Here is a 53,638-nt window from a genome sequence, read left to right on the forward strand (position 1 = left end):
TCTGTACCTTTGGAGCTTGTCCTGGAACTCATTCTATAGACTAAGCTGGCCTCGACCTCAATTTACAGAGATCTATCTGCCTGCCTCTGCCTCCTGAGTTATGGGATTAAGGGCGTGTGCCACCACTGCCCAGCCCAAGAATATTTTGTTTGTTAGTTTTTCGAGACAGGGTTTCTCTGTGTAGCTTTGGAGTCTATCTTGGCATTTGCTCTGTAGACCAGGCTGGCCTTGAACTCACAGAGGCGGCATGGGCTCTGAGTTCACTGGCCTCTGCCTCCTGAGTGCTGGAATTAAAGGCAAGTGTCACCACCGCCCGACCCAAGGATAATTTTTTTAAAAGAAAATGTTTTAAGTTTGTAATGACAGTGAAGACACTATAAAGAATCATTTAAAAATAAAGGGGAAAAAAAGAAATAACAGCTAGTGCTGGAGAAACGGCTCAGCCTTTAAAGGGCAGGCTCACAACCAAAAGGACGAGCGCTGGGTTCTCAACACCCACACCCACAGCTGTCTCTCCAGTTTAAGAGAGAAACAGTATTGTAATGCCAGCACTCAGGAGGCTGAGGCAGGATGGGCTACATGAGACCATGTGTCAATGGAGCAAAAAACGAAAGATAGAACCAGTCAAGATTTACCAGGAACCTAAGGGAAGTCTCTCACACACTGACTCCCATGTTAGCTTCTGTTTTGTTTCTGAGGCAGGGTCTTGGAAGTATTTATGTATTTATGTAGTATTTATGTAGATTAGGCTGGCCTCAACTCCACAGAGGTCCTCCTGCCTCTGCCTCCGTAGTGCTGTGGTAAAAGGTGTGGCGTGGCATAAACCTATTTGTTAGTCTTCACAATGCGATAGGTACTATCATTATAGCAGAAACGCAGACACAAGAAGCTCCTTTGCCTAGTCCAACCAGTTAAGCTCAGAACTAACGCGTGGTTTTAACAGCTTCGAAACATCTACCAACCGACCTCCATAAACGTTTGCTGAAGACTGAAGAGCCAATGATGGTCTCAAAGTATGTGATTTCAGAGTTTGATCTTATCTGAAGCGAGAGGGCTGTCACACAAGTTCCAAGACAGCAGACAGAGCCACCTAGATGTGAGCGCAAATCTAAACATCTTCTGTGGCTGAGAAAAGCAAGGTAAGGAGGCGAGAGCACGCGGATAAGGGCACTCCTAGAGGAGCAGCACTTAGTGTAGGCAGAGTCTGGCCCGTGCCAAGCAGGCTGTCTAAGAGGTGGAGGGTCCAGCGTGGGCTCCGGAAGCAGGAAAGGCGAGCAGGTGTGGGATCTAAATTAGGAAGAGGGCGTGAGAGCGCGCTCCGCTCAGAAGGGCGCAGCTCGCGCTCGGCGGTGGCCCTCTGCCCCCTAAGCTTTCCTGGGTTCGGAGACCTAGGGTGGGCAGTGACCCACCCAGAACCCCGGAGAACGATTCAGACCAGACCCTCCTAAGGGCTGTCCGTCCTGAGCGTCTGACTGCATCCCACTTCAGGCCCATCCTCCTCACACAAGTGACTGCATGCCGCGGGGTCAAAGCGGGGAGCGGCCGGGGAGCAGAGCCGGGAGCCCCGCGGGAAGGGCGGGGGGTGCCTGGGCCGGAAGGCGTCCCAGGCTCGGCCGGGAGCCGGCGCTCTCTTTCGACGCCACCCCGTTGCCTCCGCCCCCGAGCCGGCCGGGACGGCACACAGTCTCCGCCCCCGGCGCACCGCGCACCTCACCTTGAACGCTGCCCCACCCACCTCTAAGCCTATTGGGCCTCCTGGGCCGAGGAGGCTCGGCGATTGGCCGGACTGCCCGCAGTGGCCCCGCCCACGTCCCCGCCCCAGTTCCCGTCCGCCGGTACTTTGGACGGCGGCGTGGCGCCCCTCCTCCCCTCCCGGTCCCCGCCCCCTGGAGCAAATGCTGCCGAGCTGCGGCCGCGGGGCAGATGCACGCGCTCGGGCCCTTCTAGCAAGCGCGAGCTGTCGCTGGGCGCGCGAAAGCGAAAGGAGGAAGAGGAAGGGAGGGCGAGGGCGGGGTGTTGAGGAGGGGCGGGAGGAGGAAGAGGAGGAGGTTGGAGCGCGCTCGCGCCTGGCCTCGCGCCCGCGCCGAGGGAGGGGGGAGAGGGGCGCGCGCGCGCACGCTCGCGTCCTCGCTCGCTCCATCCATCCATCCTCCGGTCGCGGCACGCGCGCGCGCTCCGGGCTCGCGCCGCACCCCCCGCCCGGGAGAGGCGGGCTGGAGTGGGGGGCGGGGGAGGGGCGCGCGGACGGCGCGCGGACTGCGCGCGGGCGGGGTGAGGTGAGGAGGAGGAGGCGGCGACGGGACGAGAAGGGAGGGGAAGGGGCCATGGCCGCCCGGTGAGGCGGCGAGGCGGGGGGGCAGCCCGACCCCCCGGCCCCGGGCCCGGGCCCCGGGGAGAGGCGAGGACGGACCGACGGACATGGGGCTCCGGAGCAGCCGCCGTCGCCGCCGCCGCCGGAGGACGCGGCCCTGAGAGGCCGCCGGGCCCCGGCGCGGCCCCCCGGGCGGGGTGAGTACGGAACGGGGACGGGGAGGGCCTGCGGGGGCGGGGGGGGCTCGAGGCGGGGCTTGGGCCCCCTCCCCCCAGGTCTGGGTCAGCGCCCCTTCCCCTCCCCCGGGCCGACGCGGAAACGCCCGGCTTTCCCCGGCTTCCCGGCCGGGCCGGGGCCCCCCGGTCTCCCCCTGGCTGGGTCCTCCTTGGGCGGGGCAGGGCCGGCCGGGGAGGGGGCGCGGGGCCTTTGTTAGGGAGCCAGGCCCCAGCCCCCGGGACAATAGAGATACCCTCCCGGACTCCTTTCCCCGGCCGGTCCGGGCTCTGGGCTGGCGGCGACCGAGAGGGGTCGGGACGCGTCCCACTCTGCCTACTCTCTGGGGGTCGCTCTGTCCCGGCCCGCCGCTGGCCTTGGGCGGCTCGGCTCTCCTCCCCCCAGTCGGTATGATGCAGCAGCAGTGCCGCAAGGACGGGAGAAGAGCCGCGGCCCGGCCTGCTACCCTTCCCAGTGCCCCTGGCTCATTTGTCAGTCCCCACCCCACTCGAGGCCGGCAGCTCCTTAAACTCGTACCCACCATTCAGTGGGGCCCCGAACTGTGGGCGCTGTTTCTGAACCCAACGGTGGGGATTTCTGGACTTTGGGGCTCTTGGAGAGACTTCCGGGCTGGTCCTGAGGGAGGGAGGAGGGTGCGATCTAAAAGAACAGGTAAGGGGAGTGCCCACTCCTCGAGTGCTTGCCACGGGGCTCTCCTCTGCTCCTGTTCGTGATGGCTGGAAATGCCCTTTGCCTGTAGGCTTCTGTGGGCTCCTTTCCTCTCCTAGAACGGCAGGCTTATTTTAAGAGAAGGCAGTGGGGTGAAGGTTGTAGGGTCTTAGGGCCATTCCTACTTCTGGTAGCAGTACCCCCCCAAGTGGACATCCTGGCTGAAAGCAGAGGTGACTCTGAGAGCCCTTAGGGAAAGGGGGGTTGTCTTGAGTCTGTGCAGTTCTTTGCCACACCCTGTGGGTTTGCTTTGAGGCCTTAGAGTTCCTTCTCCTCCCCCTGCTGCATTGCACCATGGGTATCAAAGAGGGGTTTGAGTTTTGGGTACCTGGGATGAGCTGCTGCCTCCTATAGACTCAGAGTCTGATTGGCAGTACAGTTCAGGGCCTGAGCTTAGGCCTGGGAAGGACTAGGCCACCTTTGGTTTCAGGCCCTGAAAACCATCAGACTTAGTGATTCGGGGCCTTGGGGAGGGAGACTCTCTGATGCCAGGATTAAGCCCTGGACTCGGAGGTGGGGAAGGGGAGGTGGCAGTCTTTGGAGGTGTCTTGGACTCACACCAACACCCCCACCTCCATGTGTGCAGCCCTGTTGCCGCCCGCTGTGCTATGAGCAGTCAGAGCGCCGTCTCCACAAGAGTTTACAAATGAAAATGGAGGAAATGTCTTTGTCTGGCCTGGATAACAGCAAACTAGAGGTGAGGGCTCCCCACGTGTGCCTCTGGTTCTTTCTCTTGATGTCTCTGCCTCGCTGTATCTGGCATCTGTGCCAAAGAGGAATTTGGGTAGTCAGCCTTGTTCCTTAGATGGAACAGCCAGCTGAAAAGACCAAGGATCTGGGAGGAAGAAAAGTAGAAAATCAAGGTGGGGAAAGTGGCACAGAAAGCAGCATGTTTGGTCGGGATATTTGGTTTGTGAGGGTTGTTCAGTTCAGGGGGCTGCCACCCTTGTGACCATGGATGTTCTCTCCTGGGGCCCAGGCCATCGCTCAGGAGATATATGCGGACCTGGTGGAGGATTCTTGTTTGGGATTCTGCTTTGAGGTACACCGGGCTGTCAAGTGTGGCTACTTCTTCCTGGATGATACGGATCCTGATAGCATGAAGGATTTTGGTGAGCTTCAGGGTGGAAGGAGAGTGGTCTAGCTCTGCCCCTCTGCCCGGGGGGACTTAGAGGGTTCTCTAGAAACTGCCCTAGATGCAGACCCTGGAGCTCCTGTGAGCTTAGGCAGGGATGAGTTTAAAGAGGGTATGGGACCATAGGTGAGAACAAAAGGTGAGGGTACTCTGCCCCCTCTGATCGCCACGCCTCTCCTGTCCCCAGAGATCGTGGACCAGCCTGGGTTGGACATCTTTGGACAGGTTTTCAACCAGTGGAAGAGCAAGGAGTGTGTTTGCCCCAATTGCAGTCGCAGTATTGCTGCTTCCCGCTTTGCCCCCCACCTGGAGAAGTGCCTGGGAATGGGTCGTAACAGCAGCCGAATCGCCAACCGTCGGTGAGAACCTCTTTGCTGCCTGTTCCAATGATAGACATCTTGTGCAATCTACCATGGTGTAGTCCCATGGGGCAGGTGGCAGGGTGCAGAGGGTAGGCTGTACTTGACCCTCACATACTTGACTATAAAAATAATGTGCAGATGTGTGATAACCTCGACCCTTTCTCTTCTCAATTCTGGGTAGGATTGCCAATAGCAACAATATGAACAAGTCTGAAAGTGACCAAGAAGACAACGATGACATCAATGACAATGACTGGTCCTATGGCTCAGAGAAGAAAGGTGTTTGGGGAACTGGGGCAGCCTGGGGTGAGGTGGGAAAGCAGGGTTAGAGCATACATTTGCCATAAACTGTCTTGATGATGGGGGAAGAATGTAGTTTTTAAAAACATGTAAGTGCTGAGACTGAGAATTTAAAAGTAACTGTGTTCTTTGTTCTGTTGTCCCCCAGCCAAGAAGAGAAAATCAGACAAGGTGAGAGCCGGGGCGAGCATGGGGGAAGTTTGGGTGAAGGACAGATAACCCTCCCTTTTGGGCAGGGAGTGCTCAGGTCTTTTGACTCAAGTGTGATGTCACTGGGGGGGGGGGCTCTCTGGGTTTGGGAATAAGGGTGTCTGGTGGGCAGGGGAGCTCCCTCTGGTGGGAGGGAGGGAGGAAATAATAGGCAGACAGACAGACCTTACCGGGGAGGAATAGTATGAGTTTGAGCTTGTTTCTTTGTCAAATCTTTTTTCCTTCCCTGGGTTCTCGGCTCCCCCTTATCGTTGCCCTTTCCCCAAAGCTATGGTATCTCCCATTCCAGAACCCTAATTCCCCTCGAAGATCCAAGTCTTTAAAACACAAAAATGGTAAGTGGGGCTAGACCAACAGGGGCACTGCTAGCTGTATAATCACAGGACTTGTAGTGGGGGTGGAAGGGAGGCAAAGGGGCAGGAGTGCGAGGGAGGGCCTGTGAGCCTTCTGTCACCCCCACTTCCTCTCTGGTTATTTTCAGGGTTCTCTGTCTGTACCTCTGCATCAAACACCCTTCCCCTTCTTTTTTCTTCTTCAGGGGAACTTAGCAACTCCGACCCTTTTAAGGTGAGTAGAAGCTCCTTTTTATGCCTCTTCTCAGTCCCCTTGTGAGGTGGCTGGGATTTGGACAACTGAGGTCGGGATGCTGACAACTTGAAGTGGTTGTAGGGCTATTTGAGTCTTGGGTGTTCCTCATTCTTTGTGGGTCCCATCTCCTTGTCCATATGCAGGTAGGTTGGAAAGACTCTTAGAAAACAGCACAGAGGCAGGGGTGAGAGGGTCCGAGGGAGGCTCCATTCCCACCACTTTCCTGTCTGCTCTTTTCTTTTGCTTCTTTGACGTGTACGTCTGGTTCTCTCACAGTATAGCAATTCAACTGGGATCAGCTATGAGACCCTGGGGCCAGAAGAGCTTCGGAGCCTGCTCACCACGGTGTGTAATTGGATGGGGGAGGATTTGCTTGGGCTGGACAATGGGTAAAAATCAGGACTCTGAAGGAGACAGGTGACATAGCAGCAGGAGCCATAGTTTTCTCTGAAAGTAGGCTTCCTGTTCTACGTGCTCTGGGGCTGGTTTCTGCTTGGGCCGGCAGTCTAGCATTGGTGCAGAAGGAGCATCTAGTGTTGGAGTAGGTCCCCTACCCCTGCTTTCAGCTTATGTTCCTCTTCCAGCAATGTGGAGTGATTTCTGAACATACCAAGAAGATGTGCACAAGGTGAGCACAGAAACTAAAAAGGGGGTTGATCCTGGGCGTGGGTCGGGTGTCCCCCCAGATTTGAGCAGTGGGTCCTCATTCTTTTTTTTTTTTTTTTAAGATTTTATTTATTATGTATACAATGTTCTACTTGCACATTTGCCTGCATCTCAGAAGAGGGAAGAGGGCACCAGATTTCATTACAGATGGTTGTGAGCCACCATGTGGTTGCTGGGAATTGAACTCATGACCTCTGGAAGAGCAGCCAGTGCTTTTAACCTCTGAGCCATCTCTCCAGCCCCTGGGTCCTCATTCTTAACCCTCCCTTCGTCTATTAGGCCTTACTTATTAGGCCACCATCTGGGGATTCACCACTGACTCTTTCCCTGTCCCTCCAGCTTCTGCTCCACCTGAGTTCCTGAAGTCCTTCCCTGCCTTGTCAGGGTCTGATCATTCTGTCCCCACCAGGTCACTACGCTGCCCCCAGCACACAGATGAACAGAGGCGAACCGTACGGATTTATTTCCTTGGGCCTTCAGCGTAAGTGATCTTTCCAGAAGGGTGGTGGGTCAGGTTGGTGGTCTCTTTCCCTAACATGTTTCTTTGATTCTTCTTTCCAGTGTCCTCCCAGAGGTCGAGAGTTCCTTGGATAATGACAGCTTTGACATGACTGACAGCCAGGCCCTCATCAGCAGGCTTCAGTGGGACGGCTCTTCTGATCTCTCACCTTCCGATTCAGGCTCCTCCAAGACGAGTGAAAATCAAGGATGGGGTCTAGGTATACAGTACCAATTGATCTCAGGGGCTTTGGACACTGGGTACCACCTCTCCCATCACAGCTCCACTCTCACCCTTGTGCCTCCTTCTCTGCAGGTACCAACACCTCTGAATCACGGAAAACCAAGAAAAAGAAATCGCATCTGAGCTTGGTAGGGACTGCCTCCGGCCTGGGCTCCAACAAGAAGAAAAAGCCAAAGCCACCGGCTCCCCCAACGCCCAGCATCTATGATGACATCAACTGACTTGGGTGCAAAGGATAGCCTTTGGCTGAGAGAGCCCTCTCTCCCGACCCCCACCCAGGCAGCATAGCCTGGCATATGGACAGCTGCTGGGGGTTTGGGCTTGGGAAGCTTGGTGGCCCAGGCAGGCAGAGGATCCAGTTATGTGCCCCTGGGGGGTGTCAGGGTCCTCTGCAAGGAAGCATGACCCCTCGGCGTGCAGGACTCAGACCTGGACATATTATGCCTTGGACATAAGTTTGGTGGGGAGGTGGTTTTCCTATTTATTCTGTGAGTTACTGGATGTCCAGCTAGGCTGGGGGCCTGACCTGGGCACTGTGCCAGGGCACTGCCTGCTCCCCACCCCAGGAACTGGACTAAGCCCTGCCGAGGGGCATTGTGGCTACCCAGGCGGCTTTGGTTTGGAAGCTGAGCCCAGAGGAGGCCTCTCCTGGCTGCCCTCAGCAATGTGAATGGGTCCGGTGCTTGGAGCTGAGGGGCAGGGCTGGTGTGTCCTGTCTGTGTGCAGAGTCCTATCAGATGTTCCCAGTCCCCGGGGTCAGCAGGCAGAGTGCTGTCTGCTGAGGTGGGCGTCCAGAACTGCCTCACAGGGGCAGCCCTTTCCCCTCAGTCCCCATGGGCCTCCTTGGCAGCAGGAGCTGTCCTTTTGTTGTTGGGTGCCAGGAAAGGGCCTCCAGCCTCTACAGCTTCAAGGAATGGGAAGGGGAGGGTAGGAAGAGGGAGCCTGTATCAGAGTGGCCCCCTGCCCTCCCTGCCCCAGGGCTGTGAGGACAGCCCAGGTGAGAGGGACGGTGCTGCTTTATTTGAAATGTTTCTTACCTCATTCCCTGCCCCAGGAAGGGGCCCAGCCTCACCCTCCTGGGGTGGCCCTGTGTTCACCCTCCCACCTGCCCCATCCCCACCCCACCCCTGCCCTGCCCTGCCCTGCTGGGGCAGCCTGAGTTCCCAGCTGCTGCTTGCCACCCTTCACCTTGACCAGCTTTGGTTCCTCTCAGTGCTCCCGCCTCTAAAGCGTGCCCTGTTCCCCTCCCTTGCCGCTTTTAAGTTATTTATTCTGTACTCGTGGTTTGGGGCTCTGAGGAAAAACCCTAACCTTGTGCCTCTCTCCCTTTGCTAGGAGTAGGGTGGGATGAGAAGGTAGTCTCTGCCCTGGGTTGTCAGCGGAGGTTGGATGGGTGCTGCTGACCCTCTGTGGGACTGTCATGCCAGGGCACCCACCTACTTGGCCTACATCCTCAAGAGATGTACTGTCACACCTCGCAAGTAGGTGGTATCATGCCTTGGAACTAGCTGGAGGACCTGGGTATGGGCTGGAGTACAGCTGACTGACAGGGATGGGGTTGACCCTGAGCCATGTTTTCTGGCACTTGCTATACATGTCCCCTCTCTTCCCAGGAGGAGCCACTCCCACATTGGGTAGCTAGTACCCAGGACTGGTTGGACTTATTTGGGTTAGGGACCCTAGAGGGTTAAGGGAACAACAGAGCTAGGGTTGTAGAACCCTGTCTGGAACCCCAGTCTTCCCCCTGGGGTTGTTCTGATTGTGGCTGATGCCTGGTTACAAATTGGTTTTTAACCCAAGCATTGTGATTATTTTTTAAAAAGTCAAACCAATTTTGGCAGGAGTTAGAATAAATCCTGGAGCCTGGGCTCCTCTGTCCTTGACCCTCTACAGCCTTCTCCCTTGAGGGGGAAACTAGAGGGGGAGAGAAGGTTCTCAGCAGCTTCCAAGCGCTGGCTTGGGAGCCTGCTGAAGGTCAGGGGAAGCCGGCCCAGGCTGCTATCCCTTCAGAGAAGTAGCTGCAGCTCAGGCCAACTCATTCTGCTCTCCCACCTCTCCCTTTCTCCTCTGGTTAGAGGGAGTAGTTTGGGAACTGGTTTATCCACAAAAACTTCCCTATTGTTCCTTGGCTCACCCTCAGGGCAGAGCCCCCTGCCCAGGCTGGGTAAGAGATGGGCTTGGTCCAGCAGGGACCCTGAGGGAACAAACCCTTCCTTCTGGGGAGTTATGCCCCCTCTACCGTGTAGTTGAACAGGGGCTAGGAACTCCCCCCTTCCTCCCTCTAACAGCAGGCTGTGTGGGTTTCAATTCCCATCCTCCCCACCCTGGCTAGGTGTCGTCCACCCTGTATCCTATCATGTGTCTGAGTGTGTGTGTGGGGGGGTTCTGTACTAATTTCCATGGCCGGTGGCTTTTCCTTCCATGCATCACTCCCCCCCGCATGCCCAGGGGCCACCCGCCTGGCATTACCGCATGCTGGGGTCATTGGGGGAGGGGGGTGGGGCTCACGCTGTCCTGTGGTCTTGAGATTTTTATTTTTGCATATGTAATCCATCCTGTACAGGTAGCTAACTTTGTAAACGCTGTGTATTCCCTCTGCCCCCATGGCTGCTGGTGTAAATAAACTGCATCTCCCGTTGGTAGCCTGGCCTACCCACCCTCATTACCATGTTACTGAGGGTAGAGCAGTCACAAAACAGGCTTCTCAGCCACAAAACAATTTTATTCGCTCATACTGACCTACCATCTAAGGGCCTAGGGCAGGGCAAGCTATAACCCAGAGCTCGTCCTTGGAGCTGGGCAGGACACTGGATTCAGTCCAGTGTTCTCTTACAGCCTTAGGTCTAGGCTAGCAGCAGCTGTGGCCTGGTCCCTCAATGCTGAGGGCTTGGCCTTCTGCCCCAATCCCCTTCCTAACTGAGCTCTATGTGGATTTAGGGAAAAAAAAAAGGGGGGGGGCAAGCAAAGTGCTTTGAGAGAAGGAAAAAATATCCCATCGCTGCTATAAGGGCACAGGGAGGAGGTGGTGGCAGCTGGGTGCCCGTGAATTTAGTTTCAGAAGATCCACACTCATCTGAGGCGAGGAAGTTGTACTCAAGCTCCCTTCAGAGGAAGGCTAAGGCCATGCTGAGCTGCCAGGCAGCAGCCCTGGGGGATTGGGGGCAGACATGCAAGAAACTGGAAAAGGGCTAAGGCCATGGCCAAGAGAGAAAACCCAGAGCCCAAGCTTCTCACTGAGCTTGGCATTTGAACTTTGGGATTCCAAAATCGGGAAAATGATATCCTTGTTTCTACCTGAGTTGTGCTTGCAGAGATATCTGTACCCTGTGGACACCAAGGGAGGCCACACACCTCCTTCCTGGGTCCCATGGACAGGGTACCCACCATATCCTTCCCATCCCTCCCTCCCAGGTCCTTGGGCCCAGCTCTGGCCAGGAAAGGGGGGGAGGCCATGAAAGAGGAAGACCATGCCTTTCATTGTCTCCTGGATGTCCTTATCGTCCATACATCCCAAACACTAGGAAGCTGAAGAAGACCGTGACTCCTACCAAGGAGACAGTGGCAGGTGCTGTGAAGAACTGACGGTAATTGATACGGAAGTACCAGACCACACCCAAGAGCACCACAAACACAGGCACCATGAGGCTGCCCACATTGACACCAAGGCTGGATGGCTCAGTGGCTGAGGGGGTCAAGGAGCCTGAGGAGCCAGAAACAGCTGCCCCTGGGGGTGAGCGGTGGCAGTGAATCACACAGTTGTTGGTAATGTTCAGGGAACTCAGTGTGCGTGCTGGGTCCTGCAGCAGCCGACCCTGGTAGATCAGCTTCATCTGGCTCTCTTGTCCAGGGAAGTATTTGCTATAAGGATGAAAGGAAAGACTGGATAAGGAATGAGGATATAAAGGTCTGGACCAACAAAGCAGGGCATGGAAGAAACTGATGGGCTGACTATGAAGTCTCTGGCAGAGACCAGCCACTAAAATTCCTCTAGTGCTCTCAAATCTGCACCAACTTTTTTTGGGGAAACCAATGAGTGAGGCACAAATCATTAGTTACTGCTCTCTTTCCAGCCTACTCACCTCTTTAGGGTACCCACAGTGTCCTCTGGCCTGGCCACAGCCAGCTCCTCGGTGTCATTGAGGAACTTGAGCCGAACATTGATGAGGCTGGGGCTGGGAGAGAGGCAGGTGCTATCATCTAATCCCAGTGGAGCTTCTGGAGGGCTCTCCAGGCCTGCTTGTCTTTTAGGGAGGCCTTGAATATCCAGGAGATGCTCAAGGCTGGGCTCCGTATCTCCCCTAGCTCCAGGTTCCCCAGTGGAGTCTCCTCCAGTGTCACTGGTCTCTTCAGCCTTCTCATCAGTCCCCTCCGATGGATGGGGGAGTTCAGTCGGTTCTGGAGCGCCTTGGCTTACCAGCTGGTCCACATGCCCCAGGTGGAGAACAGATGGGTCGCCTGCTGACACAATGGTGCCCAGCAGTTGGTTGTTACTGCTGTCTGCTACGTAAGTAGAGAGCCAGGCTAGGACCAAGGCTAGAGTCAGCACTAACACACCTGCCACCACCATCACCTCATTACCCACACCCTCGATGAGGGTGACATCAGAGAGTTCCATGGTTTGGCTGCTGACCGGGTCCACGCTGTAGGAACAAAGGGGGATAGCATCAGCAGGGCCTGAGGGCTTATAATCAGGTTTCTGGTTTGTTTAGGTTCTGAATCATGCGGGAGAGGAAAAGGGGGGGAGGGGAGTTTGTGGTGTTTTTTAGGAGAGGCAGTCAACCTCCCTAACTGTACTAGACCCTCAATCTCAAGCTAAGGACTTACCCTTGGCCTCTATTATGAAAATCTAGCTTTCAGATTCTGCTCCCATAAAGAGCACAGGTCACCAGAAAAGCCTCATAAGCTTGTCACCAGCTGCTAGTTGCTTTTTTTTTAACTTTCAATTTTTATTTTTTTGATACATGGAGAAAGAACATTTGCTTCTTCCCTTCTTTTCAAGAAAAGGTATCTCTGTGTAACCCTGACTATCCTGACTCTAGCCTTGGTCCTAGCCTGTCTCTCTACTTACATAGCAGTTAGTAGACCAAACTAACTTCAAACTCAAGAGATCCACATGTCCCTGTCTCCTGAGTGCTGGGATCAAAGGCGTGCACCACCATACCTGCCTACGTATGTCTCTGTAAGCCTGGAGTTTCTCTAAGATTTCTAACATGGGACTAAAGCACATATGCCCTTTAAGTAGCCTCAACTGTAGTTTCAAAGAATGAAAAGATTCCTTTACAGGCATTGTGCAGCCATCCCTACCAGACTTTCATTTGATTACATCTCATACATGGCCAGAGACCCATGCATGCACAGCTGTCAAAGCCAAAATAAATACCTTGTGATATATCAAGGACAGAATCAGATCACTTCAAGTGGACAAATGTACTGGGACTATCAGCAGACACACGTCTGCTACGAAAGTGTTCTGGCAAATTCTGGGGAGCCACATGGGACAGACACCAGAAACCCTGCCCTCTTGGGTCACCATGGGCTTGGCTCACAACTGTAAAACCACTGCCCCAGCATACACTCCAGTTATCCAGAACTTGGGAGATGAAGGCAGGAGGAAGGGTTCAAGACAAGTCTCCATCACATTGCAAATTCAGCCCTAGACTGCATGAAGCAGCTTAAAAAGAAGAAGAAGAAAAAACAGCCATTGCCCAAGTAGAAATTATTTGGAAAGGTTTTCCAACGAGCTCCCACAATTCTTATTTCATTCTGTCTTGTGCTGTGAAGGTTCTCTCTCTGCAGTTTCTTAGAAAAGCATGGAGGATCTCCGCATATTCCTTGGAGTATCTTCTCTTTTCCCTGGAGAACCTACTTTCACAGCTGTCCCTGAGCAAATCCAACTGGTGATTATCGTTACCAGACTATTCTCACAGCACCCATAAAGCGTCATTACTTATAAACTGTCCATCTCTTCATTGACTTGTGGAAGAATCAAGCGCAGTTCTCTTTGTAAGAAGCTCTCAGAGCAATGCTACAGAAGCTCCTCAATATCTGTGGACATACCGACATTCGAAGTTTTTTTCCCACGGCCTTATTTAACAGATTCGCCCTGGAGTCAGGGAAACAAAGATCGCGGTCTAGTCCCTCTTCTAGCTACGTAACTTCCAACAACTTTCTCAAGCCTCAGCACTGTCATCAGTAAAGCGGGGTTTAAAATGGTACCTACCTCATAAGGTTGTTTTGAAGATGACGTGAAATCATCGAAGCAAAATAATTTAAGACTGTTCGATAAACAAATGATAGCAATTATGTCTCACTCCCACAACCAACCCCTGATGGCAAGGTTAATGTCAGGAATCGTGATTTACACAGGAGGCAACTGTGGCACAGACAGCCGGAAGCCGAGGACGCAGGGGGCCGCAGGGGGCCGCGGGGGGCGTCTGCCTGCTCCCAGGCCTCAGCTTTCTCCTCAGCCTGTGGGCGACCCTGCTGGCTGTTCCCGAGGCGAAGGCTCTGCGCCCGGGAGGTCCTTCCCTGTGGCAGCAGAGCCCATGAGCCCCCACCCCCGGCCGAAGGGCTTCCGGGTCACGGTGGCGGTGCCCAGGCCCAGCTCTCCTGCCCGGGGAAGGTTAGGGTCAGGCGAGGGGGCCACAAACCATCCACACCCCTCAAACTTCGGGGCGGGACAGAGGGACCGGGGGCGGGGCCTGAGGGCGCGGAGAGTCATGGGAAATTGGAGGGTGAGGGGGTTGGACTGGTACTATTCCTGGGTGGGGAAGGAGAGCCTCACCTGACAAAGCCAGGATAAATGTTTTGACTTCGCCAGGACAGTCTCTGCACTCGTCTTTCCGTAGGGGCCGGGGGAGGGGCTGGCAACCCGGGATTCTGTCCAGGGTCCTATCTCTTCCGGCTTTCCTCGGAAGCTGTTAACATGGGGACCGGAAGTCCCGCCTCCCCGCCTTGTACTGATGACGCAAGGCTACGTAAGGCGGACTGACGTAAACGTAACTTTGACTAAAAGGGCCAGGTTGCACAGCGGCAGGAGGGGCGGAGTCATTGTTGGCGGGATTGCGGACCTCGGGCAGTAAGGCCACGCCTCGTGGGCGTGTGCCCGGGCCGTTCAGAGGTCAGAGGCGGGGACAGGAGAGGAGGAGCGGCGCGGGGCGGTGCTTGCGGGAGGGGCGTGGTTTCGTGCCTGGACGATTGTCCTGCCCGGCTCTGCTGGTCCACCCACCTCCAGCTTTCCCTCTTTCCCTCCTTCCGGCTTCTCGAGCTCCGTAACTAAAGGGAGTCGTTACTGTTCCCCTAATGCGCACTGGACGCCAATGTAGGGATCCGGAAGGTCTAGTATTTCGGATTTTTAAGAAAGTTGTTACTGGAGAAGACAGGCAAGAAGACAATTATAGTCTTAAATACTATATAGTGTGGAGCTTTGATAAATAAAGCGGGAAGGCATGTCAGAGAGACATAGATATAGTGCTCTCTTAAAAAGTGATTTGCTTTGATTTATGTGTCTGAAAGTGTATGCCACGTGTGTGTGGTTGCTTGCAGAGGCCACAAGAGGGCACTGGATTCCCTGGAGCTAGAACTGGGAAGAGAGCTCAGATCAGAAAAGAACAGCAAGTGCTCTTAGCCTTTGAACCCTCTCTCCAAGTCTATCACCCTGGATTAACTTTTCCCTTTTTTCTGTTAACTACTCAGTAGAACAGTGGTTCTCAAACTCTGGGTCGCGACCCCTTGGGGTTCCAACGACCTTTTCACAGGGGTTGGATATCAGGTATCCTGCATATCAGATCTTTATATTGCTATTCCAAAAAGTAGAAAATTATAGCTATGAAGTAACAGCGAAAATAATGTTATGGTTGGAGGTCATCCCAACATGAGGAACTGTATTAAAGGGTCGAAGCATTAGGTCACTTTAGAACCATTGTAGCAGAGGAAGACCGTGAACTTCTGATCTTCCTGTCTCTGCCTCCTAAGTGCTGGGATTACAGGCAGGCACCACTGTGAATTTAACTCAGTGTTTACATGGATCTTAACTTGTTGGCCATTTTTTAAATGAAAAAAAAATTTGGAGGGGTTTTCAAGACAGGGTTTCTTTTGTAGCCCTGCTTGTCCTGGAACTCACTCTGTAGGCCAGGCTGGACTTGAACTCACAGAGATCTGTCTGCCTCTGCCTCCCAAGTGCTGGAATCAAAAGTGTGCACCATCATGCCCTGCTGGTCTATTATTATTATTATTATTTTATTTCATCTGGGTGCTAAGGATCAAATTAAGGCCTCATACTTCCACTTACCAAATGAACCATCTTCCCAGCCCTTAGGATGACTGCAAATAACTTTCTTTTCTTTCTTTTTTTTTTTTTTTTTTTGTTTTGTTTTTTTCAAGACAGGGTTTCTCTGTGGCTTTGGACGCTGTCCTGGAACTAGCTCTTATAGAACTAGCTGGTCTCGAACTCACAGAGATCCGCCTGCCTCTGCCTCCCGAGTGCTGGGACTAAAGGCATGCACCACCACACTAGTATTTTTCTTTTACCTGTTTATTGTATAGTCTTTATAACACAAACCTAGGATTTGGGAGGATGGTTCAGTGATTGCTGCTCTTCCAAAGGATCTGAGTTTGATTCTGAAAACCACCTGTAACTGGCTCCAGGGTATTCTATGCTGTCTTCTGGTCTCTGTAGGTCTCCCCCACCTTACGCGCACACACACGTAACTAAATTGTAAAGTAAAAACACCCCTAAATTCTGTTCTTTTAATATTTCATGCTCTTTGTAACTGAAAAATCTTTGCCTATCACAAAATCAATACACATAGTCCAATATATCTTTTCTTTAAAAAATAAAGGCAACAATTAGGTATTTTGTGGTTTTAAGACATAATAGAAGAGACTGGACTGCACTGGCGGGGGCCTGCCTTCTGTAATGGGGCAGAAACTTCAGCATTATTCCCTGGAGCAAGGTTCCCAACTCAGACCAAGGCCTGGGGAAGCCTTGTCTTCTTTTAGAACCAGTGCTTCTCACCCTCCGAATGCTGTGATCCTTTAATACAGTTTCTCATGTTGTGGTGACCCCAACCATACGATTGTTTTTGTTGAAGTTGGTTTGGTGGTACACTCCTTTGATTCCAGCAGAACTAGGGAGGCAGAGGCAGGTGGATCTCTGTGAGTTCAAGGCCAACCTGTCTACAAATAGAGTTCTAGGACAGCCAGAGCTATGTAGAAAGACCCTGTCTCAACCCCCCTCCCAAATTATTTTTTGATACTTTATAACTGTAATATTGATACTGTTATGAATCATAATGCAGATATCTGTGTTTTTTCCATGGTCTTAGGTGACCCCTGTGAAAGGATCTTGAAAGGTTCTTAAAGGAGTCTCAACTCAGAGGTTGAGAACTGTCTTAGACCTTTGGCTCTGTGGAACTAAAGCAAAACCTCTATGGAGAGACAGGTGGTTCCTACTCTCCTGAACCAGGGCAGAGGCTGTCTTGTGCCAATGAAAGGAAATCTGAGCAGACAACTCCCTGGAGGCGGGAACTGGCCAGAGGCCCCAGGAAGCAGGCCCAGGACTCCTGACCTGGCTCTGCTGGGTGATACCAGTTGGTGACTGAGAACCCTGATCCCCAGCAAAAAGGTCAGATAAGCCCTTCTATTCTTTCTTGAGATGCCTACCACAAGGTTCCTGTGGTAGGGGCGTCCATACCTACTATCCCATGGGGGGGTCTATAGCTACCACAAGGCTCCCATGGGGGGAGTTATACCTACCACAAGGCTCCCATGGAGGGTCAAGGGGGGGGGCGGTATCTATAACCTTTTTCATGTCACCAGAAACACTTGTTCAAGGCAGAAAACATGGAGGCCCCAGAAGAACACAAAGGAGAGAATAAATGTGGAGTGATAGCAACTACTGTCACACTCAAACCTAACACCACCTGTACATTTGTTCTGTGCACAAGTTATTTATTGGCATTCATAAAACTGATCTGCCTTGAAAAGCCTCCTCCTACAGGTGAGTGGTCATGCCTTCTTGTCTCTAAGACCAGAATAAGTAAGAGATGATAGCCTTCTAGCTTTCTGGGCCCCAGAAGCCATTCTAGACTAGCCAGTTAAGATACCATGTTACACTTGGGAGTAAGGGACAATACATCATAAATGTCTCGGGCGTTGGTGGTATACCTTTAATCCCAACACTCAGGAGACAGAGGCAGGCGATCTCTGTGAGTTTGAGACCAGCTTGGTCTACAGAGTAGGTTCCAGGATAGCTAGGGCTGTTATACAGAGAAACGCTGTCTTGAAAAAAAAAAAAAAAAAAAAGGCTGTTCTAGCATCCATTCAAGACATGGATCTCATTAAGATAGAGGTGTGACTGTGGGGTGGGATACTTGCTTGGCGTGTACCAAGCCCTAGGTTCCATGCCTAGTGCTGGGAGAAAAACAATCATAGCAGACCTTCCTTTTAGTTCTATCCAGAGTTGGGCTGGGTGGAAGGCAAAGAAGCAGGGTACCCCCCCCATGCCCCCCAAGACCTTGCTAGCTTTGAATTCACAATTCTACTGCCTCAGCCTCCTGAGTACTGGAGTTAGAGGTGTATGCTATCAAATCCAACTAAGGGCCTGTCACTGGGGGGGGGAGGGCTGGGTAGGCATATGGGTGGCAAGGGAAGACCCATGCCTGGGATCATTTGCTTGTAGCTTGGGTAGATAAAGAGGCCATCTATCTACTTAAACATGGGAGTGGTGAGTGGGTGAAAGGTTTCTTTGGGGACAGGCTAAGAAGGCCTGAAGATCAGCAGGCGGCTTAAGATGTCAGTGGAGGGACAAGCTGATCCTGGAGGCCATGCAAAGTGCAAAGGAAAGGGGCAGTGGTTGGTTTTCCAGAGCTGGGTGGAGGAGCAGATGGAAGTAGAAGTGGCCTGCCCAGAGCTCACTGGATTTGTCCCTCCACACGCAGCAGCAAGTAGTCTCTGAGCAGCGGGGGCAGTGGGAGTTGGGCGGCAGCCTGCCGACAGTTGCTACCCAACTGAGCACGAACAGCCAGGCGGGCCAGGTGCTGCAGCCGTCTTGGCTGGTTTTCCATGCTTAGGGCTGAGCTGTAGAAGGCTTTATGTTCCTAGGCCAGAAGAAGGGAGGATTAGATGACCCAATACCCCCCCTCCCGATTTTGATAACCCAGTGCCGTGTATTGGGGACTGGATTTCAGCGGCCACTCCCACCCCAGACATGCTGGTAGAATCCCCACCAAGTCAGCTGACTGGTAAATGGATGGTTGTCGGCAAGGGGCTGGCCAGTATGGGAAATGGAAGATCCACCTGCGCTGCTGTAGGCAGAGGCCTGGAAACCAGGGGTTTCACTGCCTACCCTCTTCTGCCCAGGGTCTGCCTTCCCTCTTTGAAGCTTGAAAGGAGTGGCCTCTCTAGCCCACTAGGAAAAAGCTTGGCCCTTGGAGTGGACATACCTGCCACAGTTCTGGAAGCACAGCCTCCACCCAGGTGTCACAGGCAGGAACACATGGGTAGGCATTAAGCAGGACTTCCAGGGCCCGAGGAAAGTTGGCACAGTGTTTCAGCATCTGGGAATCAAAACGGGGGCCTAGGAGTTCCATGCTGCCCCAACTAAGGCAAGCCCAAGGCTGACTAATATAAATTGCTACACACACACCCTCATGTTTTCCTTGCCTCAGCCTGCCCCATCCACACATAACCCAAGCTCCTGGCCCCAGTTTCCTTGACTCTAATCTTTCTTTGGACACCCTATCCCCTCTGCCAAGATGGGGATGGACCTCTAGTCACTGAGGAAGGCTTTTGATCTCTTAGACCCTTTCCTCAGGCCCTCCCAGCGCACCTCAGGGTGAATAGGCTGGGCCCCGTAGTCCAGCAGGGCTGCAAAGAGGACCTCGGGCTCCCAGTCGGGGGCATCTTGTACCGCTTGCAAAGCGCAGTCCATGGGTGTGTGGCCTGCCCCATTGGTGACTCGAGCGCTGGCCCCGTGGCACAGCAGCAGCTCAGCCAGGCCTCCGCAGCCGTTAGCACAGGCGTTGTGTAGTGGTGTGTGGCGCTTGCGACCTGCAGCCCGGGGATCAGCCCCAGCTTTCAAGAGCTGTCGTGCTGCTGCCTCGTGTTGTCGGCAGCTGCCTGGCCCCTCTGCTCCAGCGCACGCGGCATTCAGTGCAGTCTCGCCCTGGCTGGTGCGCAGGCCCACATCTGCACCATTCTCCAGGTAGAGCGCCACGTGTTGCTCCAGGCCACGGGCTGCAGCCACATGCAGGGGTGTGACTTCGCTTTCCTGTGAAGCCATGTTCACAGATGCTCCAGCCTCTAGCAGCAACTTGGCGCACCTAAGGACAGGGTACAAGGCCCGGGCAAATCCTGAGGATCCTAAGGCCTGCTTTCACCAACCACATCCTTCCCACACTTCTGCCTTGAGGCCTGGCCTAGTGGACCCATCCGCTCATAGGAACTCTACTACAAACACCAGGGTTATGGAGCCAGTAGAAGCTGCCAGAAGCACCTTTAATTTTCAGATGAAAAAGTTAAGCCCTGGGGCTAGAGAGAGATGGTTCAGTGGTTAAGAGCACTGGCTGCTCTTCCAGAGGACCCAGGTTCAATTCCCAGCACACATGGTAGCTCACAACTGTCTGTAACTCCAGTTCCAGTAGATCTGATACCTCCACCATCTGATACCAATGCGCATAAAGTTAAATAATTTTTAAAGACTGTTAAGCCCCAAACAGTCTAGAGCAGCAGCCAAGAGCACACAGATAGCATTAATGGATGTGGCAGAATCTGGAGAGTCCATCTCGAACTGAACTGATTTATTTATTTTGTGCTAGGTGTGAAACCCCGGCAAGCTAGGCAAGCTATGGTTGAGCCACACCCACCTTCTGACAGCATCAGATTCACTATGCAACAGAGAATGACCTTGAACTTCCTGATCCTTCTGCCTCCTCTTTGCACTTGCTGGGATTACTGACATTCACCACCATGACCAGTTTCTGTGGTGCCAGGGATCAAAGCCAAAGCCCATGCATGCTTGTAGGCAAGCACTCTACCAACTAGCCACAACCCCAGCTCCTGATCTCCTAACATTTTGGTAGGGCAAGATTTGGAAAACCTACTCCTATGTATACATGGAATATTAAAGTGTGTCAGCAAAAACAGGGGACTACTCTTCCCAAATCGGCTGTGTTCACTTGGTCCAACAAAGCATTTGGGGACCTCCCTACTGTCCTTTCACTTAGAGAAAACAAGCAAAACCAAACAAAATATTTTAGAATTCCCGGAAACATTACAGCCCAGCACACCGTTATAATAAATGTACTGCTGCCTACCATGGGGATGGAACAGAGGCTGAACTAAACTGCCAATGAAACAAAACCAAGGGTAATCTATTTTTGGTTGTCAGCCTAGCCTTTTAGCGGATGAGCCATCTCTCCAGCCCACCAATGGCAATTTACGATGGAAAAGGATAATGGCAGCTGATGGAATGCATGGGAAGATCACTTTGGTGAAATCCTAACTGGAGATCCGTCCCCCAAGTACAATACAGTTCACCATACAAGTGCTCAGTGGCCACGAACAGAGTGAGCAGCGCCTTTGACAAACTACTGAGTTTAATGCTGCAGCAAATTCTAATTGTTGGCATGTTTTGACTTCTAAAACCAAACGTCTGAAGCACTTTAACAAGCTCCCTCCTCATGTTTAAAAGGACAGACTCAGTGGGAAGATGCTTGTGTGTAGCAACCTGGAGTTCAGTTGTGTCTGAAGAACCAGAGAAAGGGCTGGTAATTTTGTTTCTTCAATACCTGGCCCAAGCTGGCCAGGTACTATGTGTAGACCAGACTGGCAATCTTCCTGCCTCAGCCTCCTGAGTAGTGCTGGCGAATTTAGATCATTTCGAGGTCTATCACTGATCTACAGCTAGTGAGGACAGGTATCTACAGGTGTACCTGTCCACACCCCCTAGGGCATGGACAGGGTGATGGGAGAGAAGTTTAAGAGTGGGGGGGACACACGTGGGAAGCCCTCTTTTTCCCTGCTGCTTCGGCTTGCTCAGCTTTGCTTCGTTTCCTGCCAGGTGGCTAGGGAGCTCTGCAAGTAAGGCATTTTCCCTAATAAATGTATCCTAACCATTACCTGACTGTCAGTGTCTTGAGTCCTTGGAGCTGAGTTTGTTGAACTGATTTGTAAAAGAGTAAATACCACCATGCGACACTGTCAACTTGTGAAAAGTGAAAGGACACTGGGTGTTGACAGTGCATGCTTGTAATCCCAGCGTTTAAAAGACTGCCCAAATCTGGTGGTGGCACACGCCTTTGATCCCAGCATTCGGGAGGCAGAGGCAGGGGGATCATGGGTGTGTGAGGCCAGCCTCAGCAACATAGAGAGGTTCTGTTTCAAAGGAAGAGGAAAGCCAGACACAGTGGTGTGATCCCAACTCCAGGAAACCTGACACCCGAGCTGGCATCTGCAGGCACCTGCACACATGGGCACACACATAAATAAAATAATGAGGTCTCTACCTCTGTGAAAACATAAAGATGTGAGGGGTTTTATACACAACAAAGCTTTCTCAAAACGGCCTTGTCCCTAGGCAAGTGATCTGGACACAGACACACATACATGCCCCACAAAACTCTCCCAGGCCATGGGCACTTACTGCAAGGATTCAGGAGCTGTGCAGAGGTGCAAGGGGGTCATACCGTCCTCAGACAGCACATTAGCCTTGGCACCAAATGTAAGCAGCAGCCGAACACAGTCAGGTTGGGCTTGGGCACAGGCCTCGTGCAAGGCAGCATGACCTCCAATCCGGGCATCGAGATCAGCCCCCTGAAGGATAAGGTGCCGGGCGCAGTCTATGTAGCCTCTGGCCACAGCGATGGTAAGAGGTGCTGTGTGCTTGGTCTTTGGAGTCAGCACCCAGAATCCTGAGGAGAACAGGCAGTGCTGTAGGACTTTGTTTGGGAGAGCAGGATGGAGAAGCTATCTATGGGTGACAGTAGATGCTGGCCTTCCCTGGCTCTAGCTTACTGAGCACCAACAGCCATGCTGTACCTGTGGCTAGTTCACTCTAGTCCTGAATTAGGAGTACACATTAGAAGAGCCTTTTAAACACTGTCAGTCTATAACAAAACACTACACTCCCCAGCACTGGAAAACAAGGCAGAAAATTTCACATAGTATGTGTCATAGAAAAGTTGTTCTATAAAACCACAAAGGCTCACACCTTTAATCCCAGCACGTGGGAGGCAGAAGCAGGCAGATCTACAGAGTGAGTTCCAGGATAGCCAGAGCTGTTACACAAAGGAAACTCTGTCTTTTTTATTATTTATTTTTATTTTATGTGCATTGGTGTTTTGCCTGCATGTATGTCTGTGTGAGACTGTCAGATCTTGGAGTTACTGACTGTTATGTGCTGCCATGTGAGTGCTGGGAATTGAACCCAGGTCCTCTGGAAGAGCAGTCAGTGCCCTTAACCTCTGTGTCATCTCTCCAACCCTGAAAACCCTGTCTTGAGAAAGCAAAAAAGAGAGAGAGAGAGAGAGAGAGAGAGAGAGAGAGAGAGAGAGAGAGAGAGAGAGAAGAAAAAACCACAAAGGCAGAAGAAAGCAAATGAGCTGACAGGAACTTTAGGGTCTTTGAGTGGCTAGCAGGTGCAAGGGTGCTCATCTGGCTTGTATTTGGAGATGGTAGCTATGCACAGGTGTATATGGAGCTGAGTTTGGAAGTGACTACAGGATGAAAAGAGGGGCTTGGTGATCACAAGACTGGTCTTGGCTTTGAACGGACTGACTAGTCAGAACTTGTTTAAAGGATACAGGTGTGTCATGTTGAAGTGTACACTGTTTGCATGGCGGGGCAGTAAGGCCACTGTTTCTCTGGATCTTGGGTGAAGCATATTTTGTTTTTGAGTAATTAAAATAAGTTCCAGTTCCCTTTTGGGGGATGATGGGTATTCTTCAGGACAAAGGCAGAAAAGCTTGGTAGGGTTATTGTGTCACCACTGCAGGTAAGCAGGACTTGTAGCTGCTGCAGTGCCTGACTGTCCTGGGTCCATAAACTCTTCCATAGGACTGTGAAACCCCAGACCCAAGGGCTGAGGTTGAAGCCTTCTCTTGTCAGTTTTCAAACAATCTCAGTTAAGTATTGGGTTAACTCGGCCAAGCTTTCTAAGTCGGGATACACACTAGAAAATTTCTGTCAAGCATGTAAAGGTCTTCATCATACTGCCACTTAAAATAGCAAAGGGACTTGCCTATATGTGGGCTCTGCCTTCCACCTCTTAATACCACAATCAATCAATCAATCATCAATCAATATCAAAATGAAAAAACAATCAAGAAGGGAAAAGGGGGCTGGAGAGATTTCTCAGTGGTTAAGAGCACTGGCTGCTTTTCCAGAGGACTGGTGTTCAATTCCCAGCACCCACATGGCTGCTCACAACAGTCTGCTCACAACAGTCTGCTCACAACAGTCTGCTCACAACAGTCTGTAGCTCCAGTTCCAGGAAATCCTACTTCCTTACTTCCATGGGTATCAGGCACAAAAATAATGCACAGACCTACATGCAGACAAACCATCCATATATATAAAATAAAAATGTAATTTAAAGGCTGGGTGGTGGTGGTGCATGCCTTTAATTCTAACATTCAGGAAGCAGAGGCAGGTAGATCTCTGTGAGTTCGAGGTCAGCCTGGTCTACAGAGCGAGTTCCAGGACATCCAGGAATGTTACACAGAGGTACTCTTACATACTCTGCTCTAGTGAGTATGTGGAGATTAGAGATTTGAGGCTTTGACGTGCTGGCCAGGTGCTCTACCTAGTTAATACTGAAGAATTTTTACAGCTGAAAAATAAGAAACCATTTGCATGTTACAAAGGCTAACAGTCTCAACAATAAAAAAGTTTTTTGGTTTTTTTGTTTGTTTGCTTTTTTAAGGAGAAGGGACCCAAATTCACCATTCTATTCAGAGAGTAGTTATATAAATCCGGGTGCATTTATGTACAGCTTTTGAGTATTTTGTGAACTTAAGGTTACTGACATGGAAGATGTTACATGAAAAAAAAATCAGCTTACACTATTGCATGTGGCCAAGTATGGTGATGCATGAGTGCAGTCCCATCACTCAGGGGCATGAGACAGAGAGATCCCAAGTTCCAGGCCAGCCTGGGCCATATAGAGAGATCCTGTTTCAAAGCAAATGGCAATAACAGACTGAACAGGACCTGATGGGACAAGTACATAGTTCCAGTTACTCCAAAGGCTGAGGAGAAGGATCACAAATTCAAAAGCTGCCTGGACTATGGAGTGAGCTGAAAACCAGCCTGGGTCACTTAGCAAGACTGTCTTCAAATGTAAAACGCTGTGGGTTGCAGCACAGCAGCAAAGACAATGCTTATTAACACTCCAACTATGGTTCAGTTCTACCACCCCACAATAAAACTGGACTGGTGAGACGGTTCATCAGGAGGTGCTTGGGTCTTCTCCCTCCCCCTCAACTTCAATAAGTATAAAAAATTTGCATATGGATTTCATAAAAATTATCTTCTATAGGAGAAAACCATGGGAGAAATATGGACATATATATTTACCTCTCTCTCTCTCTCTCTCTCTCTCTCTCTCTCTCTCTCTCTCTCTCTCTCTCTCAGAAACAAATATATATCAGAAACACAGACAACCAGTCAGGCGGCGGTGGCACACACCTTTAATCCCAGCATTCAGTACACAGAAGTGGGCAGATCTCTGTGAGTTAAAGGCTAACCTGATCTACACAATGAGTCCCAGCCAGAGCAGCCAAGTACATAGTGAGACCCTGTCTCACAACCACAAAAAAACAAACCCACACTTTGCCTCAACTGTTTTGGAAGGAGCTAATATGGGTGTTTATGATGGGCAGTCCACTCTAAGTCTTAAAGGAGAAGTAGGGTCTGGACTCTTCCCTTCCCCGCCCCCACACTTCTCTTTCTGCCTCCTAGGTGGTACTCCTTACCCTGTTCTGCTGACCAGGCCAGCTGGTTGCTCACAGTCTCCACAATCATGTTGGCAGCCTCTTCATCTTGGAACAGGATTTGAACCTGCTGTAGGTCCCCAGAGAACAGGGCATTGTGGACAGCTGGGTCTCGGCAGGAGCGGTGGGTCCTCGTGAGCCGAGCCTGGGGACTAGAGAGGTCCCTCTGACTTCGACACCGATGAGCAGCAGCCCGCCTCCTGTCCTGCCATTCCAGCCACTCTCTCTGCAGGCGGAGAGCACGCCTTGTGGAGGATGTGAAAGGGAAGGTCTCCCCTGCCATGGCGGGGGTCAGTGGTCTGGGCAGTGCCACCTAGGCAGAGAGTTGTTCCTTGTTCCAGCTAGCACCCTTGCTCTGGGGAGCCACCCTGCCCCCGTCCTGGTAGGCTGTAGAAGCAGCTGAGACTATAAATAGGCCACCTCTCTGCATTGGTAAACAGTTTGCCTAGAGTCATGATCCTAAAGCGATGATGTTGGGCCAGCCTCCTCTTCCTGGTACCCTTCCATTGGTCATCAGGTCCTAGCCAAGGTCATTCCTGGACCCCACTTCTCTGGAGTGAGCCCACGGACCTCAGTGGCTCAGTGGAGATACTGAGAAGCCAAACCACTCTTCCTGAATATGAAGTAACAGCAACTGCTGCAAGCACGAACTACACTTTGTAGAAATCAGTCACTCTCATATCCGCCTCTACTCAGATGACCACAGCCAGTGAGATAAGACAAAGATTTGGTCGGTAAATGAGATGGCCAGGCTAAGTATTTCAGTTCAGCAACTGAGATGGGTGGTCTTATTTTACAGACTTAAGGAACTTAAGTCTTTTTTTGGGGGGGGGTGGGGATTTGCAAGGGGTCATGGTGGCACACACCTAATCCCAGCACTTACAACGTAGAGGCAGGAGGATCTCTGTGAGTTCAAGGCCAGCCTGGTCTACAGAGTGAGTTCCAGGACAGGCTCCAAAGCTACACAGAGAAACCCTGTCTCGAAAAACCAAAGAAGAAACTTGAGTCTTTTTTGTTTTTCTGTTTTTGTTTTTTGAGACAGGGTTTCTCTGTGGCTTTGGAGGCTGTCCTGGAACTAGTTCTTGTAGACTAGGCTAGTCTCGAACTCACAGAGATCCTCCTGCCTCTGCCTCCTGAGTACTGGGATTAAAGGCGTGCGCTACCACCGCCCAGAATTTAAGTCTCAATGAAGTAAAATTACCAATTACCACTCAAAATCACAGAGCTTGTGAGGGCAGGGCGAAGACTTCAGTGAATCAGACTTTAGATAATTTGACTCTAGGGGCTACTACCTGTGGGGTAGATAGCGGGGCAAGCCTTTCCTGTCCCCACATGCCCAAGCAGGACATGGGCTCTAACTTCAATGACCAGTTTTCTTCTCCCTGGTTTCTAAGAGGACTCACGTGCCTCCTGAGGTGCACCAAGGGTTGACCTTGGAGCTGGGGACCTTCAGACGGTACACACATTCCCCCTTTGGAGGAAGTGGCCGTGCTTCCCGGAGCCTCTAGGGGGAGGAGTGAGGCTGTGGAGACACACCAGCTGGTCTGTCTGTGGAGAAGTGGGGGGGGGGGGATCAGCCCACCCCGCCTCCTGGGGCAGTCTTTCACTTCCTTCTGGCCACAGGCCCACACAGGATCTGTCTCTTCCACACCAGCTTCTGTTCAGGTCCCCAAAGCCTTCATCCTGAATCAACCCAGCCTGTGAGTGGCTCTTCCTTGGATCACATGCTCCTCTGCTGCCTACCAGAATCACCTGTCCAAAAAGGTCACTTTCCTTAAAAACTCTGCAGTCTGACTCAGGCTCTTCCATCGAAGTCCTAGTTCCCTGCCCTGGCCCCACACGACATGACACTCTCACCACGTTCTGGCCCTTCCCTGCTGTTCCAGGGGCTTGGAATCTCCTACTCATTCATCCAAGGCAACCTGCTGTGTAGAGATGTTCCTGCAGTAACAGCTATTTAACTTCTAAAAAACATTGGGTGGGCTTAGCAAAGTCCACATGCCATAGTGCCACAGACATCACTCTCCCATGTTGGATGTGGGTTCCAGGGCAGGCCCTGGCATGGTCAGTCTTGACACAGTGTTTAGGAGCACCTGGGTCACGGCAGGCTGGCCCCTCCTGAACATTGAATGAAGGTCCCCATTCTTTGTCTGAGCAAACACTCCTCTGTCTGCCCAGGTGGGTGGCAGCAACCGGGGCTTCTTCCGGCATTGCCCTCACCCTCTGCTCAATCATTCTGTGCTTGGCCCCGGGCTTCCGGGCAACAATCCAGGGTGGGGGATCCCAGAAGGGGAGTGAGATCATGCCCAGTGAGGGCTTGAAGGTCCTCCTCAGAGAAAGGCACCTCTATGGATGCAGCTGTGATTAACCCTACTGGAAGCCATACACTATTTTAATTGCCCTGCTGATGGCCTGGCCAAGCACCCACAGCTGAGTTCCCAGGGTTGGGAGTCTGGCAAAGGTGGGGCCAAGAAGGGCCAAAGTGGTGGGTGTCCCTTAACTCCCTAAGGCATACAACAGTCATAGCCTGACCTCTGCCCTGCCTTCTTGCCTCACAAGCCTGAAAGTGCTGACTATAGCTTTGTCCCCCAGATACCAGTGTGTAGGTTTTAACATTAGCTTCTGAGGCAGAGAAAGGCCTGCCTGTGGCTCCACAGGAGGCTGTAAGTCGAACTGGAAGGTACAGTGCTAGAGGATTTGATGTTCAGTTGGCTTCCCGGGAATTTAGTCTGGAGAAGAATGAAGCACCCAAGAAACTAGGATCTGAAACAGTTTGGGCTTAGCTGAGATTGGATGGGGGGGGGGACCAGGGCTCAGAGTGTCCCAATGCAAACACAGGATAGTTGGTTGACACCACCACCTAGATGGGTGTGGCCCGGGTCTAAGCTAGAAGAGGGCTGGGCATTAGCAGCAGGCAGAAAGGAGAGGGGATGTGAAAGTGCAAGGCCCTGTGCTGTACTGGCCCCCAGCACAGCATCCTTTTGGTAGAAAGTTCCCTAGAGTCAGCAGCTCTCCAGCTGCTTACAGTCCCATCCATGGCCGCATTCATGGCATCAGTCTCTCAGAAGAGCAGTGCATTGGAGGCCTTCACTCTCAGCCTCTCAGTGACAGCTGAGGTGGGGGAAGGCTGCCAGTCGAACAGGCCTCTTGAACCTGCTTCCTCTCTGCCCCTCATTCTGGGAAGAATAATGGGTTGGCAACTTGAATACTGCGACCTTTTCTGTCTCACCCAGGCTCTTGTCAATTGTGGTCTAAAAAAGATGGTGCTGAAAAGAGCACTGAAAGTCCTGTGCCACAAAACAGATAAAGCCACATCAGATTACAGCTCAAAGGATAAAATAAAAACCCGGGTCCAGAGTAATATAAATGGATGAACCGGTGAAGACAACAGCCATACAAAGCTCATCCAAAATGCTATGAGACCTTCCGCCCTTAGAACAGAACTCCCTAATGCTTGAGTGGCTGTATACCATTTGACTGCCGGCAAGCAGCGGAGTAGAGAGGACACATTTTACAGACATGTCCTCAGTGAGGAGATCTAGGCCCACAGATACCCAGATAAGATGGAGAAGCTGGGCCTGATGGTACCACACTGGAGTTCTAGGTAATTGGGAGGTGGGGACAAGACGACTGCCAAATTCAAGGCCAGAAACTTAGTAAGATCCTGCCTCAAAATAAAGATAAAAAACAAACAAAAGGAGCCGGGCAGTGGTGGTGCACCCCTTTAATCCCAGCACTCAAGGCAGGTGGATCTGTATGAGTTCAAGGCCACCTGGTCACAGCCACTTGTAACTCTCGTCCTGAGGGATCTAAAGCCTGGTCTCCAAGAGCAGGCAGACAGGTGGTACAGACACATATGCAGGCGAAACACCCATACACATAAAATTAAAAAAAAAAAAAAAAAAAAAAGGCAGAGGGGGAGGAGGGAGGGGGGGTAAGTACACACACACACACACACACACACACACACACACACACACACACACACACACACACACACACACACACACACACGAGTGAATGCTCTTTGCTCTGCCTTGCTGTCTATCTGCTGGAGCCTGACTGCTCTGGCCAGCAGAGAATGGAGTAGGTGTGGGACGGAGGGGTGGCAGATGAGGAGGGGCTGCTTTATTTCGGAACCAGGTGCAATAGCCTGTACTCCACCATCACCCTTGAAGGTGTGTTAGCTATAGCCTTAGGTCACCTTTGCTGTGGTTGTGGCTCCTCAGTTGTCAGGGGACTGAGGAATAAAGGGACAAGGAAACCAGGCCCAACGTCTCTAAAGTTAAGATAAGGTGGAGGCCACACTTTTCCTATCGGCTGGAGGGTGATGCGTCACAGGACTCTGAGACCATGGAGGCTGGAGAACTAAGCTCGCTCACATTTCCAGGGTGCCCACGCCAGAGGAAGTTGTCAGGCTTCAGCAGCACACTGTCTGGTCCATCACTCAGGGATTTTGGGAAGGGGGCCGTGAGGAGGCATCAGACCATGAGCTTGTCTGGTCTCCAGCTGCACCGGCTTTCTCCCCCTTGGATGTGACCAGATGCACTTAGAGCTTGTCTGGGGGCAGAGACTGCCAGCTCATGGTGGATGTCCTGTCTTGAGACAGTCCCAACTGCTGGGATCACAGAAGAAGTCCTCGGGGAGCTCACTCAGAAGTCCATCCAGGTCATCTGCAGAGGGAAGTGGACAGGAGTAGACTCAGTGACAACCATAGAATTCCACAGAAGTCAGACCCGAAGCCCCTGCCCTTTAGAAGGGCCTTGACCTGGCTCCCCTGGGGCAGTATGCCCATGCCAATGGGTGTGAGACTGACATGTCTCCCTATAAACATATGCACAACAAATGGCAGGATACAATTCCTGGGTCATTTTAGCAGGACTGGGGCATCCCTATGCTTCAGTGGCTTCTTTCCCTTCTATCTAGAGGCAGTGTTGAGCAGGAAGGATTCGGAGGGGAGGTTTCCTATTGCAACTTTTCTGATCGGATGAGGGGTATGTGTTAGGAATGACACAATTTGTCAACCTAGGCTCTCAGCTGACAGTGGGTGAACACCCCAATCCCGAGTGCCTGGGTGGACATGAAGAATGAAATACACAGTGGCTTACATGTTTAATCCCAGCATTCAGGAGCCAGAGGCAGCAGATGTCTGTGAGTTCAAGACCAGTCTGGTCTATATAGCAAGTTCCAGGACAGCCAGGGTTACAGGGTTACAGAGTTACAGAGAAAAACCTTGTCTGGAGGTGTGTGTGTGTGTGTGTGTGTGACAATCCTGGGCTGGCAAAATGGCCAGCAGGTACTTCCAGGACCTACATAGTAGAGGACTGATTCCCATGAGCTGTCCTCTGACCTTCACGCAGGTCATGGCATGCCTGCCTTTCCAACAGAATGAAAAGGAAGACAGGAAGCATTCCTGACCAGTACTGTCAGATGTGGTGCTTACAGGCACTGGCAATGCTGAAGTTACACTCACTGCAATTCACTCCACCTCAACAACCCTTCTCAGGCAGCTCAGGGTGGTTGCTGGGATAAAACCCACTTTACTGAGAGAGCAAACTCTAAAGAGGTGCAGTGACTTGCCCAGAGTGAGCCTACTCAGGCTCTGCCTGTTGTCACTTCCAGGACAGGATGGGGGTCTCAGAAGGCAGACTGTAAACACACCCCAGAGCACAGCTCCAGGTCTGCCTAGAGCACTCAGTAGCTGCTGCTGCAAGGAAAAGGAGAAGGTAGATCGGGGAGCATTCAAAGTTTAATTAGGGTGACTAGCACTGTATTCAGGGCAGGTGAGGCTGTTATTTGCTTACAGCAAGGAAAAAGTTGCCCAATGGGCTGGGCATGGCAGTGCTTGCCTTTAATGCCAGCACTTGGCAGCTAAGGCAAAAGGACTGCTGTGAGCTTGACGCCAACTTGTGCATAGTGAGCACCAGGCCAGCTAGGACTACATAGAAAACTCTTGTCTCAAAAAACCAGAGGTTGCCCTGTGGGAGCTGTGCTATGAGTAGCTGGAGAAACCCATCTGGGGTGAAGGGGAGGAGCCCAGTGACATCTAGCATCTCAGGAAACAGCAGGAATTGCATATCTGTCTTTAGCCCCGGACAGTGGAACAACATGACATGAACACCTTGTTCCACAGCCAGCTCTCCTCACTCGCTCTGTGACTATCAGCAGCTTCTTCAGACAGCAATGGGGTCAGCAGCAGACCCAGTTACGAGGAGAGAGTACAGGAACCCAGACAACACAAGACCCCAGCATAAGGGGCAGAGTCACCTATGTAGGATCTAAACAAATGGGCTTTGTGGTTTACATATTGGTATATTGTGAATGTGGTTGGTGTGAGAACCCTACCCATAATCCTCCTGCCTCCAGGCCAGGCAGGATTAAATTTCTGAAACTGAAAGCTAAGGACTGACTGGGACATGATGGCTCCACCTGAGGGTAGCTCCAGTTGGGCCTCTCAGGTTTGTGTCCCTGTCCCCCTGGCCACACGGATATGTGACTCTTTGACACTCGTTGGTGATCCTCTGAGCATGGGTAGGGTGGAAATCTGCTCATGAGGACCACACAGGACACAAACTGTGCCATGTACCCATGGCTGCTGATGTTCCCTTCTGCAACTAAAGATATTGCCAGCAAATGGAGGAGCCATGGACCACACTTGGTGTGCTTTGTATGGCTTCTGCCACACTGTTACAAGAGTATAACAGTTCTTAACAAGACCTGCAGCCTTGCTGAACAAGACATCCTCCAATTTCTGAAAAAATGCTGCACCAGTTCCCAGAGGTACAAGGGGAGTAGTAAGGTGCAGGTGTGTGGAAACACTCTCGGTGAGTGAGGCCAGAGGGTGCCAAGGGGCTGTGTGCCTTACCTGCCTCTGGGAGCTCTTCCTCACAAGACAACGCTGGGTTCTGTGCTGTTCTGAGGCCCTGTGTGGGCTCTGCAGCCACATCAGGCTGGAGGTTTCCATCGAAGTTTCCTAGATCCTGAGGACAGTGGATCTGGTTACCAGTGTCATTGCCCCTGAAGTTCCTGGGGTGGGGGTACCTCTACCCAGATGACCTCAAATGAAGGGCCTCTCAGGACAAAGACACAATAAGGGAATGGGCGGAGGAGCAGGATAACTCAGGCCAAAGCTGAGGGAGAGAGATGAAACACCAGACACCCAAAACAGCAGACAACTAAACCAAAACAGACTTCCCGGCTGGTCTTTCCAATTTCTCAGTGTCTAATGTTTTTAGACTCTGTATAACCACCATAGTAGGTAAAGAGGAGCTAGCCTGGGATTGAAAAATAAGCTGTTATCAGGGCTAGAGAGAATGAGCAACATTTAAGAGCACATGTTGTGAGGGCTGGAGAAATGGCTCAGAGGTTAAGAGCACTGAATGCTCTTCCAGAGGTCCTGAGTTCAATTCCCAGCAACCACTTGGTAGCTCACAACCATCTGTAGTGAGATCTTGTGCCCTCTTCTGGTGTGCAGATATACATGGAAGCAGAATGTTGTATACATAATAAATAAATAAAATCTTAAAAAAAAATAAAAAAAGAGCATGTCATTCTTCTAAAGGGTCCAGGTTCGATTCCCAGCACCTGCATGGTGGTTCACAACCATCTATAACTCCAGTGCCAGGAGATCCAACGTGATGCACTCTTCTGGCTTCCACAGGCACCAAGCACACACACAGGACACATAAATATATGCAGGCAAACCCAACATTCACACATAAAATAAAATGAATAAATCTTTTTAAAAAGAACCAACAACAAAAAAAAGAAACCACACACACACACACAGAGGAAGGATAAATTTTAAAGAAAAATGAAGGTTATAGAGGTGGGTGATTCTGAGGCATATGACGGGGTCCATGGAAAGGGAGTAAATATTAGTAGAAAATAAGAGATAAAGGTCTACAGTGATTGGAGGTCATCAAGTCAAACACTTGTTCTACAGATAGAGCAAAAACAGGGGAAGGGACAGGGCTTGCCCAAGGTCATGGTAGAAATTATTAGCAAAACTTGGACAAGACCCCGGTCTCCTGCCCTCCTCCAGGTCAGGATCCTAAGGGTGGAGTCAGCAGGATCCAGCCTGGGTAGACCTGTCTGGAGCTATCTTCAGCTAACACAAATATTTGCCTCAGTTCCTGAAGGGTGTGCTCGAGTGCATCCCTAGTGGAGGCAGAGACCAGGAAGGAAGTCTCAGAGCAAGGGCCAGCTCACCTGACAGGCCATTTGTACTCCCTGTTCTGTGTTGCCACCTGGCACAGATTCGACTCTCTATCCTTTTCTGTAATCCACCCCCAGGGGGCCCTTGCCTGGTTCTCATGTGACTCCTAACTTCTCAGATAATCAAGCCTGCCATCAGACATTCAGGGATCACCAGGAAGCCAGCTGCTCCCGTAGGTATTGTTACTCAGGCGGATGGAGCAGGGGCAGTGGAGACTCCTTTCACCTCAGTGGACCTGCCCCTTCACACCTCTGCCTCCAGGGATGAGGAAAGGAAGACATGAGAGAAACCAGGCATGAAAGCTCTGCCAGTCACCATCTATCCTGACCCACTTACCTTGGGCAAGGGCTGAGATGGCTTGAGGAAGTCCCCGTCCCCAGAATCTAGACTGTAAATATGGACCAGGTTGTTGGGTGTCACGTTGAGGTAGTGATTTCTGAGTGACGGAGAGAAAACTCCGATCTGGAGTTAGGAAGGGAGTCAGTGTCTGGAGGGAGCACTGCTGGACCACCTTCAGGAGCCAGCTTTCCTTGGCTTCCTGTCCTCTGCATCATACACACACACACACACACACACACACACAACACACACACACACACACACACACACACACACACACACACACACACACACACACACACACACACTCCTGCCTTAGCCTTGGTGCCACAACAGAACCACTCACCACCCCCAAATACAACTCTCTATCCCCATTTACCCTTGATGAGTGGAGCAGCTCACTGGCCAGAGGCTTGCTCTCAGCTCCAGCAAACCAGGGCCTCGCTTCTCCTTGGTTGGCAGTGGAGGGAAGGCAGCCAGCCATGTAAGGACCCCCTGGGGCTCCTCCCCACAGCAGGTCCCTTCTGGAGCTCCCCTACCTGCTTCAGCAAGAGCACTGAGCCAGGCTTCAGCTCATTCTGGTGTGTCTCCAGAAGTACCCTATGCACTGTCCCAAGCATCTCTCCTGCAAAAACCACATGGCCTCCGTCTCAAGGTCTGAGTCCTGGCTGGGAAGTGGCTGTTCATCTCTCATCTCTTGACCTCAATAGAGTTCATTCATAAGAAACTTGGACCCACTCCTTACCTGTGGGGTCCTTAAAAACTACACTGGCATCCATTGTGCTCCGAGTCAGGGACTTGATCATCACTGCCATGTTGGGGACCTTGTTCCTGGGAAGCTGCTTGAGGGCTGCCTGCTTACAAGGAGACACATTTACTGAGCTAACCATGCCCACATGTAACTCCCCACGGCAACCAGGGGATGGTTAACAGCCTTCCTTTGTGGCAGGCCAAGGCAGGTGGAAGGGCACACTTCTGCCTGCCCCCACAGAGACTGAAGCTGGCAGGTTCTTCTTTCTCTCTTAGGTGTCTTTCCATTTGTATGAATTTTTGTGGCTCACTCCATCATGGCAGGCCACACATACCAACATGCATCTATACATGAGAGACCACTAGGAGTTCTCAGGGTTGCAATATGCTTAATCTCTCTCTCTCAATCTGGTACCCAAAAGTGCAGAGGTATGCCCAACATGTACTCAGAACTGTGGGTAACAGTGCAAACTTACAACCAAAGGGACTTCAGGCTGCCCTCCAGGGACAGGACTGGAGTAAGAGGTGGCAGGCAGCCTCTTCCTAAGGCGGAGCAGGCAGCAGAGTCTCTGGTCTCTAGAACCTTACCTTGCGCAGCACCATGACAATACTGTAGGTATACAGGAAGCAGGCAGGGTCTCCATCATCCAGGCCCAGAGAAGATTTCATGGTGAGCCAGGGCCCACGCCCAAAATCTTCTTCCACTGATCCCTGGGAACTAGTAACAATCTGGAACCACAGAGCAGAGAGGCCCCTGCATTAGTGAGGGGACCTTTCTTGGGAAAGACACTTGACTGAGGCAGGGCAGGCAGGTGGGAAAGAAACAGTGAGTTCCTGGGTGGGGGTGGGGGCCGAGGTGGAGAGGGACGCCTGCCTCTCAATTACCATAATGAACAGAAAGTGGCATGTGACCTGGCTGCACCCTGCATCTGCATCTTTTTTTTTTTTTTTTTTTTCCTTTTTGTTTTTCAAAACAGGGTTTCTCTATGTAGCTGTCCTGGAACTCAGTCTGTAGACCAGGCTGGCCTTGAACTTGGAGACCCACTGCCTCTGCTGCCCTAGCACCACCACTACTGACTTTGTTTCTGGTTGATGCCCCTGTTTTTGTTTTGTTTTGGTTTCTTGAGACAAGGTTTCTCTGTATAACAACTAACAACCCTGGCTGTCCTGGAACTCACTCTAGACGAGGCTGGCCTCGAACTCACAGAGATCCACCTGCCTCTGCCAGTGCTGGGATTTAAGGCGTGGGCCACCATTCCAGGTGATGCCCCTGGTTTTAACCATTAGTTGCTTTGTATCAACAACTGCTTTGAATTCAGATGATTACTACCAGGTTTGGATTTGAAGTGGACAGGCAGCCCTAGGGAGCAACACTGAGAGAATTAAAAGGAAAGGTGGGTCTGAAGATAGAATAAGTCAATTAGCCCCAGGAGGGAGGGAAACTGGTCCTACCCACTGAAAGAGAACCTCCTGGAGACAAGATGAAGGCAGATCCTTCCCAGCTCAGCTCCCAGAAACCTGAGAGGGTTCCTAAGATACCATCTCATAAGACTTATTACACTCTCCTCTAGGGAAAGATGCAGCTAGCTGGGCCTGTAGTTCTCAGATGGAAGAGAAGGTTGAGCCATGTCAGCAGGCCAGGCCTCATTCTATGTCTATAAAACTGCTGCCTCCCCCAACTTTTTCCACCTGCCCGTTGGTATAGGCCTAGCAGCATCAACTGAGGCATGCAAGGACGCCCCTCACTTTTTTTTTTTTGAGACAGTTTATATATATGTATGTATGTATGTATGTATGTATATATATATATTTACATTATATATAAATTATTCTTATTTATGTACATGTTTAGCCTGCATGTATGCCTGTGTGAGGCTGTCAGATCTTAGAGTTACAGACAGTTGTGAGCTGCCATGTGGATGTTGGGAATTGAACCCACAACCTCTGGAAGAGCAGTCAGTGCTCTTAACCTCTGAGCCATCTCTCCAATCCCACCCCTCACTTTTACACATTGCCCAAGAAGTAAAGATTTACACAGAAGAAGTTACCTCAGTCTGGAGTTTAGCCAGAGCACCATGAGTTGGAGTCTGGGGTGTGGAAACCATGATCTCCTCCAAATTCTTCCCGCTGTGCTAAGAGGGGAAGAGAAGGTGAGAGCAAGCTCAGCAGCTGTTATTTACAAGTACAGCACCTTGTCTGGGGTTACATAATGAGTTCAGGAAACTATCAGGGACAATTAGCACATAGTACATTGCTCCTAATGCAGTCTCAAGAGCCTCATTGGTAGCTAAAAATGACACTTTGGGGATCAGTTTGGGAATATAAGGAAACTGGAGAAGCAAGGCTCAGTTCTGCCTGAAGGGGGCAGTGACCCAAATAGAGGGGTCTGTGAGGAGTTACAGAGCAGCTCTTCTAGTGGCCCTTCTTGGGGAAAGTGCAGACCACCCCACTCGGTTTCTCCTGAAGGGCCTAGAAGAGCAAGTGACAACAGAGACTGTGTCAATCCCTGCACCAGGAAGATACCTATTGTAACCAGAGCAAAGCTTCAGTGTCCAGTTACCTGGATTCTAACTCAAAACTAGCTTGAAGGACCTTCTCCCTTCACCACTGGGGCTGCTTCACTTCCGACCCCAGCTTCCCCACACCAGCCACCGTGAAGTGCTCTGTGATCCTTAAGAACCCCTGCTCTTCAGACAGGGGAAGAACCCGTCTTCCCACTGCTGGGCCAACCCCAAGCACAGTCCCCCTCCTCCCTTTTATCCTCCTAGTCATCTACCCAAAGCCACTGAGCAAGGCCAAGGCAGAGCCAGTGTGACCCCCACTCTCACTGCACCTTTGTGCGTGACCGTTCATCCCCACCTACTTCTTCCGCCACACTGCAATTATTCCCAGTGCCAGACAGACTGCCCGATACCTACCCTTAGCTAATGTCAGTGAGAAAATATTCCTGTCTACGGCTAGCAAACAACAGACACCCAAGCACACAAAAACTAGGAAACTGTCTCTCAAGCACTATTTCACAGGTGAATTTTCAAGTGTTCTTCCTGTCCATTTTTTTATATTTGTTTGTTTTTTGTTTTTTTGTTTTTGTTTTTTTTTTACAGAAAGGTTTACTTTGGCTTACAGGGGACACTGACCATGGCAGGGAACTTAAAGTGGCAAGAGCCTGAGGCAGCTTGTCACACTACATTCACTGTCAGGGAGCAGGGGGTGATGAATGCTAACGCTCATACTACTTTTTGTATTCAGTCCAGGACCCCAGCCCATAGAATGGAGCATCCCACAATTAAGGTGGCCCTTCCCACCTCCATTAACCCAATTGAGGAAGGCCCTTGCAGGCAAGCCATTCCCCACCCCATCAGTGCTGGGGTTGGAGCTCAGGGCCTTGCCTCTGTTGGGTGTGTGCTCTACCTCTAAGCCACTCCCTTCTTCCCTTCCCACTTCTGACTTTTGCAGCTTTGAAAATCCTATTTTTTTACATGGCATGTGTGCATAAGTGTGCACATGCACACACGTGGAGGCCGGATGACAACCTCAGATGGACTCCTTGGGAGACCTGAGGCACTATTTACCTTGTTTTTTACTTTTTAGAATTATTTATTATTTTATTGTACAGCTCTTTTGTGGGCATATACATATGTGCCTAGTGCTCACACATGTCAGAAAAGGGTGTCAGCTCCCTGGGACTGGAGTTATAGACAGCTGTGAATCACCATGTGCAGGCTAGAAATCGAACTCAGGCCCTCTGAAGAGCAAGTACTCTTAACCTCTGAGCCACCACTCCAGCCCCTACTTTGTTTTGGTTTTGGTTTTTGATTTTTTTTGAGACAGGGTTTCTCTGTAGCTTTGGAGGCTGACCTGGCACTCACTCTGTAGGCCAGGCTGGCCTAGAACTCACAGAAATCCACATGCCTCTGCTTCCCATGTGGAGTACTGGGATTAAAGGCGTGCACCTCCCATGTTCAGTTCTGTCTTGCGTTTCATGTGGGTTCTGCAGATCGTGCTTGCATGGTGAGCACTGTGCCAACTGAGCCATCTCTCCAGCCCTTGCAGTTTTCTCCTTTCTCCCCACTCCTTTTGTCTGTCATGAAGATAGTCTAAGACTGGACCACTGTTTTTCCCTGGATCCTAACGTCCTAGAAAACTGGTCACTCACCTGGTGGGGCAAAAGTCCTGCTGGGCCAGGGAATCGGCGGGTTTTAGCTCGAATGGAGGGGCGGGAGGGCTGCTGGGGTGTCCGGTTGGTAGCAGTGACAAGCTGAACCAGGTGGTTGGTGACTATAGGTGTCTGCAGAGCTGGCTGAGGAACTGGGGTGGAAGCAACTCTGGGAGTGCTAACCGGAGACTCAACAGAAGACACTGGGGCTCGGGATGGCAAAGGTCCCCGAGGAAATGCTGCAGAGCTACAGTGGGGATGTCGAGGTCCAGGAAAACGGGGTGTGCGACTTGACCAAGCTCTGGGAGACTGACATGGCTGACCAGGCAAATGATTCTGTGGGATATTCTGAATGGGCCTCCCGGCTACTTGGAGAGGCTGAGGTGCAGGAACAGGGGAGCCTCTTTCATGGGAAACTGCTGAGGCAGACGGGAGAGGAAGGCTGCCTGCAGCTCGGGGTCTCGAGGAAGGCCCTGGATTCCTACAGCGGACAATGGGCCCCTTCTGAAAAGATTCCCTCAGGTCAGCCACTCTGGCCCTTTTCGCCAATATTGGATCCTCACAGTGCTGAACAGGCAGGATTTGGGTGGCTCCAGGGTCAACTCTAAGTTCTAGTTCCAAGCCAGCTCCCTCCAGCTCCATGCTTGCCAGGGCCTTGTCAAACTCATCTTGATTGGGTGCCTCAAAGCCACCAATGCCCTGCTGATGGCTCCCAAAGACAAGCCCAGAGTGTGCGGCTGAGGCCTGGGGTCCCGATGACTCCTGGAGCACTCTTGTCCATGCTGTTCTTTGTTGACTGCTAATGCTGCTGCTAGAGATCGAGGCTGGTCTTAGGGACACTGCTCCTGAACAGAGTGGATCCCTGATGGTCTGGGGTTTGCTGAGAGTAGGGAGACAGAGTCCTTGGACGGGCCGGCTCGAAGAAGTGGGGTATGATGTCAATGGTCTTGAGAATCGTGCCTGCAGAGTGTCCTGTGGTCTGGAAGAAACAGGTGTCAGGTGGCCAGCATTCCCAGGTATTGTACCAGAGAAGCGGTTCTCTGCATTCTCCACGGCAGATAAGAAGTCCTACAAAGAAACAGAGAAAGCGGGCCTTGCACCAGCATTTTGCTTGTTTGCTTTTAAGACAGTATCTCACATAGCTCAGACTGGCCTTGTTGAACTTGCTATGTAGCTGAGGACGACCTTGAACTCCCACTCTGTCTCCACCTCCCGAGTGAAGGTATTACAGGCCAGTGCTACCACACTTGGCAGGGTCTTTGCATCTGGGAATTTAAAACTGCTTCCAATAAATAAATAAATATCCATAGCTACACAGAGAAACCCTGTCTCGAAAAACCAAATAAATAAATAAATAAATAAATAAATAAATAAATAAATGTTCTACCTTTTCTCTTTAAGCATATAGTATGTATATGTGCAGATATACGCATACAAGCAAGAAACCAAGACATGAAAGGCAATGATGGCATTTCTCACTACTTGTGATCCCCCTATGAGCCAGTGGGCCCCCAGGTTTATGGCAGAAGCATTCTAAGGTTAGATTTTCAGGGAGTTACTCTTCAGTCTCCAGGAGGAGGCTTACTGGGAAAGCAACAGGAAAAGTATTCCAGGGTACCAGGAAGCCTAAGGCATCCCACAAGGTCACATACTCATCTGAAGGAGACTGGCTAGTGCTCAGTCAGGACAGTGGGGAGCTACCCTGTTGGCCATTGCATTACCTCCACACACACACACACACACACACACACACACACACACACACACACACACACACACACACACACACAGAGTCTTCAGTAACACAGAAAGCCCCTGGATCCAGCCAAAGACAGCAGTTAAATATAGCTTCTCAGGCAAGTTAAATTAAGTATGGATTGCATTTGGGAAGCAAGGTGAGATTGACACCTACAAGAGCAACAGACCTGTTCTGAGGGTGTTTTGAGTCAGAACTGCTGATTAAGTGACAGGAAGGTGCTATCCACCCCCAGCCCCTGCTGCTGCTCTGGAGTGTCTGGGCTAGAGAGAGGTTTTTCCTACTTTAGATGTTCATCCAGAGTGCCACACTCCAGTCACACAAAGAGAGGGATGGCAGAATCCTGATCACCCTGAGGACTGATGGTCCCCTTTCCTCCCACAGAGCTGACACTTAGCCATAACATCACTTGCCTTGGGAATTGAGAAAGGGACTGGTCTGCCATTTTCAAGGAACAAAAATGTGAACAGTCTGAATCATTCCTCCTAATTCCATTATCACCCTGGGAGTTCTTCTGTCACCTGCTAGGACCCAAGAGGATCACTTTCACAGTTCCTTTTCAGCCTCTAATGACATATCTCCAAAACTGAGAGTTAAAGACAGGGACACATCTTGATAAAGGTGGCAGTGCTGAGCAAAACCCCACAAAGAAGGTGAGTATGATGGTACACGCTTATAATCCCAGCAATGAAGACAGGAGGAAGGAAGGCGAGGAGTTCAATGTCATCCTTAGATAGACACACAGCAATCTGGGGTCAGTCCAAACTAACTGAGACTGTCTCATTAAAAACAAAACAAGAGCCGGGCGTTGGTGGCACACCAAGTGCTTTAATCCCAGCACTTGGGAGGCAGAGACAGGTGGATCACTGTGAGTTCGAGACTACCCTGTTCTACAAGAGCTAGTTCCAGGGCAGCCTCCAAAGCACCAGTACATAGGCGAGGCTAGCGTGTCCTTGGGCTAGAGAGAGGGATGTCCGTCTCGGGGTCACAGCGGCTGTGGTGCTGATCACCTGGGAGCGAATTAAAAATGGGCGATGCTGAGAAAGGCAAGAAGAGTTTTGTTGAGAAGTGTGCCCAGTGCCACACTGTGGAAAAGGGAGGCAAGCATAAGACTGGACCACATCTCCATGGTCTGTTCGGGAGGAAGACAGGTCAGGCTGTTGGATTCTCGTAAACAGATGCCAACAAGAACAAAGGCATCACCTGGGGAGAGGATACCCTGATGGAATATTTGGAGAATCCCAAAAAGTACAAAAATGATCTTCGCTGGAATTAAGAAGGGAGAGAGGGCAGACCTAATAGCTTATCTTAAAAAGGCTACTAATGAGTAATTCTGATGCCTTATTTATTACAAAACAAATGTCTCATGACCTTTAATGTGTACTATAATTTAATTCACACACCAAAATTCAGATCATGAATGGCTAACAATGTTTTTGTTGGACAGTCCTGATTTAAGTAAAACTGACTTGTAGTAAAGTGGATACGGTCTTTTTTAAAATAACAATTCCAGTTGCATAAATACTATCACTTCTCTCCCTTTCTCAAGATATGATTGGACTTAATTATTAAAGTTCTACTTTCCACAAAGATGGGGGTGTCACCTAAACCTATTGAATGGTTTTATACTTAAATTTATATAACTGGGCATATGAGTATGTATAAACACTAGGAAAACTCTGTTACTGTCTCAGAAATAAGAAGACTCACCTGTGTTTCAGTTTGTATTCACTGGTCTGCTACAGGCAATGGCTAAACATTAGGAAGTAACTTGACGATGTCATTTTAATTAGAATTCCCTAAGTCAAAGGTTGCTGCCTTTTACCACTGAAAGGCACTTACTGTGGTCTATGTGCAATATCAAATAAAGAGTATTTAGCACTTAAAAAATAAAAAATAAAAATAAAAAATAAAACAAAACAGAAGCCAGGCGGTGGTGGCACACACCTTTAATCCCAGTAAGCAGATCTCTGAGTTCATGGCCAGCCTGGTCTACAGAGTGAGTTCTAAGACAGCCAGGGCTATACAGTGAAACCCCATTGAAAGAAGAGAAGGGAGGGAGTGAGGGAGGGAGAGAGGGAGGGAGCAAGAAAAAGTAACCAAATAACTTGCGAACATAAAGCTCAATTTACCACAACACAAACAACAAACACTTGTAACTTCATTGGGTGTCAGGTACCACACAGGTATCTTACTAGAATCCTTAGTGAATTCTCCCAATGGCCTATGGATAGGTATTGATATTATCCTTTGGATAATCCTCGTCTTATGTATGCAGAAATGGAGACTTGTTGAGCCTGGAGAGATGCTCAGTGGTTAAGAGCACTTACTACTCTTCCAGAGGACCAGAGTTCAGATCCCAGCACTCAGGTCCAGTGACTCACAACTATCTGTTACTCCAGCTCCAGGGGATCCAAAGCCCTCTTCTGGCTTCCATGGGCATCTACATGAACATGTAGCGTGCACACACACAGGCACACACCAATACATACATACATACATACATACATACATACATACATACATACAATTAAAAGAAAGAAGAAAAATAAGAACCCAAGACTTGGCCTGGTCAAGAGCTTTGGCTAGAACCCTATGATTTAGGAGAGGATTTGAGAAGCACAAATTGGCTCTTGCTGCATGCAACACTGTGAGCTTTTAACTGCAGGATGCACTCAGGAAGCAGAGGCAGGTAAATCAAGGTAGAAATGTCCATGCCTTAGTCCAAGTGAAACTATATCCACTGGTTCTGAGCATGAAGACAGTTATAGAGACTAGTCTGGTAGTCTCTGATTGTGCTTTACCTCTGTAGTCAGGCATAGTGGCACATGTCTGTAATCCCAGCATTCCAGAGGTTGAGGCAGGATGGTTTCAAATCCAAGGTGAGCCTTTACTACACAAAGGGACCCTGTCTCCAAACAACAAACTCAGCAATGCCTCTTCAGGAAGGGCTAGGAATGTGGCTAATTTGATCATTTGATCACAAGCACTATGAATGAAAAGGCAAGACTCCTGTTGAAAATGGCCCTGGAAGGTCAGAGAACAATAGGATTTTCCCAGGTTCACATGGCCAGTAAGGGACTTATTGAAATTCCCTGGCCAGAACTCTCATTTAATTGGCATGGGGTAAAGCTTACACAAGGAGTCCAATATGCTGACTTTGTATCTCATTTAATTTCTTATCTTTTGAGAAGGAAATGTGAGGCACAGCAATGTCCTTCATCGTAGAGAAGAGACAGGAGGAGGCTAGAAAACAATCTGCCATGGTCCACATGCTAGTTGGTGCCCTCAGGTCTCAAGTCATCCAGTTAACTTGTGTTGTCTCCTCCCTGAGTCTGGCTCTCCATGAACTGTTCCCACTTCAGGGATGCTATTATTATAAAAGTGGATGAAATCACCCTCGAGACAGCTCCCAGAAAGGTCCTTATAATTAAAGACATGGCAGTTACACTCAGGGAGCTAATTTGTTTTCTGTTTACTTTTTTTTTTTGAGACAGGATCTCATGTGGCCCAGAATAGCTTTGAATTCTCTATGCAGTAGAGGTGACCTTGAACTTCTGATCCTTTTGCCTCCGCCTCTCAAATGCTGGAATTGTGAGTGCACTGGTTTTATTCAGAGCTTGGAGACTGAGGTCAGGACTTCAAGATGAGCAGGTACCTGTACCCACTTGCCCACACTTCCAGCCTTTTGTTTTGTTTTGCTTGTTTGTTTGTTTGAGGCAGGGTCTTTTTACAGGGCCCCCTGCCTGTCCTGGAACTCACTCTGTAGACCAGGCTGGCCTTGAACCCACAGAGATCCTCCTGCTTCTGCCTCCCGAGTGCTGGGATTACAATATGCATTACCACACCTATCTTAACCTAAGACAGTTACATTTTAGCTGGGCGATGCTGGCTCACACCTTTAATTCCAGCACTCAGGAGGCAGAGGCAGGAGGATCTCTGAGTTCAAGACCAGCCTGGTCTACAAGAGCTAGTTCCAGGACAGCCTCCAAAGCTAGAGAAACCCTGTCTCGAAAAAACAACAAAAAACCCAACAACAGCAAAAAGACAGTTAAATTTAGCGGGGGGGGGGGGGTGGGGGGGTGGGGGTGGGGGGTGGGGGGGGGGGGTGGGGGTAGGGAGTGGGGGTGGGGTGTGGGGGGGTGGGGGGTGTATGGGGTGGGGTGGTGGTGTCACACATCTTTAATCCTAGGGGGGCGTGTAGAGGCAAGTGATCTCTGTGAGTTGAGGCCAGCCTGGTCTACAGAGTGAGTTCCAGGACAGCTAGAGCTATACAGAGAAATCCTGTCTCAAGAAAAACAAAACAAAACAAGTTAAATATGCTGTTGTTGTTTAGATAGTCTATTTATGTAGCTCAGGCTGGCCTTGGGTTCATTATCTTCCTGCATGAGCCTCCTGAGCACTGAAGCTACAAGCACATAGCGCCAATTTGGTGGTTGCTCATAGTTATTTACATCCCCAGGCTCTCGTAGGTTAAAAAAAAAAAAAAAGGTAAGAGACATATATACTGATGGGACAGCTCCAAATGTTCTGAACCTGGGTGTTTCCATCCAGGCCGGGCCTCTTTGCAATCTGATCACCACCATTTCCCTACCTCATCTTCAAACTCCTCTTCCACAGCAAACAGCTTCTGAAAACTACACGTCTGAAAAGGAAAACAAAGCAATTGAGGCTGGAGGAGAAACACTGCAAGAACATTCTGTATTCATTATCTTTTCCCCCAGGCTCTAACAACACTATCAACTGTACTGTTTTTCTGTTTTTTTGTTTGGCTAGTACTGGAGGAGGAAAGAGAGAAGAAATTCAATTTAGGTAAAGACTTAACGCTTTTGTGTACAAAAAAAAAAAATCATTTATCTGAATTACTGCTACAAAGAGGTGGGGGATGGGAAAAGAGAGAAATGCCAAGGGAGCAAAGGCAGATCTTCAGGGTCAGCACTGTGCACAAGCAGTTGAGAGTTTTTTGTTGTTGAGACAGAAGTCCTCAAGTCCTCAAGTAGCCCAAGCTGGCCTTAAACCCATTATGTTGATGAAGGTAATTTTCAACTCTTGTAAAAAAATATTTATTTAGTAGGGTGGGGCATCACTGTGTGGGTGAGGGAGTCAGTTCCTCCCTCCCTGTGGATCTAGGGATGGAACTCCGGCCATCAGAGGTGATCACCTTTACCTGCCTAGCGGTCTCTTCAGGCCCTGACCTTGACCTCGAGCCTCTTTTCCCAAGGGATGGGATTACATGCCCGTACCACTTCTGGAAGTCAGGACTGAGGATTTTGCTACACCATCCCAAAGGTTTGTGCAACATAAGAAACTACCATAAATCCTAGCATGGGGCCCTTGTTTCTGGGAAACAAGCTAGTGGTTTCTTTCTATAGAAGTCCAAAGCCCAAAAGCTAAGTTCCCAAGAGGGTGGGATGCCCCGGTCTACTTTCTGGACAATAGGTTCAGAGGAGTGTCAATCCCACAGCCAGGGGAGGGGTGAGGGGAGATGTCCAAGGGTCACGAGCGTCGGGGAGGGGGGGTGGTTCCAAAAGGCGGTGACATCTGGGGACACAGGGATTGATGACTATTTCTCCAAAGAGAGAAGGAAGTAAATCGAGGGAAAGGAAAGAGGTGCGTGAGTGTGTCTGTCTGTCTGTCGGTCGGGGAAGGGTCCTTTTACAAGGTTTGCTGCGCGCGAGCGTGCCCTTCCTGACTACACCCAGGCCCCATCCTAGCAGATTCACCGAGCCCGAACCCGGAGTCTGGCTTCCCCGCAGCTGTGATCCCCGTCGCCCACTCCCACCCGAGGCGGCGTGGGCGCGGCATTACCATAACGACGGCTCGGCTCCGCTCGGCTCGGGCGGGTGGGCTGGCCCGGCCGTACCAGACTCAAGGGGTTCACCTCCAACTCGACCCAGAGGTGAGTGGGGCACTGTGGCCTTCCGTACACCCGAAGCAGGGTCTGAGAGAAGCGTCTTTAAGACCACAGCGGAAGCTGAGAGAAGGTCGCCGAGAGACTAAGAGTGTGCGTCCAGGGCGGCATTCGAAGCCGCCGCCATAGCAGTGGCTCCGCCCTCTTAAAGGGGAGGCCTCATATTTTATCCTGCCGACACAAAGGCCTTCTCCCGCTGGCCTTCCGCCTCAGCCTTAAAGGGAAAGCTATGAGCTCTCGGTCGCCCCCAAGCGGTCTCTCGAGCCCACTCCGCTGCGGCGTTGAAGTGAGTACGAGGTGGACGCAAACCTTGGACAACAAATTTTATTTCCCATTTCTTTTATGCTGAAACACACTAGTGACTCACCAGAACCCAGACGACCGTGTAGCCCAGGAGCTCAAACTCACTTTGTAGCTAAAAATAACCATAACTCCGGATTGTCCTTCCTCTACCTCCCATAGTTGGTGATTACAGGCACTGCTGGTTTTTCGTGGCGCTGGGAATGGAACCCAGGGCCTCACACATGCTGTGCCACAGCCCCAGCATTGATGGAGAGCTAGGAAGCTGCAGTGAGGAGGCTGTGTGTGATTCTAGAGTTGGCAGGGATCCTTCCTGTCTCCCCTCCAAAGTACCGCCATATCCAATGTGTCATTTTCCTAACATTGCCATCTCAACTATCAGAAAAAACCAAGGTCTTCATAGTAAGCAGGCCTACGTTGTCGTCGTCCTTTTTTTTTTTTTTTTTTTTTTTTTTTTTTTTTTTTTTTTTTTTTTAGAAAAAGGCATTAGTTGGCCATGGGGGTGTATGTGTGTAATCCCAGCACTTGGGAGATTGAGTGAGAAGTGAGTGTTCTAGGCTAGCCTTAGCTGTTAGACCTTATCAAAGAAGGACGTGAAGGAGGAAGGGAAGAGAGAGAAAAGCAAGAAGTATGCTAAACTCTTTTTTGTTGTCTTTTGTTTTGTTTCTCAGGACAGGGTTTCTCTGTGTAGTCTTGGATATCCTAGAACTGTCTCTGTAGACAGGCTGACCTCAAACTCACAGAGATCTGCCTGTCTCTGCCTCTTGAGTGCTGGGATCAAAGGTGTGCAGCAGCACCATGCCCAATGCATGTTAAACTATGTCTCAGAATAGTGGAAACTCAGACCAAAACTCAGACCAAAAACGAATTAGTAAGTTTGTAAATGGAAACACTGGGTGCTGGACCTTCCTCTGGGAAACCCAAACCAGAGACCCTAGATGGAGTGGGATGAAAAGTCAAGTGTAGGGGGAAGGGTCTTGGCACTGTTGTAATTTTAAAAAAGGAGTGCACGAGAGAGAAAGACAACATTCGATAGAGCTTGGGTGGGGGAATTTTTTTATTGGGGGAAAGTGAATGGAAAGGGGGAGAGAGGAGACCAGCCTCTGGGGACAGAAGCAGAGAGAGGCAGAGACAGAGGCAGAGAAGGAGAGAGGGAGAAAGGAAAAAAGGAGGGAGACAGAGAGACAGAGACAGAGAGAGAAATGGGAGGTGGGCGGGGCCCTTTTAAAAGGAAAGGTAGTGAAGGTGCACAGGTGGTGCTCTCAGTGGCTGCAGCTGAAGGGGTATCCTGTCAGAACCCCAAGGGCAGGCCAGTACAGATGCCTGAGTAGTGACAAGCACTCTGATTTAACCTGTACTGATATAAGCCAAAATTCCTGGAGGACTATGTATGTTCCGGGTACAGTTATAGGGTCAAGTGGCCAAGCTCACATAGCTAAGAGGAGGTGGAGTTGAGAGACCATAATCCAGGTAGTCATACTTCAGCATCTACAACTTAACTGCTATGTCATTTTGCTTCTTAGAGTTCCAGGGAACTGAGTTTTTTTTAACCCGAGGCTCCAGGGAAGACAATGCCCTATAATTATGTACAAAATATCATGTGCTTGCGCACATGTGCCTTGTTCCGAGGAAGGACCCATCTCTTTAGTCAGGTTTCTGTGGGTCAGGAGGCTATTGTGCTCTGAGGAACAGGACACACTCTCTCTCCCCTGACCTCTTCCTTTGGTCTTCTCTAGATGCCTTATGTGCTTAAGCCGAGCCTTACCTTACAGTTCCTGAAAGGCTTACTGCAGTAACTCCAGAGCAGTCCCCCTAGTTTCCAAGGGTTTTTCTTTTTTTTTTTTTTTTTTGTCTATATATTTTTGTTTATTTGCAGTGTATGAATGGATGGAACCCAGGCTCTTGCTCATACAAGTACGGTGTCCTACCTGCATACTTGCAGCGCTTGCAGCGCTCAGGCCTATCTTTAACATACAAAGGACACCCAGATTTTTCTGCTGTAGAAATTCTTTAGGGCTGGGCATATAGTGTTGAGCATTTGCTTAGCAGGTACAAGGCCCAAACTTGTTACTCCCTCCCCATTCACCAGAGGGTGGCACATAAGGTTCTTAAAGTCTCAATGCTCTGGAACCTGCTTCCTATCTTTTCCTTGTCTACCAATCAGCACCCGCCCTGCTAGATCACACTCATTCTTCAATGAGCTCATTGCTGCCTCCTCCAAGAAGCCTCCTCTCCCCCCCCTCATGAGACAGGGTTTCTCTGTGTAGCCCCAGCTGTCTTGGAACTTGCTCTGTAGACTACGCTGGCCTCAAACTCACAGAGATCAGCCTGCCTCTGCATCCCAGGTGCTGGGACTAAGCACCACCTCCCAGTTTCAAATAAGCCATTTTTTTTTTTTTTTTTTTTGTCTTCAAGACAAGGTTTGTCTGTATTAACAGCCTTAGCTTTCCTGGAACACACTTTATAGATCAGGCTGGCCTCGAACTCACAAAGATTTGCCTGCCTCTGCCTCCCAAGTGCTGGGATTAAAGGCACAGGAGCCACTTTTAACTGCCTGGAGAGACCCATGTTTTCTTGTCCTCAGTTCTCTGCATTTAAGACCTACTTCCTACTTTGTGTCCACTCTTCTCTGTGGGGTCGCCTCCACTCCTTGATGGACTGCATGCTTCTTTTGGTCAGGTCTTGTTGCTTTTTTTGGGGGGGGGGTTGAAACAGGGTGCCAAAATCTGGCCGAGGCTGGCCTTGCAGCAATCCACCTTCCCCAGCCTCTCTGAGTGCTGGGATTGTGTGTAAGTGTGCCACCATGCCTGGCTTTTGCAGCTTGTTCACCTTTTGTGAATGAGTCCTCAGCATGTGGAAGACACTGTACAAGCATTTGCTGAATGATGTAATGCCTTTGCCAGAAAAAAGAGTGGATGAGTTGGGCAAGTCCAGGCCCACATCTGTGAATAGCTGCCATTGGTTGTGAAGGAGTTTTACTTAAGTACAAAGGAAACACACACACACACACACACACACAGACACACGGTAGGGAGTGGGGGGTTAAAGACAGCTTGCTGCATTTGCTATGGAGTTAGAAGAATATGTCTGAGCTTCCTGCTAATTGGCATGTTACTTTACCTCTCAGAACCTTTGTTGCTTCATCCATGAAAACAGAATTCTGCAGGGTTTCTGTGAGATTAAATGGATTGCATTGAAGTGGCTAACTTCATGCCTGGCCTGCAGGCGAGGCCTGGGCAAATATGGAATCCCTTCCCCCCTGCTTGAGTTTGCGAAGTCGTGTGGGGAATTGTTATGGGAACCACATGCTTTGGGTCTGTATCTATTTCAGCATGTTTGAAATGCATTTCACCCTAATTCATGGCTAATCATATGAACAGTCATATGTGGACCGGTTTGATGCATGCGTTGATGTGCCTTGTTATGGACAGTGGCAGACTGGAGAGTCAGTGTGTGCGTCCATGCAGAGTTTCCTGTTGTGTTGGTGGGTGGGTGTGGCATGTTAAGTGTGTGTGGAATTTGATGTGTGTTGTGGGCCACTTATGGGAGTTGGGGGAGGGGCTGCTCTGCTTGTGTGGCTGTGTGAGAAGATGGTAGATTCAGTTAGTGTGCTCTCCATATATGTAAACCAGCTGTGCAATACAGCTTCTGATGCCAATGGAAATGTACTCTTTAGAAGCGCACTGTCCATTGGCGTTGCCGCTGGCCCCTCCCGGCTATTGAGCGCATGAAACGTGGCTAGTTTGACTAAGAAACTAACGATGTAATGGAAATAGCCACAGAGATATTAATAGGCAGAAATCCCAAACTTGTTCCCTAATGCACCAGGTGATGCAGATCGTCTTCCTATCATCACGACGGAGGAGTCCTGACCCTAGCGTGTAAGAAGCCCTGCTGGGGTCCCACCTGCGTGTGAGTGCGTGTGAGTGCGCGTGAGTGCGCGAGAGTGCGCGTGTGTAAGACGTACAGAGAGGGCTGCAGCCCCCCTCTACAAGTCCCCAGGAGCAGTGAATCAGCCTGACGATGCGGTGAGTCATTCATGAACCGCTTGCAGCCGGCCCAGCAGGCGGGAAGCGAACGTCAGCCAGCCTTACAGCGCTACCCCCACCCTGGGATGGGATCACTCAGCCCCACGCACTGCAGATGTTGGGAAGAAATTGACGCGGGCCAATCGAGGCTCTGGAGCGCCTCTCCTCTACCCCTCCCTTTGACTTGCAATCCATTCATCCCCTAGCCCCTCTCTCCCTCTCTCCCTTCGGGTGGCATGTGAGTCATCACAAGATCTCTTTTCGAGGACAGACGCATCTAGCTCAATCCTCTGAGCCCCATCCACCTACCTCCGCAATCCGAATTCAGTGGGTCCTCTAAGGCGGGGGGCAGGAAGGGAAACTGGATGCAAGGCCTTTGGCCTTGAAGCCAACCCAGTCAGGGGTGTGCAGGTAAAACGAGGCTTGGGGTGGATTGCAGCTGGCTGGTCCCAGAGACTTGCATCTAGCTTGCTTCGGAGGAGCATCAAGACTAAGACTGCCAGAAGGAAGGAGGTGCTCTGAGGGAGGATGCTTGCCTGTAGCATCTGTGGCTGGTGGGGAGTAGGGCATAGGGACAGAACTAGCTACGCTCCTCTATTTCCCTGAGAAGTCCCACATAACGTCTTGCCATTGCCTGACTGTCTCAGGACCTAGTGGCCTCTCTCCTTTGTGTATCCCCTTCCCTCCATCTTTCGGTCTTTCCCTCTTGGACTGGACATGCCTGCCTGAGGTCTCTGGGACTACTGGGTCCTATGACTCTTATTGAGTCAGCCTTGAAAGAGCAGTTCAATGATAGCATGCTTGTCTGAATATCTGAGGCACAGGAATACATCCCCATCATTAAACCAAAACACACTGGAACTGAGCAGGGGTTAAAAAAAAAGAAGAAGAAAAGAAAAGAAAAAGGAAAGGAGGGAGATGGGGCTGCAGAAACAGCTTGGTGGTTAACAGCATCTGTTGCTCTTGGAGAGGACTGGGGTTCGGTTCTCAGCTCCCATGTGGTGGCTCACAACTATCTGAAATTCCAGTTCTACGGGATCCTCTTTTGACCTTCATGGGCACCAGGCTTTCATGTGGTGTCCATACAAGCAAACATGCAGACAAAACACACAGATAAAAATAAATAAAAAAAAAACAGAACAAATAATATTTGCAGTGCAATACAATTTTATTTTTAAAAAATGAGTAGAGAACAAGATTAGAAAAGTATCTATTAACAATTATTCTTTTGAATTATGGGTTTAGGTGTAACTATTTCCCTTTGTACCTTCTTTTTTTTTTTCTCTTCCCTTTTTTGGGGTGGGTGGGTGGGTTTGAGGACAGGGTTTCTCTGGCTGTCCTGGAACTAGCTCTGTAGACCAGGCTGGCCTTGAACTCACAGAGATCCACCTGCCTCTGCCTCCTGAGTGCTGGGATTAAAGGTATGCACCACCCCTGCTGAGCTCATTTGTACCTTCTTGGCTCCCCTTCCCCAGGAGTTTTTTTTTTTTTTTTTTTTTTTACAGTAAGAGTTCATGACTTTTTATAGACAAAAAATCAACTTATTAAGCATTTGAAAAGTCATCTGTGGGGGCGGTAATGAGAATTAACTGTAAAGGGACATTTTCTGTGGTGATGAAAATGTTCTAAAACTGGATTGTGGTAATGGTTGTGCAATTCGGAGAACTTACTAAAAACTATTAAACTGTATACTTGAAATGGTAAATTTCATGTTGTGCACATTACACATAAAGTTTAACTTTGTATTTAATTTTTTCACAAACATCTGGGTGAGGTTTTTTTTTTTATGTGCATGTATATGTGTCTGTGTGAGGGTGTGTACACAGGTTTCCTTGGCTCCCTTGGAGCCAGAGTTTCAGGCAGTTGTGAGCCACCAAACACGAGTGCTGGGAACTGGCAGCAACTGGGTGGAAAGCAAAACTTTCCTTTGAAAGGTTCTGCAACTGCCGGGCGCATGCCTTTAATCCCAGCACTCGGGAGGCAGAGGCAGGTGGATCTCTGTGAGTTCGAGACCAGCTTGGTCTACAAGAGCCAGTTGCCAGGACAGCCTCCAAAGCCACAGAGAAAACCCTGTCTCGAAAAACCAAAGGAAAAAAAAAAGAAAAGAAAGAAAAAAAAGAAAGGTTCTGCAACAAATATGACTGCTCATGGCAACCCTATATGACTTCTCATGGCAACCCTATATGACTTCTCATGGTAACCCTATATGACTTCTCATGGTAACCCTATATGACTTCTCATGGCAACCCTATATGACTTCTCATGGCAACCCTATATGACTTCTCATGGTAACTCTATATGACTTCTCATGGTAACCCTATATGACTTCTCATGGCAACCCTAGAAGGTAGATAGCATGTACTGCATCTTACAGATATGGAGATGGAGCCTCAGAAAAGTTTAGTGATCAGCGACAATTCAAAGCGGAGCCAGGAACCACAAAAGTCTTCCCTTCAAGAGCCGAGGTCACCATATCTGTTTCTTCCAGCAATTCACAAGGACCTAGGATTCCCCAAAACAAAGTCCTCCTTTCATAGAATCCAGAACATGCTCCTTTGTCCCCAAGCACCAGGGCCCTAGCACATCCATAAACATCCATTGCCCCCCACCCCCGCAACAGAGAGAAAGAGCAACAGCTAACATACACTTTACATGCACCCTTGTTTTTCATCTTTCCAACAGCTCCTCAGGGTGGGCAAAGATTATTATTATTATTATTATTGTTATTATTATTATTATTATTATTGACAGGGTTTCTCTGTGTAGCAGCCCTGGCTGTCCTAGAACTCACTCTGGAGACCAGGCTGAATTTGAACTCAGAGATCCACCTGCCTCTGCCTCCCAAGTACTGGGATCAAAGGCGTGCACCACCATACCTGGCTTGGCCATAGTTACTGTTATTACCATTTTTATCTTTGTTTTTTTGAGACA

General features: G+C 50.3%; 4 protein-coding genes, 1 long non-coding RNA gene and 1 pseudogene across 15 annotated transcripts; 3 read left to right on the top strand and 3 right to left on the bottom strand.

Moving 5' to 3' along the window:
* The first annotated feature begins 2,296 nt into the window (after nt 1–2,296).
* Nucleotides 2,297–9,898, top strand: Atxn7l3 (ataxin 7 like 3). 7 transcript variants are annotated; one of them, XM_027427961.2, is made up of 13 exons: nt 2,297–2,508; nt 3,840–3,950; nt 4,233–4,365; nt 4,576–4,747; nt 4,932–5,029; nt 5,199–5,221; nt 5,529–5,595; nt 5,742–5,827; nt 6,125–6,193; nt 6,433–6,476; nt 6,924–6,995; nt 7,076–7,233; nt 7,329–9,898. In XM_027427961.2, exons 2-13 carry the CDS (start codon nt 3,900–3,902, stop codon nt 7,475–7,477), a joined length of 1,122 nt encoding a protein of 373 aa, XP_027283762.1. In that variant the 5' UTR covers nt 2,297–2,508; nt 3,840–3,899; the 3' UTR covers nt 7,478–9,898. The 7 variants fall into 7 exon arrangements, with proteins under 7 accessions (XP_027283762.1, XP_035303232.1, XP_027283755.2 ...); XM_035447341.1 differs by lacking the exon at nt 2,297–2,508 and adding an exon at nt 2,626–3,111; XM_027427954.2 differs by lacking the exon at nt 2,297–2,508 and adding an exon at nt 2,627–3,111 and having other exon boundaries at nt 5,550–5,595.
* A 62-nt stretch (nt 9,899–9,960) lies between these two features.
* Tmub2 (transmembrane and ubiquitin like domain containing 2) lies at nt 9,961–14,186 on the bottom strand. Of its 2 annotated transcripts, XM_027427963.2 has the most exons (4): nt 14,041–14,165; nt 13,477–13,531; nt 11,336–11,896; nt 9,961–11,114 (listed from the first exon to the last, which is right to left on the bottom strand). In XM_027427963.2, the coding sequence occupies exons 2-4, from the start codon at nt 13,509–13,511 to the stop codon at nt 10,751–10,753; spliced, it is 960 nt and encodes a 319-aa protein (XP_027283764.1). In that variant the 5' UTR covers nt 13,512–13,531; nt 14,041–14,165; the 3' UTR covers nt 9,961–10,750. The 2 variants fall into 2 exon arrangements, with proteins under 2 accessions (XP_027283764.1, XP_027283765.1); XM_027427964.2 differs by lacking the exon at nt 13,477–13,531 and having other exon boundaries at nt 14,041–14,186.
* A 239-nt stretch (nt 14,187–14,425) lies between these two features.
* Nucleotides 14,426–21,376, top strand: LOC103163518. Of its 2 annotated transcripts, none has more exons than XR_003487409.2 (4): nt 14,426–14,592; nt 16,583–16,881; nt 17,076–17,256; nt 20,075–21,376. It is a non-coding gene; the product is annotated as an uncharacterized LOC103163518 (long non-coding RNA). The 2 variants fall into 2 exon arrangements; XR_003487410.2 differs by having other exon boundaries at nt 14,431–14,577.
* Nucleotides 17,924–26,129, bottom strand: Asb16 (ankyrin repeat and SOCS box containing 16). Its single transcript, XM_027427953.2, has 5 exons — nt 25,232–26,129; nt 21,901–22,168; nt 19,087–19,579; nt 18,701–18,814; nt 17,924–18,355 (listed from the first exon to the last, which is right to left on the bottom strand). The coding sequence occupies exons 1-5, from the start codon at nt 25,530–25,532 to the stop codon at nt 18,170–18,172; spliced, it is 1,362 nt and encodes a 453-aa protein (XP_027283754.1). The 5' UTR covers nt 25,533–26,129; the 3' UTR covers nt 17,924–18,169.
* A 3,226-nt stretch (nt 26,130–29,355) lies between these two features.
* On the bottom strand, nt 29,356–46,539 carry Hrob (homologous recombination factor with OB-fold). Of its 3 annotated transcripts, XM_027427951.2 has the most exons (10): nt 46,277–46,538; nt 45,063–45,113; nt 38,713–39,780; nt 36,605–36,688; nt 35,145–35,285; nt 34,552–34,660; nt 34,346–34,431; nt 33,804–33,929; nt 32,115–32,229; nt 29,356–29,922 (listed from the first exon to the last, which is right to left on the bottom strand). In XM_027427951.2, exons 1-10 carry the CDS (start codon nt 46,277–46,279, stop codon nt 29,831–29,833), a joined length of 1,875 nt encoding a protein of 624 aa, XP_027283752.1. In that variant the 5' UTR covers nt 46,280–46,538; the 3' UTR covers nt 29,356–29,830. The 3 variants fall into 3 exon arrangements, 2 of the variants coding, with proteins under 2 accessions (XP_027283752.1, XP_027283753.1); XR_004770790.1 differs by lacking the exon at nt 34,346–34,431 and having other exon boundaries at nt 46,277–46,539; XM_027427952.2 differs by lacking the exons at nt 34,346–34,431; nt 34,552–34,660.
* LOC100753519 lies at nt 41,484–41,840 on the top strand (annotated as a pseudogene).
* Nucleotides 46,540–53,638: the final 7,099 nt, after the last annotated feature.

This window comes from Cricetulus griseus, chromosome 7, assembly GCF_003668045.3.
Source record: "Cricetulus griseus strain 17A/GY chromosome 7, alternate assembly CriGri-PICRH-1.0, whole genome shotgun sequence".
Taxonomy (NCBI): Eukaryota; Metazoa; Chordata; class Mammalia; order Rodentia; family Cricetidae; genus Cricetulus; species Cricetulus griseus.

Excerpts from the sequence above, each read along its gene's own strand:
- Atxn7l3 (XM_035447341.1), top strand. The coding sequence starts at position 2,935 with ATGATGCAGCAGCAGTGCCGCAAGGACGGGAGAAGAGCCGCGGCCCGG. Across the intron at positions 5,828-6,124 it reads GCAACTCCGACCCTTTTAAG|TATAGCAATTCAACTGGGAT; the intron begins GTGAGTAGAAGC and ends GTTCTCTCACAG. Across the intron at positions 6,194-6,432 it reads TTCGGAGCCTGCTCACCACG|CAATGTGGAGTGATTTCTGA; the intron begins GTGTGTAATTGG and ends TTCCTCTTCCAG.
- Tmub2 (XM_027427963.2), bottom strand. The coding sequence starts at position 13,511 with ATGATTTCACGTCATCTTCAAAACAACCTTATGAG. Across the intron at positions 11,897-13,476 it reads CTTCAAAACAACCTTATGAG|CGTGGACCCGGTCAGCAGCC; the intron begins GTAGGTACCATT and ends TTGTTCCTACAG. Across the intron at positions 11,115-11,335 it reads ACTGTGGGTACCCTAAAGAG|CAAATACTTCCCTGGACAAG; the intron begins GTGAGTAGGCTG and ends TCATCCTTATAG.
- Asb16 (XM_027427953.2), bottom strand. The coding sequence starts at position 25,532 with ATGGCAGGGGAGACCTTCCCTTTCACATCCTCCACAAGGCGTGCTCTC. Across the intron at positions 22,169-25,231 it reads GGCCTGGTCAGCAGAACAGG|GATTCTGGGTGCTGACTCCA; the intron begins GTAAGGAGTACC and ends TGTTCTCCTCAG. Across the intron at positions 18,815-19,086 it reads CCCAGCCTATTCACCCTGAG|ATGCTGAAACACTGTGCCAA; the intron begins GTGCGCTGGGAG and ends TTTGATTCCCAG.
- Hrob (XM_027427951.2), bottom strand. Across the intron at positions 36,689-38,712 it reads CAGGACTTTTGCCCCACCAG|CACAGCGGGAAGAATTTGGA; the intron begins GTGAGTGACCAG and ends TTCCCCTCTTAG. Across the intron at positions 34,432-34,551 it reads AGTTTTTAAGGACCCCACAG|GAGAGATGCTTGGGACAGTG; the intron begins GTAAGGAGTGGG and ends TGGTTTTTGCAG.